Source organism: Eleutherodactylus coqui, chromosome 3 (assembly GCF_035609145.1).
Source record: "Eleutherodactylus coqui strain aEleCoq1 chromosome 3, aEleCoq1.hap1, whole genome shotgun sequence".
Taxonomy (NCBI): domain Eukaryota; kingdom Metazoa; phylum Chordata; class Amphibia; order Anura; family Eleutherodactylidae; genus Eleutherodactylus; species Eleutherodactylus coqui.
Genome location: NC_089839.1, coordinates 181,825,792 through 181,897,880, shown reverse-complemented (window position 1 = coordinate 181,897,880; position 72,089 = coordinate 181,825,792).

Genomic DNA, 72,089 nt, shown 5'->3' with positions numbered 1-72,089 from the left:
CACACAAGCTATGTATGTGTACATTTGTGAGGTGTTATTTATTGGAGTCTCCACACAGGTGTAAAACAACCAGGTACAAGCTTCCAGACTGAGTACTGCTGTATCCATAACAATTGAGGCCACAGTGGTTTGTGGGGGATATAGTCCACCCATAATCCCCCATTCAGTGCACAAGGAGGATAAAGGACCTGTGATGTCACCGTCATGTGATCAGAGGGCAGAGCTAAGAGCCAGTAACTGACATCACAGGGGCTGTCACACTCTGCATGTAAGTCATGCGTCATACATGGATGGACGGACACGTGGTCATTAGCACTTTGATTTACTGGCTGACATAGTTAGCTGCCCAGCCAGCCAGTCAGTATTGTTTGGTTATTTAAAACAGCTCTTCTGACCAGAAGGTGCTGGTTCTACTTTCTGTTTGGAGGTGTAACGGGTCTTGTCTGCGGCTCCCAGGTTGGAACTGTGTTTCAATTAAGATGAGTCTGCTTTTATTCTACTTATCTGGACTGTTTGTTTACCTGCGCTACTGGTTGTATATATTTTTGCCACTATTTCCTGGCACCATCAAGGGCAAGTCAGGGTCGCCCCAGGTTCCTAAGGTGGGGCTACCCTCATCAGGACATTCACCCCATTATACAGTAGGTACGGTTTTCTTGTATTTGGTTAAGGGCTAGATTCCCTGTTTTCTCTTTTGGTGTTTCCTTATTATATATATCTATTATTTATGTTTATATTGTGTGTGTATATACATATCCATGTTTATATTGTGTGTGTATATATGCATACAACAGTCGGGATCTCATGGACATGCCTTTTGTAGTTGACCCTTAGTCTGGTTAGTAGAATAGATTCATGAAAGAGAAGAGATGGATTTATTTAAAGAGTTGTACTACAATAGACTTTTATCACCTACCCAGTTTGCCAATCCCGAAAACAGGGGTCTCATGTCCTCCTCTTTTCATCATTGTGGGTTTTCTGCATCCACCTGCAGTGACAAAAGATTGAATGGAGTTGCGGCACGCACATGCACAGCACTGCGCCATTTATTTTAATGACACTAATGGAAATAGCTGAATACAAACATTCAGCAATCTCCATCCATCCCATTGAAAAATAATGTTCTTGGGATCAGAGGGGGTCTCAGCAATGAGACCCCCCACCCCTCCACAATCTCACCATTATCGCCTATCCTAGGTGATAAAAGCCTATTGTGGTACAAGCCCTTTAACTTGTAAATCCCTTAAAAACATGTTTTCTAAGCCAGACCCCCCATTTAAGCGTATTATTTATTAACTTTCCTTTTTTAATTTTGCCAATGTTTTAGAAACTTCGCAATTCGAAAGGATTTAACTAGTATAAAAAGTTCCAAATTAAAGTATCTTTATCCGTCAAATTCTTGCTCCTTGCCTGCTGAAAAGATTTGCTGAATATTTTACTGAAAGTAAATGGTAGAGTTACCAGAGCGTTTTACTGCGTTATAATTTCACTGAATACCCATTTGTTGAGTATTTTAGCGAGATTTTGCCAACTGTCAAAAGTGTCTTTTGTGATCAATCGGCTTAACTTACATATAATAAGAAAGTGTCTTTTCTTAAAGAATTGTAACTACTGAAATGCAGGATAATAAGATGAGACGGAGAATCAAGCCGTGTGATAGCATTCCACTTTAATACTTCAATTAAATAGCCCGAGGTGATCCAGGCTATTTACAAAATAGCGCAGAAAACATTCACCTGCCAGATCCTGAACTCTCAAGAATATATCTTGTCTGCATAAACTGTATTTAAAGGTAATTTTACATCCTGTAAGTGCTTGTTCTGCAGCTTGGCTATTCAGATGAGTTCAGTTCTTTGCAAATTGAAAATCCAGTTAAGATATTGCTACAGGCTGAAATTAGACTAATTGAAAACAAAATTGTTAAAGGGGTTGTCTTACCACTGCCTTTATCTGTAATCCAACTGTGGCTTGTTCCAAAGTGTGGAGCAGTGGAGGACATGCATTTGCATCTCCATTCATTTTAAAGAATGGCTATTTCTAACTGTCCTATTTAAGATCATAGAGCGGAGGTGCACCTAAGCATCCTCCTATGCCCCATGCTTTGGGCTGGAGTTCAGATAAAGGCTGTGGCAAGACAACTGTGGTGAGATGACCCCTATAATGGTTTTATACATATAGTGGTTGGCCACCATTAAAGGCTACTTTGATTTCTTAATCTAAAAAGATCCAAAGTTCTGTGATGATTTTTGCTTAATAAATTTTTATTGTATTCAGAGTGCTGTTACGTAATATAGTACACCATTGCAATCATTTGTGTACAGCTGCTGTGCCCTAATAATCACTGAGGTACAGTGGCTGTAACTAACATCCGGGGTCTAGCTATAATGGCTGGAATGAGAGATAACTCAATATTGACTTCCGAAAGTAAGTGATTAACAGAAGAAGGGAGTTCCATCTGTTATGTTGTTGGCCATCCACATGTATTTGTGGTAACCAGATGTCTAAAGGCCCATTTACACCAGCAGATAATCGCTCAAAGGACAGTTTGAGTGACAGCTTTGAGCGATCATTTTGCATAAAGTATTAAGTGGCTACTCAGCTACTTAAGTACCAATTAGTGTGCAAATAAAGCCTTCTCTGAATGCAGTTAATATCCAAAGGGCTATAATCTGAGCTCAGATCCTTTGTTCTCCACTGGGAAACAATGCTATCAGCACTCCCCCATGGAGAACTGCTGATAACAGTGAAGGACGATTTTTAGGTTAGCTTGAATTTAAGGATCAGCTAACAGTGCCTGAAAAGCGCACAATGGATGCACATTTGCACACATTGATTATCACTAATATGATCACTGATTAGCGATGTTTTTTTTTAGCAATCATCGGCTGGTGTAAATGGGCCTTAACAGTGGCCTCCAGGCCTCCCATGGCTTGTAGTGTAAACGAGTAAAGAAAATGCACTGCAATGCAGAAGCACTGCACTGTATCTGGGTAATAGAAGAAAAAGCAAAACACCAAAAAAAAAAAATGGTGGAAAATAAAATCCAAGGCCCAGCAGTACAACTAAAACAAGACCATTGCTTGCTAGTTCATCTTCATAACAAATCGGGAACCACCTAGGAAAATACACTGTAGAATGACATTTTATATCTGCGTAAAATGCGTGCAGAGCCGAACAGTGTGGCCTTTTGTAACTGACAGATGTTATTTTTGTCGACATTGAGTTGTTTCAAATGGCAGTCAAGGTCTTTAGGCACAGCACCAGGGTGAGAATTACCACTGGACCCCCGCTATCCGCTAGTGCCAGTGGCACCTCAAATCTTCATATTTGGCCATTTCTGTTGTTGTTTCTCATAGCCCCTGATATCACTAGGCATGGCAATGTTGACAAGCCACACCGTTTTCTTTTTCAATAATGGCCAAATTGGGTGTGGCATGGGCCAAAACTTTGACTGCTTCTATACAGAAATACCACAATATTTTGACTGCTTTATTTCGAACCACTTTCTCTAGCTTATGGTCCCACTCTTATTATTAATTTTAAAAAAAGTATTTGCATGTGTATTTCTATTTTTGTTAAAAACACATATTTGGTATTGCCGCACCCTTGATGACCTGTGCAATAAATTGCATGCATGGTGAATACTGTAAGAAAAAATGTAATACTTGTTTAAAGTGGCTGTTGAGCTTTGAAAAGGAGTGTCGCTCACTCTGTAGGAACTGTCCTGGCCTGCTTTAAACAGACAGCTCACTGATTTGACTCGATACATGTGGTGCAGAGTGTTAAGACAGCAGGAATGTGGTCCTAAACTCTCACTCACGACCTGAAGGTTGCAAGTTCAATCCCCGCTTGGTTCAGGTATCTGTCTCAAGGTTGACTCAGTCTTTCATCCTTCTGAGGTTGGTAAAGTGAGTACCCAGCTTGGTAAGTTACAAATTACTTGAAAGGGCTGCAGAATAAAGCCCCATTTACATGCAAAGATCAAAACTCATTCAAAAGATAGGGAGAATGACAGTTTGAGTGATCACTTTCCATTCACTTGAGTGTCATTTTTAGTGGAAAAAATATTTTGCACCCTGGAAAAACCCCACTCTGCAAAAATCCTTGGGATGCCTTACAATGCCTACATAGAGGCACCTGTTAGCTTTTCACAGCATTGGACACTGCTAAACTGCCTCCCCCTCCCTTTCTTTGTCCAGCTTCCATAAGAGTCTATGGGAGCCGCTCCCATATACCGGGCAAAAGAAAGTTCCAGACCTATCTTTTTGGCCAGCATATATGTATTGGTGCGTGTTTTGGTCCAATACATATATGCCATTTTTCACAGGTCAACGTTTTTATGCGCCGTATGTTTGCTTATGTGAACGAATGCACTGGAAACCCTTGGCTCAGATGGTCACGTGTATTGGTCGGGCATCAAAACATTGCCATTTATGCACTCATGTGAATAAAGCCTTAAACAAAGAAATGACTCTGATGACCCAGTCCCCATCTGCACAGCACAGCTGAAAATGCGCTGCAGAATGCCAAGAATGTCAGACTACTGTGTGCACTCTAATAGCTTGTGTAAAGTGGATATCAGATTTTTTCATATGGGCAGTCAAATACAAGTTTTAAAAAACAGCAGCAATTTAATTTGTAAATTATGTCTATAATAAGTACTTGATTTAAATAACATGTCCCTTTCTGGTGAAATACAAAAACTCCAAAAGTTCTCGAAACTAAAGACAGAAAAATGTAGACAGACAGATGGTAATAACTATTAAATAAGATATTATTACATGTTTCATTTTTCCCATGTGTGTTTAGAAGTTGACCTACGCCATGAAACTGAAAGATTTTCTATTCAAAGATTGATGATCATTTTAGAGTCTGAAAAACCTTTGTCATTGTACTTTGTAGACTTTTATTATAAAAAGAAGCTTCAGAGAAATAAGTTCTTTTATATTATCAGTACCAAAGAAAGTTTTAACTTATTGCTATAATAATATCTTGAGATCTAATACCTATGTGCTCCTTTTATCCAATTTATACACTTTTATTAAAAAAATGAAATAAAACATAGAGATATCTATTAAGCCATAAAATTTAGTGGATAGCAAAAACTGGGCAATTGTCCAGAGCCCCAATTGTCTTCAAGGATAGAACCGCCTGGAACAACCCGAATGGACCATTGAGCTCTTTACTGTTTTAGACTGCTTTACCAAGTAATAGTTTGTTTTTAGAAATATTGACGCTTTAATGCCTGAAAAATGTCATTTTTTTCAAGTTCAAACTTTTTTTAAATGATGCTTACTATATCTAAAAATGGATATTAATACATCACAGAAGGGGAAATAAAAAAATTAAAAACAATCACAGAAAATGACCGTTACTTACTGAGTGAGGAGTGCATATAGATGCATCCTCCTCTCACCATGCAGGTAGCTGACTACCAAATGGAGGAGCAAATAACACCTGTGCAGGACACCGATAAGACAGCCACTCACACTGCCTCCTGATAATGAGGGGGGTGGCTGCTTGGTGTAAACTCCTACACATAGTGGATAAAGGGTGCAAGACCATTCTGATATATATAGTTCACCATGCAGACCAGCAACCTATTAATAACGCCATGATAATTTGGCGGGTTGCCCTGCATTTCCATCAGTGAACCACATTGGTACTGCCACCCTGGGCTCCCCCTGGAGTCTTAAAGCCACACTGCATGTGAATGATAGATAATACCTGCATGGTGAGAGGCTGCATCTATATGTACTCCCCACTCAGTAAGTAACGGCCATTTTCTGAGATTGTTTTTAATTTTTTATTTCCCCTTCTGTGATGCATTTACATTAGTGTAGGGACCCACTACAACGCAAGGAACCGTGAAGTGGTTAGTGGGCTCATGTATCTTGGCCAACATCCAACCAATGCCTTGCATTTATTATCTATCATTCACATGTAGTGTGGATTTAGGACTCCCAGGGAAGCCCAGGGTGGCAGTACCAATGTGGTTTACTGATGGATATGCAGGGCAACCCGCCGACTTATCATGGCGTCATTAATAGGTTGCTGGCCTCCATGGTGAACTACATATATCAGAATGGTCTGGCACCTTGTATCCACCATGTGTGGGAGTATACGCCAAGCAGCCACCCCCCTTTATATCAAGAGGCAGTGTGAGTGGCTGTCTCATCGGTGTCCCACACAGGTGCAATTAGCTCCTCCATTTGGTAGTCAGCAACCTGCATGGTGAGAGGATGCATCTATATGCACTCCTCACTCAGTAAGTAAAGGCCATTTTCTGTGATTGTTTTTAATTTTTTATTTCCCCTTCTGTGATGTATTTATATTAGTGTAGGGACCCACTACAATGCAAGGAACCGTGAAGTGGTTAGTGGGCGCATGTATCTTGGCCAACATCCAACCAATGCCTTGCATTATCTATCATTCACATGCAGTGTGGCTTTAAGACTCCCGGGGAAGCCCAGGGTGGCAGTACCAATGTGGTTCACTGATGGATATGCAGGGCAACCCACCGAATTATCATGGCGTCATTAATAGGTTGCTGGTCTGCATAGTGAACTACATATATCAGAATGGTCTGGCACCTTGTATCCACTATGTGTGGGAGTATACGCCAAGCAGCCACCCCCCTCTTTATCATGAGGCAGTGTGAGTGGTTGTCTCATCGGTGTCCTGCACAGGTGTTATTCGCTCCTCCATTTGGTAGTCAGCTACCTGCATGGTGAGAGGATGCATCTATATGCACTCCTCACTCTGTAAGTAACGGCCATTTTTTGTGATTGTTTAAAATGGATATTATGTTTATTTCCACTATTCTCTGCCAGTTATTTTGATATAAAATTATCTCTGGCTATGGTCAATGTATCATGGACAGGGCCCTGCGTATAATTAGTGGATGTTTTACATAACAATATTTTTTTTAATATTTATTACAAATTCTTAATTTTATTATCATTATATTTAACTTTATTTTTAAGGCATGTCCACCTTAGGGTTTTCCAGGTTTATATGAATGGCTGCATTCAAGGAAGGGGTTTCAAAATTCATCCTTGACCTTGATACGTGAAAATTTGCATGCTGTTGGATGGACCATTGCTTACTCTAGCTCTAATGGACATGCATGTTATGTGTGTGAGTATTATACTTTTCCATGTAATATACATATATGTGTACATTCACAGATATATCATTTTGTTATCTAAAATTTTTCCCATCCCCCAATGACACTGTAGGCAATTGCCTACTCTCCTTACCTCTAATATCCTAATTACATAATATCAGCATCCAATTACAGACCACCATCAGTCACATGCCATTCAAAATTATAGTCACCACAGCCTTTTGGTATAACATTATATCACATAGTAAACACAAGAACTTCAATTTAAATAAGTACGTATAACACATTTAACTCATGAATAAACCATTATGGAAACTTTGCTATAAGAAAACTACTGTTATGGCAACTGATCATGGCTCACAGCATTGCTTACTTCCTTCTGCCATTGACCATCACCAGCAGTGTTGAGGAAGAGATATGACATCAGGCTAACATATTGGATAGAATACCAAGGTTACGCCTTATTCCTAGTATTTTTTCTTCCTTGACAGTTCTATTATTGACATGTGCACCTTGTAGATGCGTCGTCTTCCTCAGCCTCCACACTGTGTAAAGGTGCAGATGTGTTTTTGTCTGATCTCCTGGTATTTGATCCCTGTCTGAATTACTCTTGACCTCTTCATTCCTGGCTTCTAATTGTTATCTGACTACTTATTCTTCTGTGTGATTCCTGCACTGATCCTTGGCCGGTTTCTCAGATGTAAAATCTGAGACGCTGCTAAACTCCCTCCCACCTTCCTTCTCCGGCTGCTGTTCGACCGACATATTCCAGCCTGAAAGATAGTTCCAGGACTATCTTTTGGGCCCAACATAAAAGCACCTGGCGCTATATTGGCCCGGCCCGGCACTTTTACATTGCGAAATACGGCCATGTGATCTGATGCATTGGAATCCAATGCATCAGATCATAGCATATATTGGCTGACCGTGAAAGCGGTGGGCTGATATGCATTTGTGTGAAAGAGCCCTCAAGCCAATGGCAAATAAGCATCAGACAAGAAGCTGCAGTGCATGGAAGTCACTGCAATATACATAGGAGACATCTAGAGTGTTACAGACAATCAGGTGAGGGTGGCAGGGACAAAAGTGGCCCTTTAAAGAACAGCTGTTAACTTGCTACTGTATATCATCAACCAGCACTCCTTGTAGGCACCTGCCCATGTAATTTCAACTCCACTCTTCTACACCATTTTTGGTGCTACTTCTTGTAATGGCACGTATTGATTAGCAACAGCAGCTGTTCAACCATTCTATTAAGCAGGATGCAGATGCTCATCGCACCCCTCCCCTGAAGTGATGATTATTATTACTAGTTTATATATTTTTCATCACACATTTGGTAGAAGTATAGGCCACCAAAAGGGCTGCTACTAAGGATAAGGCACAAAACAAAAAATAAAACGCTTTCAGGCACAATTTTGCTCTAGTTTTTTTGGGAAGTTCTACATTGAGTAAAATTTCAATGGAACAACCAAGGACACAATAAAATCATTATTTTCAGTTTATATCTTTACAGCCCTTGACCTATTTAAAGGTGTATTCAAGACTTGTAATGGAATAAAATCCGTCCAGTAATGTATATTATCTTGTCAATTTTGTTTAACAATAAGCGCATGTTTCAGATACATGTAATGGCTTTTCAAACTTAGACCCAAAGGTTTGGCTGGGAAAAATATAATGAGAATACCCAGAAATACAAAGCATATATTATTTTCATTATTTGTTGAGCTACTTAGAGATTCATGATTTGGTAAAAGACGGATTTGGCTGCTATTGTGTAGAAAGTGAACAATCAACTTTGAGAAACTCGTAATGACAGCAATTTAATATTCATTCTGTTGCAGATTTGACTGCGTTCTGCTTCCTCCTCTTTATTGTCCGTGTAATGTTTATTATTTGCATATACTTTCCAATGATCATAATGGCAGCTGGAATTTTTACAGATAATTGCTCTAAATTGGAAAAAAATTGAGGTTCAGCGGACCTTTCAAAAATAGCCAATTTGATATTATGTATAAGTCACTGCATATTCATTTTCTTGTATATGTGCTACAAACAGGAGACAATATGTGTGGTAGACAAAGATTTATATATTTTTTTTAATCGCTAGCAAGACCACGCTAGAACACATTTGATTCAAATCTAACCTGGACAGCACTCGTAAGGAGTTTTCTGGTTTAATTCCCTTCAAGACTTGATTTTTCACTTATTTTCGTATTTTTATCCCTGCTTTCCAAAGCCATAACTTTTTCATTTTTTCACTGACATAGCCATATGAGGGCTTGTTTTTTTTGCAGGACAAGTTGTACTTTTAATAATTTACAATATATTTAATAATTTATAATATACAATGTACTGAAAATATTTTAAATATATTTAAAGCTGGATTCACACGGCGGGCGGCCGATATACGCTCTTGTAAATAAGCCTTTAGGGTGGCTTCACACGACTGTGTTTTTGTGTGTACATAGGTGCGTACATATGTGTGCACGCCTGTACGCCCCAAAACACGTGAGTATGCAGGTGCACGCATTGCCTTCAATGGAGCCATGGCTGCTTCTGGCGGCTTCATTGAAGGCAATGGTCTGCCAGCACCCCTTAATGTAAAAAAAAAAAAAAAAAAAATATATATATATATATATATATATATATATATATATATATATATATCCTGTCCAGCCGCTACTGACGCCTCTGCCCTGTGCCGGTCACTGCACTGGCTGCCCGTTAAATACAGAATTCAATTTAAACTCGCCACCTTCATCCACAAAGCCCTCCACAGTGCAGCGCCCCCCTATATCGCCTCCCTCATCTCAATCCATCAACCTGCCCGGGCTCTCCGCTCTGCTAATGAAACCAGACTGAGCGCCCCTTTAATTCGAACTTCTCATTCCCGCCTCCAAGACTTCTCCAGAGCAGCACCGGTCCTCTGGAACGCACTACCAAAGGCTACCCGAGCAATCCAGGACTCGCAGAACTTCAGGCGTGCTCTAAAAACACACCTCTTCAGGGAGGCATACCGAATTCCCTAAACAAACCCCTTTGTACTCCGCCTGATAACACGCTCCCTGACTTACTGACTGCAATCCCTGCTAGCCATCATAAACCGCGCCTGCAGTCATACTGTTTCTGCCATCACACGGCTAAATGTCTGACCATTGTCTATGTGTATATCACCCCTCACTCTCCACCTCGCCATACCGTGCACATCTCCTGCCCCTTTACCTTCTGTATCACCCCATTACTTGTAGTATGTAAGCTCGTTGGAGCAGGACCCGCACCCCTATTGTTTCCATCAATTGATTACTTTGTAACCGTGGTTCTTTAATGTTTGTACTTTTGTCTTTCTGTATCCCCTGTCTATGTAAGCGCTGCGGAATATGTTGGCGCTATACAAATAAAGTTTATTATTATTATTATATATATATATATATATATATATATATATATATATATATATATATATATATATATATATATATACACATACACACATATATACATATATACACTTACCTGTCTGCTGCTGCCATGTCCCTCGCGGGCATGAAGAACACATCTGCCACATGCGGCAGATGTTTTCTTCATCCCCGCAGGGAATAAAGAATTCCCTACCGGATCTAGCTGCTGGCATCCCATAATTGTTTTTCAGGGAAGGGCTTTAAATATAAACCCTTCTTTGAAAAACAAGGCATGTTAGTGGAAAAATTAAAATAAAACACATACTCACCTTTCTTCAGCTGCCAGGGCTCAGCCGCGTCCTCTCTGCGCTGTTCCTGTCTATGCAACGAAGTTCTTTGAGCAGGCAGGGAATTAAAATCCCCACCTGCTAAAAGAGCCGCTTCTGATTGGCTGAGGTGCTCAGCCAATCACAGGCAGCTCCCGTCTGTCATTCATTCAGGTCCATTGAAGGCAATGCGTGCATTCCCTATGGTCCATGCATGTCCTATCTTTACAGGAGCACGCCTGTAAAACACGGACATGTGAACACAATATAGGGAATGCATTAGTTGTAATAGACGCGTGTTTTTGTGTGCGCCTGTGCACGCACAAAAACATGCTCATGTGAAGCCACCCTAAGGCCTCAGTCACACGGGCGCATCGGCACCCGTACACCGGCGCCGATGCGCCCATGTGACTGACACCAGCAGATGGACGTACCTGCAGACGGCCGTCTCTCTGCAGCGCTGGAGGAAAGAACATGTGACCGGCTTCATTGCCGGTCATGTGTTCTTTCCTCCGGCGCTGCAGAGAGACGGCCGTCTGCAGGTACGTGCGTCTCCTTTCTGCAGTCACACGGGCCCATCAGCGCCGGTGTACGGGTGCCAATGCGCCCGTGTGACTGAGGCCTAAGGCTGAAGAAATTAGAAAAATGGAATGTTTTAGGAAGCAGGACAAAATCAATTCTGGAATTCTGTCCTTTTTTTCTTTTGCGGCCTTCTCTTTATAGAATAAATATTTTAAAAGTTAGGACTTTTACAAACGCAGCAATACCTTCTTTTTAAGATTTTTTATGGGAAAAAATAAAAAAAGGGGTTTTGAACTTTTAGTATTTTAGCAAAAAAAATTGAAAACTTATCTTACACTTTTATTTAGTCCCAACAGGGGACTTGAACTCATAATCATTTGATTGCTTATACTATATACTGCAATACTTCCCTATTGCAGTATACAGTTATTCTGAATGTTACCTATGAAGCCCTGCCAGTGGCACGGCTTCTTAAGCATTATGCATGGCATCCCTGGGAGCCTTCAGAGGGTTTCAGGTGGTCATACTAGCGCATCCCAGATTGTGCCGCAGAGACTGACAATGGGGCACCATCCCTTCCTGCTAACTGTTTAGACTCATGGTCAGCTTTTACCACGGCATATACAAAGTTAACTGCTGCAATTAGCACTAACTCTAATTGCAGCAGTTATTGGCAGCTGTCAAAAAGAGATTACTTAAAGACAGTAACATTGTATGCTAGGCTGAAAAAAGACAATTGTCAATCCAGTTTAACTTGTTTCTACCACCCCTTGTTGATCCAAAGGAAGGCAAAAAAAACCCAATGAGGCAGAAGTCAATTTACCCCCAATTTGGTGGAAAAAAAATCCTTCCTGACTCTACAATGGCAGTCAGAATAATTCCTGGATCAACATTTAAGATCAACAACCCTTCTAGTTATGTACATTTTCAATAAATGTACATGGGGTTGACACTAAGAAGAATTTTTTAAGCATTGAATCATAGCACCATTGTACAGTGATATGCTTCACTGATTCATCTTGAGACATGCATACTTAGTGGGCTGCCAAGAATCGAGATAACCATTCAAGAACCCCACTCCTCTTCAACCTAATTAAGACATTGTAAAAGGGATTGATAGTTAGAACCCACCCTAAGACACTATTGATAAAAAAAAACACCTGCATTTCCTTTAAATTTTAGCCAAATGACAATTTTTCACATCAAATCCAGTTGATTTTGTAAAATTTTCACTCTACTAACAATGCATTCAATTGATAGCTTATTGAAGAAAAGCTAAGGCAGGTTTAACATGCAGTATGGACCCTGTCAAGACATTTTACATTAAGGTTTAATTTTCTTCGCTTGAATATACGACATCATTTAAATACTGTAAACCAATGACCCATGTAGAACTAATAATGATATAAGGAATGGTGCAAATCCAGTAAATGACAAGGTTCATTGTATTGTCATGCAGTCATCTGCAAATCATTTATTTTTACTGTATGCCCATTATAGTATAAGGATACTGCACAGAACAAAATTGTTGCACCTTATATTTCTTAGTTTCAGACACTTGCAAGATGCCCTATCAAAGCGTAATTAGTGTAATTCCACCTATGATATACTGCTATAGTGAAAAGAACCAATCATGGAAAATAGGTTATGGGTGGCCAAGTCAATACTTACTGGGGAAAGGTCTAAATGAATATACAAATGTGTACAGCCTTTATAGGGTTATCCAACCTTCAAAAGTTTTTAAACTTGCAGCGGGAGACCAAGAACCCTTGGACCAGAATAAGTGGATGATGGGTTGAAATGTGCAAGCCTTTTTTATGATTTTTTTTTTGCTATCCCTAGAAAGTTTTAATAAGATTTTGGGGACACGTCAACCCCTAATTTCTCACAATGAACATTCAATACTATATCATTCATGACATGTTAGCAAACTCCCTTGACAGGTTGTAATTCACACTGCAACCATTGCATAGCCACACAAAGACAAATATAGTATATATGTCTTTTGACAAAATATTGCAGAATCAGTTTTTTTTGTTCAAAGCTGCTTATCTCTCACACTCAGGTATTTTGAGTCAAGAGGAAAGGTAAAGAAGAACACATCAGCATATATTCTCATGAAACTGTGTGGCACAATTCGTTTCACTATTGATACAGATGTATTCTTTCTTATGGTCAGAATTAGTGGACATAGATTCGCTGTGCCACACACTAGTCTGGCTTTTTAGCCAAATCCAGAGACAACACCTGTGGAACCCCAGTCTTCACCCTTTAACCCCACCAATCAAGATCTGGGCTTCACTTCTGGGTCTCCAGGCTGCTACTCTGGAACTAGTCCCAGTAATGTGGCAGCTAATGCTACTATTGACAAAGGTCTGACAACAAGGGTGTAAGTATAGGGGGTGCACTAGTGGCCCATAAAGTCTCTCTTCCCCATATTGCAAACCAATACTATCAATGAGGCTTAATAGTTGAGGGCCTAGTTCAGCTTTTGCACTGGGGCCCAGCAGCTTCAAGTTACACCTCTGTCTGATGGTATGAATAGGGGCATAGTCAGACAATCCATGTGGGTCATGTAGAATAACTTCAGAACAAAAAACAAGATGGACACACAGAACAGGCTCAGCACAATACAACAGGCCAGAGGTTGGGGCAAGCAGCAGGCTGATGTGTGGTTAGTATAACAAGTTGGGGTGAGGAGCGGAGAACTAAACAAAAACTGAAATAACTAAACAGTCAGAATACACTTGAACAGCACTTTATTAGGACCAACAAAATCAGGCCACCTTCTTAGGTGTGATGTCTGATATCACCGGGAGTACCACATAATTGGCAGTGGGATATTTGCATTATGCATGCTGTCCCACGAAAAGACAGCAAGCAGATGCTAGAGCAGGGTCACTGCTGAAAACGGGAGCAGACCGTATTCCACGATCTGTAACACTTACGGTTTTTTTGCCCAACGTATCCTGAGATGTGTGGCATAAGATGGTTAGCTTTGAAATAAAACATGATTTTGTGATACTCTGTCAGGAGATAGATATACTATTTATGTCTATATGTGGCCACCCAGAGGTTGCGATGTAAATTGCAGCCTGTTGAGAGTTTTGCTAGTATGTCACCAGAATGTAGTTAATTTGTAGTATGTTTCTTTGTTTTCAAAGCTTGTCATCCCTCACCATACATCCTGGAATATGTTAAACCAAGAACAATGGTAAGAAGGTAGATATCTGTAGGCTTTTCTTCACCTGTGTCAAGGATTCAGAACACTGGCCTAATCCTACATGCCCTAATCCAACATGCACTCTTCAGGACAGAGTGTCTTATTAATGTATCTCCTCTACCCACAACCAACACACTCATATGGTTCACCTACTCTCCCTTAGCTGCAAACTGTTATGTTCATGCAACTACGATGCCCTCCGTGATCGTCTCCATGGCGTGATAATGTTCATATTGGACCTATAGATGCATGTATAACATCATCAAAACAGGGAATACACCAAAAGACAGGAATGGAAATGCTACCCCTAACCAACATTGACTTGGAGGACCTTGCCTAAAAGCAGGCCCCATGTCTTCTACCTAGGGAACACAGCCTGTTCCTAGATGGAGGATAAGGAAGAATATACAGCAGATGGAAATGCCAACAGGACTAGGAAAAGACACATAACAGACAGGAGTCAACACATAACAAACATGACATGGTTTAGGAGTCCGCACACCAATTGACGGAGGGAATTCAGGTGTTCACCAATAAACAGATGGGATTCAAGCATCCACCAATGGACAAAGGAGATTCAGACAGGACATGTACCTCAGACATCTGATCACCATCAAACTGAGGAAACAGATAGAATTAGACTCTGGTGTCTGACCACCATTGCACGGGTGGAACAAACAAGATAGAACTTAGGCATCTAATCGCCTTCAAATGGGTGGGTTAAACAGGAAAAAAATCAAACTAAGCATAAAAAAACACCAGACAAATGTCTATACAGTATGTACAAACATAAGAACAATTGGCAGCCATGTAGGGGCGGGCTGGAATAAATACACACCTTTTATCGCTGACTTGCCACCTAGGAGAAACATCACCCTGTTGGCCAATCAGCCCACACACCACAGGAGATATTGGAGCAGGGAAGTGAAAAGGGCAATATTAAACTCCGAGGGATTCCCGACACACAACTCCCAAGGGAACTTTTGCAATCACAGGAAACACTGAGGAATTCCCGACGGATGACTCATAAGGAAAAATAAGGGAACCTTTGCAATGACAGAGGATGAAGAGGGATTTTCAACACTGAACAACCTTCTGTAGTGACAGGAAAGGGGCTTTCAACAGCACCCAAGGGAAGGTCACGTGGATTAGGCTGATGTAGAGTTGCTACCCCGATTCTGCTTCCTGACTGCAGCAGGAATGCCACAACACATACCCATGAAAGAAGTAAGTACTGTGTGTGAGTTATTAGCATCTGCTGTAGGAGTCAGTAAGTGTTTAGGAGAGGGATGTCCTCTTGGAAACTGTCTCAGGTAGAGCCTTATCTCCACGTCTGTTTTTGATTTGATCCTTGGAGAAAAGAATGACTTCTTTGTAATCTGCAGTTCTCTATTATTTTGCTTGTCCTAAATCAGCAACTTGTCTTGCTGGCAGGTTACATCCTGACAACACTCCGTGCATTAACCTAACATTTTCCAATTACAATCCTTGCAATTTAATAGCACTGTAACCTTGTTTGAGACTCCGAAGCATGGTAATATTTCTTGCTCGGGGCTAACTGACCTTACAACTTGTACTATTAGATTTCAGCAATGACACAGTGGCTGTAAAGGTGAAAGCAATGTCATACTCTCTTACTGTACACAGCTATGATGGACATTTATGATACAGCTGTTCTTCACAAACTCATTGCACGCTGCTAGGTACAATTTTAACCCTACATATACTGGGAAAATTCACTTAGCCGACATTTTGATGGACGATTTTCTTAGTATAGGCCATATTTCAAGCATATAAGACAAATGAGCCTAGTGTGCTTTAAAACATATCCCTTTTTCAGCCTTCAGTGTCTTATGAGTGAACTAAAGGATAATGCCAACAAAGCAAATTTTTAGAGATCCACTAGTCCTGATTTTTTTTCTTTGTAACAACTATGGAAAAAAAATTGAGAGGCGAAAAAAAAGTTGCTCTTAAAGGTATGTGTAGACATTTATAATAGCTTTTGACCATGTCCAATAACATGCAAGTCTGTCCCAGCTGAATTTATTTGTATAAAGTTAGGATGATGAGTAATTGACAGCTACAATACTGCTTAACATGTATAGGAATGTGCAAGTAACTACACCCATGGCATCCATAGCACCTGTTATGGTTCCAAGACACAACCAAATGAGGTGCCGAAACATTGCTTCTTTATGTGGGGGTGCGTTCTAGCCTTAGCATGTGGCCTCTGCTATCTGCAGTGGAATTGATATTCAATATGATTATCCATTCTTTGGTCATCATCTAACCCCTTAGTGATTAGGGTGTTTCAGTCCTAAAGGACCAGACATTATTTAGCAATTTTATGCACGTGGTGGTTTTATGGACCTATTTCTTTTCTTAGGTCACGAAAATTATTTTCCATATAGGGCTATTTTTAAATACTTCCCTTTTTTTTCTGTTATCTTTTTATTATGGGTAATTTTTTTTTGATTTACAGAATTTTACTTTTAAAATCAGTACAAATAAGCTCAAGCAAAGTACAGGAACGGATTCTCAATTTTGTTTTAGATATTTTGATATATAATTTGTATAGTCCTGTTATTACAAGGCAGCTGTGGTGATGGTTTAGATTGTCGTAGGAGGTTGATGTTTGCTCATTTATATATATATATATATATATATATATATATATATATAGTGGTTCTCTGAAAATAAGACCTACATTGGAAATAAGCCCTAGCACGAATTTTCAGGATTTTTGAGGATGCAGCATGATTTTTTAGGATTTTTGAGGATGCAGCATGATTTTTTAGGATTTTTGAGGATGCAGCATGATTTTTTAGGATTTTTGAGGATGCAGCATGATTTTTTAGGATTTTTGAGGATGCAGCATGATTTTTTAGGATTTTTGAGGATGCTGGAACTGTATGTCCCACTCCAATAAAACACCCAGGTTACATTAAATGCAAAAAGTCGATTTAAATAATGTCAAAGCAGCTACCATGTTCCCCCAAAAGTAAAACCTAACACGATAATAAACCCTACCATGATTTTCGAGGGGTGGGGCGGGTAAAATATGAGCCCCGTCACTAGCAAGAGATGCTCCTTTGGAATTGAGGGCTACACGGAAGCCTGCAGGAGAGCCACAGCCCAACATGAGGGACTTGAATGGCAACTGCTAGGTGAGTGTAAGACACCCCTCGAAAATAGGACCCTTTGCCTTAATTAATTAATATAAGACAGGGTTTTATTTTCTGGAAAGCAGGGTATACATGTAAAAAAATTAAAAGTTTTTGGAGCAAAAATTAATATAGGACCATGACTTATTTTCGGCAAAACAGGGTATGTAGACACACGAGTATATATATATATACTGTTACATCAACCTTCCACGGCAATCTAAAACTGTCGCCACAGCTGCCCTGTGACTAAATTTTACTTTTTATTGGGGATTGTTGTAAATAATAGGTAAGCATCTGTCTATATAAATTAGATATTGCATTCTTTGTAACTCCAGGACAACCAAGTGAATTTACCAAAGGGTGTTGGACCGTAACCTGACCAGGTCTGGGCAGCAAATGCATGTTGTAGTTAAAGGAACTGGTAATACTAGCTATGGGGAACATCATAGAGCTCTTTACATTGTTCAAATCTATAAAAATGCTGTTGTTTGCATTAATACAGCTCAATCAGAGGTGTGACTATAGGAGTTATGCCCCATTTAGTCGTTAGACAGGTTGAGCTGTAGGGCAAACGATGGCTGACAGCTCATCCCCATGAAGCTCTTTCCTGTGCTGTTGCACAGTATCGGTAGCATGATTGAAAGCGCTATCATCATGGTGGCGGAGAGAGCTGGGAAGCGTTCTCACCTCGCCTGCCTCCATTCACTTTCAGAAGTGAACAACTGCTGTTTACACTGAGCAATGTGTTTTTCACCTTTAAGCATACAGAAACTGAATGAGAGTCGTTCAGTCGCTGCATCCATTTACATGGGACAACTATCGTTCAAATTGCCACCGGAGCATGAGAATTTCAACAATTCTGAACAATTATCCTCCCCTGTAAGGGCTCAGTCACACAGGTGTTTTTACCCCTCAGGGATGAAGGAAACTCCTGCCACAGCTGCCATAGCTGTGGCAGAAGTCCCCGACATACTCCCTATCTTTTCAATGGGGCTAGCGCTCCTGCCGCTGGCCCCATTGACAAACACTGAGAGATATCGCAGATTTCTTCTCTGCGATGCGAAGCTCTACAGAAAAATCGCAAATGAGTATGAAACCATTGAAAATTGGTTTCATAATCATCGCTGTCGCATCGCAGGAAAAAAAATCGCAAGTGGGTGTCCACCCTAACAGAAACACAAGGTAAAACGGTTGCTATGGGGCTCACCAGATATCCCTCAGATGTCATTCAATACTACAATGCTAACCAATGCCGAGTGCCTATCACTTGTCTTTACTAATAGTATATCATTTTACATTTGCAATTCCAAAATGGAATTAGTCTGCTGTCTTTCATTGATAGCAGGTCACAATACGCAAGCTGTTTTGCTACAAATAAAGGTAATGTCTGTAGCACTCATACAGTGTATTTTGAATGATGAAGAAACAGTTGCTCGTGGGAATTGTTGACTTAAAGATTCAGTGTTTAAACATATTGCTATTATGAATATTCATAAAATGATGTGAAACTCATTTGTAAATTTAAATAGGTAAACTGTGATATAATGGGAAGTATGGTTAATCTTATTATGTGTACAAATTATAAATCCACACAGTTATGAAAGTATTTTTTTTTTTTTACCTTAAAGGGGCTGTTCATTTCTCTATTGCTATCCCTCCATTGGTAGGTACCCAGATAGGCAATAGGCAGATACTGTACATTTGTGCAGACATATTGTCACATCTGCCCAAGACTGCTGACGAAACAAGGGTGGGCGGCATACCAGAGCAGTCTGGATAGGCGTATATATGGGAGAGTAATGGTAACTTAATAGTGCGGACAGCACACAAGGGTACAGATCTGAATAGAACACCCTGAAACTCCCCGACCTGCCGCAAAACAGGGCACCAGCCCTGAAAAGGACGACCTCTTTGCTTGTACAAGACAAGGTCTGAAATCAGAGAGAAGCCTGAGAACGGGACCAAGGACTACGAAAGGGCTGGGTGTAGAACACTGACAACCTGGCAAGAGCTAGATAAGCTGAGATAACAAAAATAACAACAGATAGGTATGCTGAGAGTCCTGACAGGGCAAAAAATAAAATAAGTACAACCATCATCTTCAGCAAGGAGGAGCCGCTTTATTTATCATAAGAAAGCTGCAGACTGGCTGTCCGAGCTGTCAATCAACCCCGCCAGACCATAATCTAAACAACTCAAATAAGATTACTGATTAGCAGGCAGGGCTGTCATTCACCAGTCAGTCTTTCATAAATTAAAGAGGGTCTCAGATCAAAAATCCCACAGATTAATGATTTTTTTAACCCCTTTTTTTTCATTTTTGTTGTCTCTTTGCCACTTAAAAAAAAAAAAAAATCATAACTTATTTACTTTTCAATTAACATAGCTCTCTAAGGGTTTGTTTAACGGGGACAAGTTTTATTTTTCCGTGGTACTATTTCATGTACTATATTAGGCCTCGTTCACACAAGTGTTGTTTTGCAAAACACGCGTGAACAAAGCTGCATGCCTATTGCAGTCAATGAGGCCGCCGCTGCTGCCGGCTTCCCCATTGAAAGCAATAGAATGCCAACACCCCCCGCAGCCCTTCCCTGAAAATAATTCCTAGCTGTAGTAAAAAATAATAAAAAAATATATATACTTAGCTCTCTGCTGCTGCCGGGCTCAGGCTTATATTTAAAGCCCTTCCCCAAAAATCACAGCAGAGGTTGCCGGCAGCCCATTGCTTTTAATGGGGCCACCAGCAGCAGCGGTGGCCACATTGAAAGCGATGCAGAACATCGCAATCCTCTGTCACTTCTGTGACAGGGGATTCTTTACTCCCCGTTGGGAGTGCCATTATTACTTAACACTGTGACTGTGCTATCACAGTGTTCAGTGATGAGGGGTCTCCCTGCGGGAAAAATTGATGCGCAGCACAGACCAATGGTGCACGCATGTCCTATCTTATACAGGTGTGCGTTTGCACGCCTGTAAAACATGGACATGTGAACACATCATAGGAAACCAATGGTTCTAATAGATGCACAGTTTTGTGCGCGCGTAAACACGCTCGTCTGAACGAGGCCCAAAAGTGGTACAAAAACCTAACTTTTAAATGTAATGAAATAAAAAAAACACTATTGTGACATTTTTGGGGATCTTGATTTACAGCATATGCACTGTAGCAAAAATGCATGATAACTTTATAATGTGGGCCAGTAAGATTATGATTAGTTAAATTTATTATAGATTTTTTTTGTACTATTTTAAAAAATGAAATATCTTTTAAATAAACATATACAAATCATCTGACTGCCATAGCTTTATTTTTTTTCTGTTGCAAATGTGTGAAGGCTTGTTTTTCATGAGATTTCCAGTAGGATATATTGGACTTTTTAATTGCTTTTTTAATACATTTTTACTTGCAGGTAGATTGCCTTAAAAAGTGCAATTCTAGTGTTGTGTAATTTTTCTCCTGATAGCATTCACCTTAAGGGCTCAGTCAGACGAGTGTTTTTCTTTTGCTCACCTATATGCGCACAAAATGCACGTGATCATAGCTCCATGCCCACTATTTCCAATAGGGCCAGCGCTGCTGCTGCCGTCGCCATTGAAAGCAATGGGTAGAAGGCAACCACTGCAGTGATTTTCCGAAAAGGGCTTTAAATATAATCTCTTCCCTGAAAATTATCCCTGGGTGTAGAAAAAACAAACAAAAAAACATTACTCACCCAGCAGCTCTGTCTGGGCTCTGGCGCATCTTTTCTCTGCAGTTCCGGCACTGATCGACAGCAGTTTCAAGAGGCGGGGATTTAAAAATACCTTCCTCTTGAAAGTGCTGGTCTGATTGACTGAGTGCTGAGCCAATCACAGGCAGCACTCAGCCATTCAATGAATGACAGATGAGTGCTGCCTGTGATTGGTCACAGTGCTCAGCCAATCAAAGGCAGAGCTCAGCCATTCATTGAATTAAATTTTCTTTTTTGAAGGGGTGGGGGGGATTGTTTACTTGAAAAATTACAAGTAATCTTGTAGATATGCTACACTTTTAATAGCTAACAAAAATACATGATATAATTGCAAGCTTTAGGTCCTCTCAGGATCCTTCTTCAGGCATAATGAAACAGGTCTGCATGGGGCATATATAAATAGGCAAACATTCAATCAACCTTGCAGTGTTTGGAAGACTTAGAAGGTATTATTGTACTTTGACGCCACCAGGAAGTACTGCTGGAGACAACAGTGACAACCTGGTGATGCCCCCTCTATCTGATTGGCTGCTGAGAAAGCTCCACTGCAGGTCCTCGCAGCCCACTAAAATGTTTCTGTCCCAACTCCCTCCGCACAGTTCTCCACCCGCTGCAGCTGTCACTGTCCCAGGATACCCAGGGCGGTGGAGATTGCAGCTCCCTGCTGCTGCAAGTGTACAACATCCTGGCAGGCCACTAAAGTTCTATTCTCCTCCCTGCTGCTGCTATGACAGTCCTATGTCTTCCCGTGCTAGACGAGATTTACCTTCCCCTCTGGTGCAGCTATAATTGTAGCAGCCTCCCCGGCCGTAAGGCTTTATCAGCAGTGCTGCTGTCTGTTCCCCGGCCGTTTGCCGCTGCTCCCTGCTCTACATAGCGCCGGACCTGCAGTGTATGGAGCGGCAGCGGTGGCAGGAGAGTGCAGTCCTGCACTTTCCTGCTGCTGCTGCTAGCCGATGTACATCTTCCTTCTGCCCGCAGCCTCCGCTTGTCCAAGGGAGATGGAAGGCAGACGGCAGCTACTGGGAAACAAAAGCCTTGATCTGCTGGACACATATTTGCCTGCCCTGGAGGGTAATGTAAGGCTAAATGGAGAATAATCCCTAACCCTAACCCTCCAGCCCTGGCTAAAATGTCTACACAGCGTCCTGCTAGGACCTTACAGAACTGACCCTATCGGGAGCTAGGGGTGTGACTGGGGCATTCCAAGCCCTGTCAAATCCCTAGCTTACAGTGGCGTCAAGATACAATAATACTGACTTAAACTGCCATGACATCCAAATAGTACCTTGGGATCTCATCACTGGGGAATGTTTGGGACATTTCAGTCCTGATCAGGACATTTAAATTCTGCTGTCACATTTAATAGTGGCATTTAAATAATTGACAGCTGCAATCAAAGTTAAACAAATTCAGAGCCATCCCCTGTCCTGCAAGCCAACAGTTGGACATATCCATGGCTGGCTCCTAGTCTATGGGGACCTATGTCTGATGGGTCCCAGTGGAAAACCAATCAACCTAACCCTTGATATGATAATGGTAACCCAGAGCACCTAGAACACTCCAAGCCTCATGCGCTTTGGCATTTGTCCAGGACTGCCTAGTACTGATGCTTGCTGGCCGGGCATACCTTTGTTATACAGCTCACAATACATACTGTACATGGTTCTGTTATCTTGGCAGAGTATATTATGTTCTCATAATGTACCAGCTTGTAAATACATTTCAGTTTGGCACATCTGCTGTCGCTGTTGGTATTTTATTCTTTTGTTAACAACTACAGCAGATGTCTGTCACCAAAGTTGTTTGATTCCCTTTATAAATGTGCAGAATCAACTATCCATGCATTTGCCTTAAACCACAGATTTCTATGAGGAGGATTTAACCTAAATGTAAATGACTGGATTTAGTGATTTATGCATTAATCTGCTGTGTGTATTTGATGAAAAGTTGTATCTTTTATATATCAAACAGATGAAATCTTCTATTTTGAATTCATTTTTGTGCACAAGATTTAAATGGCGAAAAGCATCTCAAGTTAATCTTTCCTCATCTTTGTCCTGATTGGTTCCCACCACCTTGTATTTGTAATTTTCCCTTGCAGAATTCTGCATAGTATCCATTTAATATTCTCAATGAGTAAATAAAACATGTAGGAAGACATTTGTGGTCCAAATCTCTTTTACTGTATTTGTGACCCATACGTTCTGAATTGAATGTATCAGCACAAACTCAATGCATTTCTGCAGTGATTGCCAATCATTCACCAATATTACAGATCAGTGTTAATACAGTTAGCTCTTTTTTTAAATCTAAGACTACAATTAAAAGATTCCAGTCATAGTCAAAATCAATTCACAATTAAGTAATATTTTTTCGACATAAGATCCATGAAAGTCAATTATGCAGTAGCAGCTTAGGGTACTTTAACACAGGACAGCCGTTGGGTGCTTAAGCACCCGACAGCCATCCCAACAATTGTCACTCCTGTGCTTACACAAAGGAGCAATGATCGATAACTGAATAGAGTTAAGGCACACCAAAGATTTTTTTCGACTGCACGTCTCCATTGAGAGTAAACAGGAAGCATTCATAGACAAACAACTGCCTGTTTACACTGGTTGACAGTTGCTCAGTCTTTAGGTAAGCTGAAAAGCAAGTGACTCCGATTCTTGATTCTTACTCATTTGCCCTGTAGGGAAATTTGTTTACACAGGACAACAGATGCCCACAATCACTTTTTTTGAGTGATTACTCAGGCAACTTTTTGGTCTGTGTAAAAGTACTCTTAGGGACCTTTTACATTTATGAAGTCAACGAGGTTGGCTCTTCTCTATCGGGCCTATTCAGTCTCTCTTGACGTCAACAATGATAACTTTCTGTTCCACCATGAAAGATACTGTAACAGGGTTTTACTAGCCCCAGGTTGGACAGTATGTTTAATTGTGTTTTTTTGTTTTTTATCAGTTGTGATTACTTTAATTATGCTGCGTTGCCAGTGTGCAGAGTGGAGATAAAGGGCAGGCTCTCCATTCTTATGAGAGGAGGATGCAAGGCGAGATGATAAATACAAGCGCAGAATCCATGCTCAGGTTGATGACAAGTTGTTACAGTCTGAAGGTAAAAGGCAGACCTACTTCTAAGGGGTGACAAGAAAAGTACAGATGAAGCAAAAGTACTCTAGGCAATACTTAATGCTGTAGCAGGTTGCTCCAAGGAGATACCCGCAAGTATTGCCAAAAGAAACAAACCAGGAGAAAGTACTGCATTTTCCAGAAGAGAACCAAAGAGTATGCACTTATTCCGAGAACACCTAGCAGTGGAATGCTACTCTACCAGAGCCTAACTGTACTGAGTGTGCTGCCGAATTATTATTTAAGATTTGATACTTGTAAACCGCGACAAAGATGTGATCTCAATCTATTCCTATTCAACCTCACCTGCTCTTGGGCCTTTTAGCATCACTAATCAATGTTTGCATGTTTGCTGAACGTAAGCCCTCAGATAGATAAGGGCGCAAGGAAAGAAAAACCTGAGTTTTATAAAAACAGTATTCTTTAATGACAGATAATGTAGTTGCAACACAGCTTGTTCAGTTTTGGCCTTCCAGCTTAGAATACATAGATGATGGTGGTATTGGCAATTGGTGATATTGGCAATTGATCGATGGGATTTTCACCGTTGAGATCCCTGCCGATCTTGAGAACAGGGCTCCCATGTGCCCCGTCCTCCTCACTGCAGAGTTAATGAACTCCTCTCAGTGAGGAGGAGACTGAATGGAGTGCTAGTCACACAAGCACTCAATTCACTTTCAATAGAACCGCAGAGATAGCAGTGCCCACTTAGCTGTTTCCGTCAGCCACTTTGAAATGACTGGAGCACATGCATGGCCAGTGCTCCATTCACAGTGGCATCGATGCAGGTGGAGAAGCGACCTCCTCAGTGATAGGTAGAGCAAGACATAGGAGTCCCGTTCTCAAGATCAACAGAGGTGTCAGGGTTGAGACCCCCACCGATCAGCAAGTTATTTCTTATCCTGTGGATAGGGAATACTTTTAATTGTGATACAACCCTGCTTAAAACTATAAAAGCAGCTTACTTATCTGTTTTTTTCCCCGGCGATCCATCACTGCAGCTCGCACAATCCTCTGACTCTTTATTTATGAATGGCTACCACCTAACTGCTGTAGCCAATCAGAGGCTGCAGCGATCACATGCCATTCTCTTAGCATCACGGCTCGCAGCATTTGCGCTGTGATGTCAGGAGAATGCCACTTGACCTCTGCAGTCTCTGAAGGACTGCAGCAGTCAGGTGGTAACTGTTCATAAAGGACTGCAGCACTGGATCGCATGGTGAACAAATGGATGAGTATGGCTGCTTTTATTGATGCAACATACTTGCAGTAAATTTTTATTAAATCATCCGCAATGAGACAACCCCTTCAAAAATACTGTCATTTCGCAATATGTTTATGTATATTCATCTGGATATGCATATACATTTTCATTGTACTTATTCCCTTCCTTTACAGCAACAAGGGAATTGAATTCAGTGCAAAAGATAGCAATACAGGTCTAACAATCTAATTACTCAAATGACTAAATCTTCCCCTGCACTTACCCTCCTCCGCTCATGCCGATTCAGTCAATCTGAACATTTTACACTAATTTTACTATATTACAATAAAAACAACTCCATGTTCATAGAAAATGATAAACGCTTACTAAATTGTATGCCCCAAATGCCTTTATCTACATATAATACATACATTTTAAAAAATTACATCTGAACGTAGCGGAACAGTAAAGCGTGATTATCTGCTAAAATTGCACTTAGAAAGAATCTGCAGAGAACATGATAGACTGCAGCGTTTTCTTTTATAAACTTTCCCATATCTTCTGGCAGCGTCTTTTGGTGAGCTTCTTTTTGACCTCTGTTGTCAAGGAGATACATTCATATTTAATGCTTTAGCATTTCTCTTCCCTTTAACAGCACAAGAAAACGGCAGAGTATGGAAGAATCTTACTAAATGGAGTGATAACGCTATTAGACACTCACCTTTTTTATAGTGTGGCAAATATGAACCATTAAAGTGAAATGTAAGTAGAAAATGTAAGTTACACAATAGACATTTTTGCTCGTAGCATGGTCATACAGACCTCGCTGAGAGTCAGTAACCAGGCAACAGTTGTAATGACATGTCTGGATGTTCCCAGCTACTGTGTGTCTACATGTCTTTCCCTTATTATGCTCATGACATACAGCAAGGATCTTCATGCTGCCATTCATGTATCAAGTAGAAAAAACGCAATTTGAATTATCCCAAAATATAGTACTATGCAAAAATTTCAGGGTATGGGAAAAATGCTGCAAAGAAAGATTTTCTTTTTTTTTTTAAAAAAAGGAAGGCGTCTGATTGGTTCCAAAGATATTCTGCAGCAGGACAATGACCCCAAACATGCAGCCAATGTCATTAACAACTATCTTCAGAGTAAAGAAGAACAAGGAGTCCTGGAAGTGATGATATGGCCCCACAGAGCCCTGATCTCACATCATCCAGTCTGTCTGGGATTACATGAACAGACAGAAGGATTTGAGCAAGCTTACATCCACAGATCTGTGGTTAGTTTTCCAAGATGTCTGTATACAACGTCCCTGCAGAGCTCCTTCAAAAGTTGATTGAAAAATTAATGCTGTCTTGAAAGCAAAGGCCGGTCACACCAAATATTGATTAGACTTAGATTTTTCTTAACTTCCTTCACTTTGAATTTGTTAAGCAATAAAAATAAACGTAACACTTCTATTTTTGAAAGGATTCTTGCTTTGCAGCAATTTTCCCCAGCCGCCTAAAACTTTTGCACAGTTCTGTATGTCACACCCCTTTTTAGAGAGAAACCACAGACCACACCCCTAAAACACTGAAGAATTTCTACTGTTTATCTGATATTTCTAATCATCACAGCTGATCCTGATTTAGAGAAGATCCAGCAATTGTGGGTATCAGTATGCTTGTCAGTACTGTATGCTGCTCTCAAAGAGGGGGAGTATAATGTAGGAGAGAAGTTCCCTTTAAATGGCCACTCCAGCAAAACACATTTTTTCCATCTCCACACCCATCACCTGATTGCCTGTCCCACTTTGGATGTCTTCTATGTATATTGCAACCACTTCCATGCAGTGCTGACTCCTGTCTCATGATTATCAGGCTCCTTCTTGGTTTGTGTTGAGCAATTTTTTTTAAAGTTCGGTTCTGCGGGTTCACAATAGTTTTGCAAAAGGTCCAGTTTGGTCCAAATTTGTTCAAACCAAACTAGAACATTACCAATACCCCTAAAACTAGCGTATAACACTGTGTAGAAGGTCGTGGCAGTCCATTATGGTTCAGTGATTATCACTGTTGCCTTGTGTTTCTTCTTCTCAATAAATGTATGTACTATATATGGTGATTATTATGAAGAAGCCCACACGAACAAAATAAGAACAGATGTTCTCCTTGGTCAGAGTTGAACCTAGGGCATCAAAACTGCAAAATAACAGTATTAAACACTGAGCCACATTGGACCAACAACAACTTATTTATATTCGCCCTCATCCACTCTCGGCTCGATTACTGCAACTCGCTGCTGATAGGCCTCCCCTGCTCCACATTCTACCCCCTCAAATCCATCCTGAATGCGGCAGCCAGGCTCATCTTCCTGTCCAACCGCTACTCGCACGCCTCTACCCTGTGCCACTCACTGCACTGGCTGCCCATCAAATGCAGAATACAATTTAAACTCATTACCCTCATCCACAAAACTCTCCACAGCACCACCCCACCCTACATTGCTTCACTCATCTCAATTCACCACCCAGCCCACGCCCTCCACTCTGCTAACGAAATCAGACTAAGTGCCCCTTTAATTCAAACCTCTCATTTCCACCTCCAGGACTTCTCCAAAGCAGCACCTGTCCTCTGGAACGCGCTAGCATTAAATATCCGGGCAATCACTGACCCACTAAACTTCAGGCGTGTTTTAAAAATGGAGATGTAAGGAGAAGGAGATAATTCCCTGTATGGTGCACTTGGAAGATACAAAGCAGTCCACCTAATCTGAAGATTTCTGTGTGTGCTCTTTTCTCTATCTATAATCTGATTAGGGCTCCCAGACACCTGCATTTTTTTAACGCTGCATTAATGCTGCGGTTTTTTTTTACACAAATGTCAATGGGACTTTCTAATGTTAAAAACGCGTCGCACGTTTGTGCTTTGTGATTTTTGTGCGATGCGTTATTAACATTAGAAAGGCCAATAAGATTCACGTTAAAAAAACGCAAGTGTGTTGGAGTCCTAAGGATGGTTCCACATGGGCGAGAAAATTGTGCGATTTTCGCCTGCTGCCATAGTCAGTAAAAAAGCAGAATATGAAAGCAATGATTTACAATGGTTTCATCTTCATCTGCAATGTTTTCACTGATACAATGTTGAGGGTATTACAAATCACAGCATGCTGTATCTTTCTGAAATGTGCTATTTTTTATCTCCCATGTATTCCTATGGGGGCTTATTTTTATTGCATAGCAATGCTACAAATGCGCATTGCGATGCAATGTGATTTTACCATTACAAAGTCCCATTGAGTTATGCGATAAAAAAACACAGCGAATTTGTCATGCAATTTAATCGCAGGCGGCAGTGATGCGATGCAAGATTGAATAAAGGTGCGATTTTGCCACAATTTTCTTGTTGCAAAATCGTGATCGCCCGTGTGGAGCCAGCCTCAGTGCAATGTGAAGACTTGAATACTTTCCCCTTTTTTCTACTCTGTGATCTGCAGTGTACATTCTGACCCCCCTCCCTCCCCTGCTGCTCTCCCTAAAATTTAGAGAAGGAAGGGGGAAAGTATGGGCGTAGATAGGAGCAATGCGATGGCTGTGATTGGTTCTTCGAGTGCTGCTCAGCCAATCACTACAGCACTGAATGAACCAATCACAGCCATCACATTGGTTCATCGAGCACTGCATGGGTTGACTGAGCAGCGCTCGAGAACCAATCAAAGCCATCACTTTCTTTAGGTGGGATTTATGAATACTGGACCCAAGAAGTGATCTTCTGTGGGCGAAGCTCCAGACAGCAGTAGAAGGACCTGGACCAAGCCTGCTAGGTAAGTATTCCTTTTTTTATGTAATGCAGCTATGTCTTATTTTTGGGGTAGGGCTTATATTTCAAGGCTCCCCAAAAAATCTGGGTAAGGATTATTTTCAGCGTAGGTCTTATTTTTGGTGAAACAGGGTAGGATAAACCTCTCACAAGTAGGAGGCAGGGGAGAGCACGGTGAAGCTGCATTACATAGGACTGTACCAAATAAAGATAGGTAGTGTGGGTGAGCAAACTTTTATAGCTAATCTAATCTAATCATTGTACAGGCTCATCTGTTGTCAGGTTGTCATTCACTGATCCGTGTGCTATCAACTGATGTCATGACATTGTAATATCATGAGGATAACAACCTGTTGCTCTATAGAACTACTCTAATAACAGGAAGAGCAGTACAACCAGACCGCTTGTCTTTATAGTTCTGTGTTCACTTCTTCTTTTAATTTCATTAATAGACACATGTCATGTATTCTGTGTTTTTCTTATGAGTTTGTTGATAACTGTATTGTAATTTTGTTGTCATTTCAATTTGCATCTCATTGCATTTGTGAGGAATGAAAACAGTGGATAATAAAATAGCTTAACAAATGCCTCCCCTGTCATTTATATTCCTAATATAATGATAATTATATATTCAAATTCCGGTGATATATGAGAGGTTTCTAATTTGCCATTTCCATACTTTTCAAAGGTTTGTAAAAAGGGAAATTTTAATGAAATATTATTTATTATACAGTAGACTAAACCAACAATGCATGTTAATGGTACACATACAGATGTGTCCACTCTTAACTTTCTACACATTTTGTTGAAGGTTATATGTCACCATAAAATGACCTGTTGTATAAATCAAGTTTTTACATTAAACACACATATAATAATTATTTTTGAAAATTAGTTAAAATAATATAATTTTAGTCTCTCTGTAATCATACTGACTCACAAAATAAAATAAACATGCTATTTTTACCTCACCATGTATGGTGACCAGGAATGGATCCAGCAGAACAAGACTATGCAATGGTTCATCGCTCCCCAAATCAGTCAATCATGGTCTAAAAGTGGGGTGATGGGAAGGTGCAATGGGGCTGGGGATGGTGTTGGTGCAGTGCATTACACAAATAAAGTCCAGGGAGTCAAGAGAGGAAAGTTAAACTCACATTTACTTCTAAGTCTAATGGTACAATATTTAAAAAGGTAAAGGCATGTTTATTGACAAGCAGCAGGTTACTCAGGCCTTGATACTGCTGATGGTGGTATCCCTCTTTGCTCTGTCCTCAACCTCTGAACTGAACCACTCTCAGTCCTTGATTCTGGGAGCCCCTGTAATCTGGGCGGAGAGATGACATAGTCAGAGGAAAGCTGGAGATTGGTAACGCTATGTCTGCCTGGGTTATAACAGAAAAGTTCTGAACCCGCACCAGACTCTTTTACAAAACAATTACGCCCAAATATGGAGAATTTTGTGCCACCTACCAGGGAAAGGTTTCTGACCTGCAAAGGGAGATTACTGGTTTCCAGGGACAACTTCTGGAGTTGCACAATGCTGGTTCTACTGTTTACATGTCACTGCCAGCAAAGTTTGGTGGAGATCATTGCCATTTCTGAGGGTTCCTCAACCAGTACCATATCTATTTCCAATGCTAAAATCACTGTGCCACTGCAGAGAGTAGGTTACATAACCTACGACAAGGGCGATGCTCTATTGTCGAATATATGGCAGAATTTCATCACTGGGTGACTGATACCACATTAAACCTGCCCATCCAGAAGAGCCAATTCTGACGAGGATTAACCAAATCAGTAAAAGATGAGCTTGCCAGAGTCGAGACCCATGACAATTTGGAGGACTTTATTTGGTTGTGTATTCAAATTTATCAGAGACTTACTGAGCATAATAAGAAGAAGCTGCAGGTTTTTGGGAATCACCATGCCTATTCTTTCAGTTAACAAGCTTTTAACACCTAGTAAAAGACTCAAGCCGTCCATGAACCAATGCAGATTAATGTCATCTGCAAACCTTGTTACCTAACAGAGAAAGAAAGGCACCATATGGAAAATCTATGTTTTAATTGTGGTGACTCAGGACATTATGCTATTAACTGCCCCAACAAATTCCAAAAGACTTTTGCTCTTTCCACTGCTAAAACCATAGGTAATTCTGACATCCCCAGATTCACTGGGTACGGTTTCGCAGGCCATCACATCGATAAGACAAGATAAGGTTGGGATACCTCCCCCATCTTTTCACTGTCATTCCCAAATAGGTCCAAATTTAGGATCAAAAATTGCAATGCTCTGCTATGTCTAGAGCTGGAGGAAACTTCATGGACTTAAAATGCTCTCTCAATAAAAATATCTGAAGTAGGACCAAAACCATACCTATTGGGATGGAAACCTTGGATGGATCATTGTTGTCTTCAGGGCCTGTGACTCATGAGACAATTGAACTTAGAATCATTATTGAACCTGATCACCATGATTTCTATCTTATCTCTTCTCCCAAGTTTCCAGTTATTCTAAGAATCCTTTAGTTTTCTGCCCACAATCCTTCCATTAACTAGGACTTAAAGGGGTTGTCTCGCGGCGAAAGCGATTTTTTTTTTTTTTTTTTTAAATGGACCCCTGCATTATGCCCTGTGAAAAAGAAAGCATGTGTTAGTTTTTAAAAAGCACATTGCACTTACCTGCATCAGAGCTCTGCAGCTTCTTCATTTCTTCTTTTAAAGATGGCGCCGCTGGTCTTCTCCCACGGTGCACCGCGGGTCTTCCCATGGTGGAGTTTCTTCTTCTGTCTTCCGCGTTCCACTGCCGATACAGCCACCTCATTGGCTGATCGGCACCACGTGACGGAGGCGGAGCTACGATGACGACGCTGTGACCAGCTCTCCGGCACGAGCGGCCCCATTCACCAGGCAGAAGACCGCACAGCACAAGCGCGTCTAAAAACGCCAGAAGACAGCGAAATTAGACGGAGCCATGGCAACGGGGATGCTAGCAACGGAGCAGGTAAGTGAATAACTTCTGTATGGCTCATATTTAATGCACGATGTATATTACAAAGTGCATTAATATGGCCATACAGAAGTGTATAACCCCACTTGCTGCCGCGAGACAACCCCTTTAAGGACCATTATCTTTCCCTCTGAGTGCAGCAAACAAAGATGTCAAATGTCACTACCCGCCCTTGAACATACCCAAACCTCTAAAGGTTGTCAGCAGAATTCTGATAAATCGCCACATTAGTACCAGCAATTCAATGATGTCTGCAGCAAAAAAAAATCCAACTAACTACCCCCTCTTCAGCTATATGATTTTCCAATAGAATTGCTCCCTGGAACAATTATTGCTTTCAGGTGAATTTACAATCTTTCCAAACCAGAATTACAGGTACTCAAAGAAGACCTGGATGAAAATATAAAGGAAGGTTTCATTCGACCTTCTGCATTCCCAGCTGGGGCATCCTTGCGGTCATGTATTGATTACAGGGGACTAAAGAAAATTACTATTAAAAATCACTACGCTCTTCCCACAGAATTGTTGGAAAGACTTCGTTCTGCCAAGATTTTTTTAAAACTGGATCTTGGAAAAGCCTACAATCTTATTCGGAATCATCCAGGGGATGAGTGGAAGATTGCCTTTAGAACTAGATATGGACATTTTGATTACCTAGTTATGCCTTCGGTCTTTGCAACGCTCCTGTCACCTTTTTAAACATTTATTATTGATGTGTTGCAAGATCTGTTGGATCATTTTGTTGTTGCTTACCTCAATGATATTGTTGTATTTTCTGATAGCTTGGAGGAACATTGCAGGCATGTCCAGCTAGTCTTGGAATGTCTTCAAAGGAATCATCTCTAAATCAAATGGAAAAATGCGAGCTTGAACAAACCCAAATACAATTTCTTGGATATACCATCGCCCCAGATGGTTTGAGCATGGATCCCAGTAAGATTAAAGCTGTGGTTGATTGGCCCACTCCGAGAAATGTAAAAGATATTCAATGACTTATCGAATTTGCAAATTTTTACAGAAGACTCATAAAAGACTTCTCAAAAATCATCTTACCTATCACCTTGTTCACAAAGAAAAGCCTATTCATGGTCTTCAGAGGCGCAGGATGGTTTTGAAAAACTAAAGACACTTTCCCCTTCTACACCAGTACTAGTCCACGCAAATCCTGAATTACCATTTGTTGTTAAAGTAGATGCCTCCAACTCTGCTGTAGGAGCTATCTTGTCTCAATGAGTCAGTGATAAAATGCAGCTAGATCCATGTGCGTTTTTGTTTCATACTTTGTCACCTGCAGAAAGAAACTATCATGATGGAAATAAGGAACTTTTAGCCATCAAAGTTGCCTTCTCCGAATGAAGTCATCTTTTGGAAAGAGCCAATCACCCTGTAATAGTATTACTGATCATAAGAATCTAGAATTTATCCATAGAGCTAAGAGATTGTTGACAAGACAACCATGATGGGCCTTGTTCTTCTCCAGGTTCAATTTTTTTCATCAGCCTGGTCCAAGAAATGGCAAGGCAGATGCTTTGTCCAGGATTTTTTTGCTGAACAGGAGTAGGGGTCTAGCACAGACTGTACTATTCTGCCCTCCAAAATGTGGGTATTCTTGAATCAAAAGAGTTCTTAACAAGATTCAAAGAAGGGTATGAAAATTACTCTTTCCTCAATCATCCTTCTAAGGACGTGGATCTCTCTTTCAAACAGGGGTTTTGGCTACTGGAAAACAGACTGCATGTTCCTGGAATCTGTTTGGCTCGAAGTCTTGGAACTGGTCCATGATTCTAAACTTGCAGGCCATCTTGGAGTCATAAAAACTTTAGCACCACTGCTTCATTTATTTTAGTTGCCTAATTGCAAGAATGATTTAAAAACTATGTCGCCTCTTGTGAAACATGTGCATGAAACCAGGCACCACGATCTCCTCCTCTGGGACTTCTCCAACCACTTCCAGTTCCATCCAGGCCTTGGGGATCAATATCAATGGACCCTATTGTGGATCTCCCCCTTCAAAAGAAATGACTGCCATCCCTGGCCAGACTGAAAGGACTAACCAAACTCTAGAACAATACCTCCACAGTTTTATTTTCCACCTCCAGGATGGTTGGGTGAACTACTTACCAACAGCAGAATTCACCTACTATAACTCCAAACATAGTTCCACAGCTCAAAGCCCCTTTTTTTGCTAACCATGGCTTACACCCAGATTTTATTCCTGACCTACCTGGCAATACTGCTATTCCTGCTGTTACTCATAGGCTGGCAACCTTACAGGACACCCAGAATGAACTAACAGAGGTACTACAGGAGGCCCGAGAAAGATACAAAAGAGCAGCGGATAGATACCACAAAGTCTCTCCAACCTTTTCAGGTGGGGGATAAAGTGTGGTTATCAACTAAAAATCTTAAAACACATGTACCCTCTCCAAAGTTTGGCCAAAAGTACTTGAGTCCATTGCAGATTGCTGTAAAGCTTGGCCAAGTGGCCTTCTGCTTAAAAATCCCTGGCAACCTGAAGATCCATTTACTGTTCCATATATTGCTACTAAAGCCTTTTAAAGAGAACACTTTTTCTGGAAGAAATCAACCTCCTCCTCCACCAGTAAGAGTCAAGAGTGAGGGGGGAAAAATTCTGGTTTCCAGGATTTTTAGGGATAGACTACAATACCTCAGTAGTCTCAGTAGTAATAGTTACCCCTACAGTGGCCTCAGTAGTAATAGTGACCCCCACAGTGGTCTCAGTAGTAATAGTGACCCCCACAGTGACCTTAGTAGTAATAAGAACCCCCACAGTGACCTCAGTAGTAATAGGGACCCCTACAGTAGCCCTAATAGTGTCCCCTATATTGGCCACAGGAATAATAATAACCCCACAGTAGCCCCTGTAGTGTCCCTGTAGTCTAAGCACTGCTCCTCCTCTTCTTGGCACTGCTGCGGGACACACAATCTGACGTCAGTGTGTGTGCCGAAAACACTTCCCCCCTTCTCCTCCTGAGGAACCAAGGAGGAGAAGTCAGGGAAGGGTTTTATCGGGTGCACAGCACACACTGACATCAGAATGTGCACCTAGGACCAGTGCCGCTAAAAGTGTCGCTAAATGATTACCGGTCAGGGAGCCGCGGCTCCCTGGCTGGTAATCACTATCATGGTGGGCGGCAGTCACCGCTTATGCCAACAGAGAGGGCTCTGTGTGCCCCACCCCCTGGCATGCATGCCATAGGTTCACCACCACGGCCCAAGAAGATAAAATGGTATTTAATCCATCCTGCACCTAGATTTCTCCTACATAAAAATACTATGACTCAATATCTGCCTCTACTAGGCTTTGAGAACAGCAGGAAAGTTGCTTAATTGCAAGCAAATTCAACCTCTAACCTTCTACAACTAACCACTAGCTCGGCAACCTCTCACTAGCCTAGCTGTGATTGGCTATGTGTCTGGAACTATAGACTGGGCTGATCTAATTAACCCCCTACTATTCTATGTGGATAAGAAGTAGCCAGCACATGTAAAATACAATGTAGTGGGCACTTATTATACAATACAAAACCTTATCACACATTACACTAATAGGAAGCAAATTAAGTGGTTACAAAGGTCAGTACCTGGGTACCACGCATGAACAACAACAACACCAAAAAAACAAACAAATGCGCAACTGCATTTATTTCCATTTCCCCCCAATTAAAGATTTTTAGAAGATTTTCAATGCATTAAATGATACATTAAATGGTACTATTAAAAATACAACTCTTTCTGCATAAACAAGTCCTCATACAGCTATATTGACAAAAAAATTAAAAAGTTAGGTCTCTTGAAAGACCGGGATGAAAGAATAAATGAAAAATGAAAAAGAAAATGACAAAAAGGGTGGTCCTTAAGAGATGGAAAAAAAATAATGGGTCAGAAATCCTGAGTTCTGGAAATCTACAGCCACCTGTAAAGGGGTTTGGGTGCATTTCTGTTCTTCATGGTTCCTTTCAACCTCACGGATGTTCAATATTAACTTTTCTCAATGACATGTAAGAACATGATATTAGAATTTCACTTTAATATGTGTAATACAGAATTCTTTGAAAAAATCGTGAAGCAGGAAAGCAAACTTCCAAGATTAGTCTAACAGAATTACTACCTTTGTATCTTCTATACACCATAACTACATTTGAATTCTGATGATTTTGTTTCTCATTTTTCTTACAGGGTAACCTGGAAAACATGATACAGTTGAAAGCCATGTTCATTGGCACAGACAAGGTTAATAGGACTTTGTACATTTGAAAATATGACCTCAGCGTAATAATATTTTTTGTTAAGAAAATATATATTATAATAAATATGATTTTGTAAATGAAGTGCTCTCTCTGTCTTTAGGGTACAACATTATTATCCTGAAACAAAGTAACACAAACCCACAGGCAAACAGCTCAATTACGGCTGTTGTTATTGGATATAATTACCTTAGCTGTCTCCGAACTGCTAATGTAACATTATTATCCTGACTTAATGGACCCTAGTTATTCTGCTGCTAAGTACGGCAAAATATTGTGCACTTTCTAGAGAGTGACACATTGCTTACACTACAACAGATCTAACATATTATACTGTTTACAGGTGAGTGCTCAAAATTACTTTTTAAAATCCCATTTACAAGATAAAGGTAAAAAACCTTTTAAAACCATGTTTTTTACATGCTGTATCAAATAAGACATAGAAACAGCAGTTCAGTTTGGGGGTTTAAAGGGACTGTTACAATATATCAGGAAATCTTTTTTTTCTTTTAAGGGCATGCAAAGTTCAGTTAAAAAAAGATTCCCTTCAAGCACCAAGTATAAAGAGTAATTAAAGGAAACTATAGGATGTGCACCAACCGGGTGTGTGGCATCAAAACCTGCAGTAAATCCAATTGAATAAGGGACACTCCAACAGAAAGTTTAAGCTCCCCCAATCTGGGTCAGCAGGCTCTTTCTACAACTCAGATGCATGGTCGTAAGATTATGAGATAAATGACAACAAAAGTAGGCAGGCTGCTCATGGGCAAAACTTCTGGGGTGAATTTGAGTTGAAATAACACACAACAATAATAATAGCACTTACCCAATGAAGGAGGGGGGGGCAACCTCTCACATTCCTTTCATTCTCTGGGACGTCCAGAAGAGCTTATATCAATGGTATATAAAAAAAGAAATAAGTACTCGAGGGTATAGGCACTTTAGGGCAGTGTAATGGATGTAACAGTATACTATCTAGGTGCATCTTCAAATGAGTCTCAATGTTTTTTTTCTGGATCTGCATCAGGAGTCTCCAATGCTTAGAGTTACCATATGTCTTTATTAAAATGGCACCAGCAGGTATGAAATGATAGTATAATCAGTAAGAAGGGGTATAAAAAGCTGGAGAAGTACCAGGGCCTGGAAGAGGAACTAGAGGGGATGTGGAAAGTGAAAGCTATAATGGTCCCAGTGGTGGTAGAAGCACTTGGGACTGTGACTTCTAAACTGGGGGAATGACTCCAACAAATCCCAGGAACATCGCAGCACTCTGTCCAGTAGAGTGTACTGCTAGGAACAGCCAAGATTCTGCACAGAACCCTCAAACTCACAGGCCTCTGGTAGAGGATCCATGGTTGAGGAATACACATACCACCCACAGAGGTGAGAAAATAAGTTATTATTTTTAAACAATAAGTTTTTTTTATTGATTTTATGTGAAATTATAGTTACAGAGCATGGATACATATAGCATATATAAGAGAATCTCTTGACATCAGAAGCATATAATTGTCATTCTGGATATGAAATTTTTGCAAGTTTAGAATACATTGCGGAACCTTTCAATATATGCAAAAGAAATGCTTAGTTTTATCATCAAAGAGTATGTGAGTAAGTATGAGTGGGGTAGGAGGGGGGTGATGAGAGGACATTAAGTAGGATAAGTCAGAAAGATTGAAAACAAAGAACCTTAAAACATTAACTGTAAGGTTCACCAAAATCTCCATATTAGCAAGGGAATAGAGTTGTCCATGGTTTCCACATCATATCATATCTTAAAATGTTGTTATTCCTGAGGGCTAAAATCTTTTCATATAGACTATGTTCCGACACCAAACGAATGAGTTCTTGTATGGACGGAATTGTTTCAGATTTCCACTTTCTGGCTATCAGGGACTTAGCTGCCAATAATATATGACCTATTATTTTTGTTAAAGGAGGGTAGATTTTATCGGTAGCCAGAAACAATAAGGCTATGTCGGGAGTAAAAGGGAGGACAAGGCCCAATATCTTATGGATGAGGTTGTAAACATCTCTCCAGAAAGGGACCAGAAGAGGGCGATACTTCAGGAGTTATATTGTGATCAAAGTATTCTTTCAGGGCAGATAAGATACTGGCCTGATTTTTTGGTAGTTTTTTTTTTTTTTAAACTCGTTTTATTGAAAAGTATGCATTTTGTACAATAAATGAATAAATCTTTGGTTGCAACTCAGGCTCATTGTAATGATACAGTCAAAACTCAAGTACATTACATTAACATACAAAGGCAGTAAACATATTGTTTCTGTGTGTCCGCTCATGACATCTCTGGAAAAGGGTAATGCTCATCCTATTTACAGGTTAGGTCTAGGTAAAGTTTCTCTTAACAGGTTTTGGAACATATCTTGCATAGGAACTGTGTTTGTTGATCCACACCACCCTCCCCATACCTTATCAAATTTTTCGGGGCATTTTCTGTTTTTGTAGACTATTTTCTCATATGGCAGTATAGAGTTAATAATGTTTTGCCATTTTGAGAGTGTCGGGGGCGCCTGTCCATCCATCGCAGGGCTATTGCCTTGCAGACATAGAACAGTACTTTAGTAAGAAATATCCTGTCGTGGTATTGCCATTGTTCGTCGTCTAAGATACCCAGTAGGCATATTGCTGGCTCAGGTGGTACCGGTATCCCTATTAGTTGGGTTAAGTACTCTGTAACTTCTTCCCAGTACTTATGGATATCTGGGCAAGACCATATCAGGTGGTTAAAGTTGGCATTGGCCGCTCAGCAGCAGTGACACTGACCTGTGGCCGTCCTTTTCATTTTATGGAGTCTGATCGGTGTTAAGTAACACTGATGCAGGATGTATAATTGGGTTAGTTTATTGTTTGCGGCTGGTGATACCATAGTATATGTTGACATTGCAGTTTCCGAATCTTCGTTGGTGAGGGAGGGAATAAGTTCTTTCCATCTTTCCATCACTTTCATTGGTGCATCAGGGATCTTGGATTGCAGAAGATGGGTGTATATCAGGCCTTTAGGTCCTTGAGTGCGCAATATGCCTATTAATGGGTATAGGGAGAAGGGTTGTCTAGGCTCCGGGAACTGTGCTGTCAGGGCGTGTCTTAGTTGCAGATATCTAAAGAAGCCCGCTCTTGGGACTTGGTATAGTTGTTGTAGTTGCTCAAAAGAGGCCAGTACTCCGTCAATATATAGGTGTTCTAGTGTGGTTATTCCCCAATTTATCCAGAATTGTCTATCTGGTATGTTCATCAGATGTGGTAGTGTTCTGTTGTCCCACAGAGGTGTCTCCAGAGGAGTGTCCCCCGACCCAGTCAACCGCCTACATGCCTGCCATATATTCACCGCAAGTCTGTGGATGGGTAACATCCGTTTAGTCAGTAGTCCTGGTTTTTCCAGGAGAATCCAGAGCGATGCCTCTGAAAGAAAGGACATCAGGTGGTGCTCGGAGTTCGGGAGGGGGGAGCCCGACAGCCAATGACGGATATATCTAACCTGTCCTGCTAAGTAGTAGAGTCTAAAGTCTGGCAGTGCCATTCCCGCCATTTCTTTAGGTCGCTGTAAAGTAGCCATACGCAATTGGCTCTAGAGTTCCCCCATACAAATGATATTATTAACAAATTGGTTTTTTTGAACAATTTCTGTGGTACTGTTATTTCTGCGTGTTCTAGACAATATAGATATTTTGGGAGTATTATCATCTTTATAAGATTTATTCTGCCCGCTACCGACAGCGGCAGGGAACTCCAGGTTTTGAATTTTTGCTGTATAGTTGCCAATAGGGGGGTAATATTTAGGTCTAGGCTTAGGGTGTAGTCTCTAGTGATGTGGATTCCGAGGTATTTAAATTGCGGGGTGATTTGTAGATTGCAGTACACGTCTCCCATCTTCCAACCCTCTAGTTTCAGAGGCATAGATGCGGATTTCTGCCAATTGATGCGCAGGCCTGAGAAGTTTCCAAATTTTTCGATTAGGGATATGGCTAACGGCAAGGTGTTCTTAGGGTTGGACATGTATAGTATTATGTCGTCCGCATATAGTCCCAGCCTGTCCTCTCTGGGTCCTATCTGGATACCCTTATATAACGCGTGTTGTCGGATTCTCAGGGCTAGGGGTTCTATGGCGATTGCGAATAGGAGAGGGGAGAGCGGACAACCCTGCCGGGTCCCCCTGTAAAGTGGGAAGGAGGCAGAGGTCAGACCATTCACCACCACCCTAGCCGTCGGGGACCTATATATGATCGTGATCCACTTGATAAATGCGTCTCCAAATCCAAACCTCCGCAGTGCTCCCATCAAATATGGCCATTCAACTGAGTCGAATGCCTTAGCTGCATCTAGTGATGCCAGGGCCCAGTCCGACCTCCACCTCCACCCCACCTGTGCAATCACCTGTGTCCTTCTAATGTTGTCCGATGTAGATTTTCCGGGGATGAAGCCTGATTGGTCAGGGTGTATTATATCTTTTATGGCTTGGTTTAGGCGGGAGGCCAGAATTTTAGTGAGGATTTTGTAGTCGGTATTTAATAGGGAAATAGGCCTATACGAGCCACATTCCTCCGGGTTTTTATCAGGTTTTAGAATAAGGACTATGTTGGCTTCTGACATTGATTCTGGGAGACTGTTCCTTTCAAACATACAATTGTAAAGGGAGTGCAGGTGTGCAGTGATTTCTTTTTGGTAGTGTAGGTAGACCTCTACTGGCAGGCGATCCGGTCCCGGGGTCTTATTTTTTGCCATGTCTTTCATTGCTTCCTCGATCTCCTCTGTTGTAATAGGGGAGTCCAGTTGGGATTTGTGGGTGTCTTGTAGTACTGGGAACGTTATGTCATTTAAGTAACTCTCTAGTTCTTCGGGAGAGTAATTAATCTGGGACTGGTATAGGTCATTGTAGAATTGCTGGAATCTATCCAGGATATCTTTTGGGTCTGTGAGTAGTATTCCCTCGGTTGATTTAATTCTTAGTACCGACGGGGGGGCCGTTTCTTGTCGGGCCATAAATGCTAGTAATTTGCTAGATTGGTTTCCCAATTCGAAGAAGGACTGCCGGGTTAAGAATAGGTTCCTCTGGGCTCTTTCTTTTAGGTATAATAGGTAGTCTTTACCTGTTTTAAGCCATTTATTCCTTTTATTGTCTGAGGGGTCAGCAACGTATTCTTTTTCTAATAGTTGGCATTGTTCTGCCAGGAGTTCCCCCTCCTGCGCCGTGGCTTTTTTAATATAAGAAATTGAGGACCTAAAGCATCCTCTGAGGTATGGTTTAAACGCTTCCCATACCAACATCGTGTCTGAGTGCATCTCATGTGCCTCGTAGTATATTTTGATCTGGTCCGGTATACGGTCATTTGGGCCGAGTAACGAGAGCCAGAATGGGTGTATCTTCGGTCTCTTAATAGTCGACAGGCCTGGGTTTTTTAGAACCATACGGATCGGGGAGTGATCCGAGATCCCTCGGGGTAAGAACTCTATGGAGTCTATTTTAGGGAACAGTCTGGGGGATCCGAATATGTAGTCTATTCGGCTGAGTGCGTGATTATGGGCTGCGTGGCAGGTGAACCCCTGCTGTTGTGGGTGGAGTACTCGCCATAAATCTAGCCATCCTGTTACTGAGATTATAGAGGCCAGGCGGGTCACACTCGTGTCTCCCTCCCTCCGAGCACCACCCCCGAGTCTGTCCAGGAGAGGGTCCATTATCATGTTCATATCTCCCATGCAAATGGTCATTGCCTCTGGTGAGAATGAAGCAAATTGGATGCCGTCTGCTAGGAGAGCAGTTGTTGCTGGTGGTGGGTTATAATAGCACAGCAGAACATATGGGTCATTATTGATTCTGGCTCTTACAAAAATGAATCTTCCCTCTGGATCTTTTTTAAGTTGCTCAACTTCCCATCTATGTGACCTTCTGATCAGCAGGGACACTCCTCTGGAGTATGATGTATGACATGTGTGTGCGGACCACTGTACCCATGGTTTTAGCAGCACTCTTGTGGTCTCGGGTGTGAGATGGGTCTCCTGCAAGCACAGTACATGTGGTCGCCAGGAGCGTATTAAAGAATTTATTGTTGATCGCTTTCTGGCTGAAGGGGAGGGAGGGGGGAGAAAGGGGGAAGGGGGGAGGGGAATTAGGGGTACCAGCGGAGGGAGGGCTCATCTTCATCTCTGAAGGAGGTTTAACCGGAAGGCAGCGGCTAGTAGTGAGAGTCTCAGTCCTGCATCTCAGGTTCGGGTTTGTCCAAGGCATATCGGAAACACAGTTCCTGAAGTGGGGTTAGTGATTTTAGGTGTATATTTGCTTATTTGTGTGGGAGTCCCGGTACCTATAGGGAGAGAAGTGGGTTATTGTGTATACATTACGGTCCTTTCGGTCGTCGTCTGGCGGCCAGCCAATCCTCAGCCTCAGATGGTGTGGAAAAGAAACGGGCACGATCTCCATCCACCACCCGCAGCTGCGCCGGGTATACCATGGAGTACGGGAGTTGCAGGTCACGGAGCTTCCTCTTGACTCCAAAGAATGATGCTCTTTGCTTTTGGAGGTCTGCTGAGAAGTCCGGAAAGATGGACACTGTGGCATTGTCGTATCTTAGCGGGCCTTCTTTTTTGGCAGCTTGTAGAATTGTGTCTCTGTCGCGGGAATTGAGCAGTTTTGCTAGTAAGGGTCTGGGTGGCGCTCCAGGTATAGGCGGCTTCATAGGTACTCGGTGGGCTCGTTCAATCACGAAGACTTGTGATAGTCCAGCATTAGGAAGGAGTTCGCGGAGCCACCTTTCCATAAATTCTTCTGGTCTTTGCCCTTCAGCTCGTTCTGGTAAGCCCACGATACGTAGATTATTTCGCCGTGAGCGATTTTCAAGGTCGTCTGCTTTTTGTCTCCAGTATTCAGCTTTCTGTGTGAGGTCTCGTATTGCGGCTGACATCGGGGAGACAGTGTCATCTAGTGTGGATATTCTGTCTTCTGTGCTTGTTACTCGCTCTCTTAGGTTTTGAAGGTCTTGCCTCAGCAGGCTTACATCCATTTTTACTTCGTCGATTTTGCCCGTAAGAGTGGTCGTGGACGTTTGTATTGCGGATAGGAGCTGTTCAGATAGTTGTTGCAGAGTTTGGACTGTACCATGGGGTGGTCCTGGGCTGGAGTCTTTTGCTGCTGGCTTTTTTATTGGAGCGGCTGGAGTGGATTCGGGGCTGGGGTCTTTGCGGGCCTCACCCCTGGAGAATGCCTTAAGTTTGTCGACGGTTGAGTTTTGTCTGGTGGGGCCCATGTTAAGATTGTTTTGTGTGCCTTGTTTCGGAAGGAGTCTGGTTGTATATTAGGTTCCCTGCAGGGAGCCTGTAAATGTCCTTGACTTGTAATATGCTTAGTGTGCTCTCTCTATGTAGTAGTTTCCGGATACTCTGTATCTCAGAGGTTTTAGGAGTATGCTCCGTCTTGTTCATATTCTGTTACTTCCTCCTCTGCTCTCTTTGCGGGCTATGGCGGGAAAGGGCGCCGCTCCCACTCTCAGGGCTATATGGGGGCTCTGAGTCAGTTTCTCCTTCTCTTATCTCCTCATCCACTCAATGCAGCCCCGGGTGATCTCTCTCTTTCACTTGGGGGGGGTTCTCTCTATATCTCCCCTGGCTGCCTCTCCTTCTCGTGTATGGCCCGTGCCGTTTTCTAGATAGTGGTGGCAGCGGTCGCGGCGTTAAGAGCCCGCCGTCGGCGCTACCTTTATTGGTGGTGCTGTCTGAGCACTGTGGGCCGTGCGGTCCCTACCTTACGGCTCTCTGTCCCTTCCGCGGCCTCTCGGCGCTGCTGTAAGTAGTGGCGGCGGCCGCCGCTGTGCCGCAGGTCCGCCGTCGGCAGTGCCTCTGTTGCGGACATTGTCTGAGCACTGCAGGTGGCTCGGTCTCTCTTCTCTCCTCCCGGCTGCTCCGCTCTGCCGCCCAGCGCTGCTTTCAAGATGGCGGCGGTCGCGGTGACGCGGGCCCGCCGCTTGTGTTGTCTTTGCTGCCGGTGTTTCGGGAGTGTCTCCGGTAGCTCGGCCTCTTCCCCCCTCACCTCCGCTGGTGTTTAGCTGGGTCTACGGGCCCTCAGGATGATTGCAGGATGGCTGGTGTGTCGGCTGAAGCGGGAGCTCTCGTTACATGCGGCCGGTCTGCCCGGCTGCTTGGCCACGCCCCCCGATTTTTTTGTAGTTTCATCAGGAATACGTTATTTCTCCAGGTTTTAGGTCTCTCTTCCTCTTCCTGCAGGAGAATGGAAATTGAAAAAGGTGCAAGCCCCACCTGAGCCAATTTAATGTGGGAGAGAGCTACTCTGTTTACCAAGGTTAGATCTATTCTCGAGAAAGATTTGTGTCTTGATGAATAGAAAGAGAACTCTTTAGATGATGCATTTAGGCATCTAAGCCTGGGTTCACACAGGGCGGATTTGCCGCGGTTTTGCCGAGCGGACTTTCGCGGCTGCAAATCCGCCCGCGGCCGCTAATCTCAGGATTAGCCAGCCATGTGGACGAGATTTCTCAGAAATCTCGTCCACACGGGACGGCCAATCCGCTGCGGTAAGTCAGGCTGGAACCGCGGCTGCGGCCGCTGCAGCCGCGGTTTCAGAATATGCAGCATGTCTATTTATCTTTTCTTTCCGTCGCGGCCGCGCTCTCCTCTATGGGAGCGCCGGCCACAACGGAAAAGCAAGTGGCTGGGCTGCTTCAAAGCCGCCGCAGGTTTTTCTGAGGGGGTTTTCCCGGCGGAAATCTTGCGGTTTTTGCTGCGGCCAAACCACGGGATTTCCAGCGGGAATACGCCCCGTGTGACCCCAGCCTAAAGGTGTCAAATAGTGTATTATTCTGAAGCCAGGGAGGTAGGGAAGGAGTCGTTCTCAGAGAGCCTCAAGTGGAATCTAACAATTTATCTGGTACAGCATTAAAATACCCACATATTATAAGGGTACCCACCTCGCATTTCCTTATTTTTTTAATGATCTTATTTAAGAAGCGTAGTTGGGCATTGTTTGGTGCATATAGATTGACGACGGTGAAAGATTTAGGATTAAGAAAGCCTGTTAGAATAAAGTATCTGCCTCTAGCGTCTGCTTCCTGAAAGGTGATATCTATTTGAAGAGAATGTTTGAAGGCTATCAAAACCCCGGCTTGGTTTTTTGGAGAGCATGCCATAAAAACTTTTGGGAATTTTTTGTGGGAAAAATTTGAACAAGCAGCGGAAGCGAAGTGGGTCTACTGGGCGCAAATAATCTCAGCATCCATGGATAACGCTTCCCTCCATAATGAAGACCTCTTATATGGTGAATTTAGCTCGTTAACATTTAGGGACAATATTTTAACTGACATCGCGGTAGATTATATTAGGCTTAGAGACATGTGGAAAACCTGGAGATCTTGGAAGGACCAGATTGGAAGAGGAAACAAGAACCAAGAACAATACATCTCCTGCATTACAAAAAGGACATTGCTTTCCATCAATCAAACAGGGATGAAATTTCAGTAGTATAGCAGTGCAGGGAGGTACAAACTTGAAGGAAAAATCTGAAGAAAGAGACAATAATATTTATTTTTTAGGACTGTATTGGAACAAGAAAATATAGCAGGTTAGTTTAGCATGCTACTCAGGCCTGGTAAATGAGTGGGGGACAGAAAGTTCGCCTAGTGGAGAGCCATCCAAAGCCACCTAAAAAGGTTGCTGTGTAGATTTTAACAGTTCCGCATGTTATCTCAAGTCTGGATCCAGTCTTGGGCTTATTTTTGTGGTTTCCTTGGGGATGGTTGGGAACGTTGTGAAGTCGGAACATTCACCCTTCAGGATTTTGGTAGGTGCTCGGCATCCCCAGGTTTTTGAAGATCATGGGTGGTGTCGTCTTTGCGGATTAGCATTTTAGTTGTAAAACCCCATCTATAAGAGATCTTAGCTTGTCGTAAGGCTGTAGTTACCAGGAGGATTTTTTTTCTTTCGTTCATGGTGACTTGCAATAGATCAGCGTAGAGGCGTATATCAGAGTGGGGAGCAGGAAGATGATTTGGTTTGCGGGTGGCTGACATTAAAGCTTCCTTTGTATGGTAGAAATGGATCCTTACTATAATCTCTCTTGGGGTAGAGTCGGATATGAATTTTGGTCTAGGTAGCCTATGCGCTCTGTCGATAATTAAATCTTGTGGGGTAGCATCCGGGAGAAGAGTGGTCATCAATTTCTTTAAGTAGTTGGAAATTTCAGATGTTATGATAGATTCAAGGATTCCTCTGAATTTTATGTTTTTGCGTCTATTTCTATCTTCTATATCCACAAGTTTAGTTTTGAGCTGAGTTACTTCCTCTGCCAGATCATAGTGCACGTCGATTAAAGTATTATGTGATTTTGTGATTTCTCCCATTTTGTTCTCAGTGTGGGATACTCTATCTCCAATGATTTCAATAGTATTTTTCAGAGAGGAGTTGAGAGTCTTAAAACTGGCTTGGAAGGAATCATTTAAAGCGACTACCATATCTTTAATAAAAGTTTCTGAAGCTAGCTGGGAGGACGATGGCAGGGAAGTTATGAAGTTTCTCAATGAAGCTGTTTGATTGTTTGAGGGACCCTCTTTCTCAGTTCTAGGGCATTGTTTAAGTGGGCTAGTTGAGGGAGAGGGGCCCTGCATCCCTTGAACTGAAGTTGTCACCGCCATTTTAGCAGGGGTGTGTGAGCGGGGATTCTGTCTTTTCCCCCCTGTCTGGCTCTGTGGAGGGGAGCCAGGGCGATCACTCACCCGTTTCTGCGACATTTGGTACAGCGGGCAGCTGTCAGCTGGGTTCAGATCTAAGCCAGCCGCTTCATCCTCTCTGCTCTCTGACAGCTAGGCGGAGGAGGCCGGGAGGCTTTCTGTACGGGCGCGCGGGGCCTCTGTCGGCTGAAAGAAGTCGTCCAGGTGCCACGGCTGAGAGTGGGAGGCATGGCGCCGGGACATCGTCGCTGAGAAGAGAGACAGAAGATGCTTTGGAGCTCAAAAGGTAAGCGGAAAGCTGCTGTAGAAGTTGCTGTAGGTGGGTTCGGCACGGAGCGCAGTAACTACTATGCTTCCATCTTATAGCTTGTCCAGGCCACCTGTCGAAAATAAGTTAATATTAAAGTAAGGTATGACCCATCACTCATACCGTAGTATGTTTCACATGTGTACTTGATGTGGCTGGCCATCTCAGCATTCTGGAAACACCATGCATTCCACAACTACTTCTGGTCATCACACTGACATCTCAGCATTCTGGAAGAGCCATGTGTTAAGGTGAAAGGATAGCTTGTATTCAATAACAGAAGATAAAACCTATGTGAATCCACATGTAATGTATATATATCTTTTACTTCAAACTACAAGTTGTCCTGGATGTTAGGGATGTAGAGTGAATGGGGTGTGATGGTTGCTCGCCCCCATCGAGTAAATATAATCGTCTAATGTTATTTCGACTCAACTTCAGCCACCCCAGAAGTTTTTACTCCTGAGTGCCCTGTCTGTTTTTGTTTTCATTTATCCCTAATACAGTATGTAGATGCCTTAGAACAGAGGTCTCCTCATTGGACTCACTTCTATTAGTGAAAACAGAATGCCACTAAGGAAAATGGTTCTCGCTGCACTGGACCCAGACCATCATTTGAATGACCAGATATTTCCCTTAGGCAAACTCATTACTAGGGGTAAATAGTTGCTATGAGTAGGTAAACATGACCTAACAAAGGGTTCAATACATTATATATAGATGTGATGGATAGCTAATGCATGGCATCAAATAAGACGTTTGTCAGACGTATACATTTTTTTCTATGTTAGCTTAAAGGGCTTGTGCTGGCATTGAGGGATATCCCCTCCCCCATGAGAGCTATGGAATTCAAACACTGGGACCCCCACTGATTTCAAGAATGAGGGTCCCCACATGAATGTAGCGATGATCAAGCAAGCTCGTTGTTCTCCATTTTTTTTAAGCGACACTTGTAGTTGACTATTTCTGGTAGTCCTATTGAAATGAATATAGTGGCAGCACACATACGCAACCGCTGTTCTGTTCATTCTAGGATGCACTAGAGTCCTGTTCTTAGGATTAATGGGGATCCCAGTGGTCAGACACCTATGAATCTGAAATGCTTCCCCGATTGGGGATAACTTTCAATCCTGGCCTTTATTATCTCACACCATACATCTCAAGATATATTGTGTTTAGAGACAGGTTGCAAAGAGCCTATATTGTATTATTAATACTGTGGCGACACCTAGCTAGCTGTGTTCTTTTCCATTTTCCATGTAGCGGACACTTAGTATGCAAGTGTGTGTTTTGTCCTTCATTGTTGCGACATCTAGCTTCCACATCTCTGTAAGGATGTTTTAAAACATCATTGTAAAGAATCCGCCCTGGAGCCAATCCCCCCCCCCCCCCCCCCCCACACACACACACACGTTGTACAAGAGCTCTGTGATCTAAGAGTCAAATGACAACTCAGATCATAGAACTTTGCCTAAAGACCAATCAGTTGGTCTCCAGGCATGTGATGGTCATGACAATCAGTCACAGCCATGACAGTGCTGTGCCCTCCCTTCCACCTCAGAAGCAGGCAGCTCATCTCATATAAAGGAAAGTTAAAAAACAATATCGACATAACATGGAAATATAGTAAGTGTTATTTAATAACTATTTGTGTGCTACGACTATCTGTATTACAAGCAGCTAATTTTTCCAGTTTTTTTTGTATATTTTGGATTTTATCTAAATGAATGCTAAACATACGACCAACCAAAATTTGCCATGAATATAAAGTAAAATGTGTCATGAAAAAACAGTCTCTGAATCGCCTGAATAAGTAATAGTATTCCAAAATTATGATCAGATAAAATGAAACATGTCCAATTTGAACAATTGAGCTTGGTGATGTAGGCCAAAACTGGCTTGGGGGGCAAGTAGTTTATTAGGTTGTGTAAGTCCAGAGGGCATTAAATTATATATAATCACTAGAGATGAGCGAACGTACTCGGATAAGCACTACTCGTCCGAGTAATGTGCCTTATCCGAGTACCTCTCCGCTCGTCCTGAAAGATTCGGGACGCGCTGCGGAGCGGGGAGCTGCAGGGGAGAGTGGGGAGGAACGGAGGGGAGATCTTTCTCTCCTTCTCTCCCGCCCGCTCTGCCCCGCTCCCGGCTGCGACTCACCTGTCAGCAGCGGAGCGCCCCGAATCTTTCAGGACGAGCGGAGAGATACTCGGATAAAGCACATTACTCGGACGAGTAGTGCTTATCCGAGTACGTTCGCTCATCTCTAATAATCACATAACTTTTTTGCATGGTAGCCCTGGCATTCTGTCTTCCTCCGATTTTACTGGGTGGGACCCCTAAAAATATAACTTTTATTGTAGATTTAAGTAAAATTCTATTATAGAATAAACATAAAAAAAGGTCAAGAAACCAACAAAAAGACAAGCGACAATAGAGGTAGATTTTGACAAAATGTCAAAAAGTGCAAAAAAGAGGAGGAAGGATGGAGGCCCTGTAAATATTGCTGGGACCCTTATATCTATTCACTAATCCTCTGAGGGTAAGAGGCAGAGAGCTAATTAACATAAACAATAGTTCCCCATATGGCGCACACCAGTGGAATGATAAACAGCCACTGCATGTCCATAGGACAAAAGCAATCAGGTCAGTTATGCAGCTCTCTTGCTTATTGAATTTAGGTTCATATATCGTCTAGCTATTGTTATGTTTGTTTTTGTCCAACAGTAGTTTTCCGAAAAATACAGGCTGTGTAAAATACAGCCTCAACTACAGGCTGTGGAGTGATAAATATCCACTGCCTGTAGTTGAGGCGGAAGCAATCAGATGGGCTATATAGCTCTCTTACATGTCATTCTCATTTTGTGTATATATCGTTCTGTTTATTATATCGTTCAGTTCTGTTTATTAGGTTGTTCAGGTTCATTTTAGATTCACTGTATGCTGCATATAATGCTCAGGATCTTCTATATAGGAATGGATTCAATGGATGCAAGTTTTCAGGTTACAATGGTCACCCTGGGTTAAATTAGTATTGTATTTAGAGGGATCATTGTACATACAAAATAACATTTCTCATCTAGCATTTTACAATGTATTTTTTACACAATTTAGTGAGCATAAGTAAAGGTAAGCGTCAAATTTTATGATGTTCTTCTTTTCATGTATTTCTCAAAGAAAAAAGGTATTTCAAGAAAAATGGCTATTAGAAAAAGAGAAAAAAAACCTTCAAAGAAATTTGAGACTTCTGACCTATTCTGTCATCTTCTATATGCAGTTAAAGTGAACAAGTTCTCTTAATACATATGGTACTGTATACTCCGAAATATTAAAATTTAATTATCACCCTGCTCACCTCTGACAGCAATAAATGGCACCAATAATTCCACATATGTGACTTTTCAACTTGTGAAATATAATTGGACCACTTAAATTCCTGTTGGTTTGCTCGTCTTCACCCCAAAGTAAGAAATCATTTTAACTTGAGAAAGAGCACATATGGAACATTTCCAAAAGAAAATATCAGTGAAGTCATATTTTACCAGAAATATATTCTTTTATTCTCTTCGGTGAACAGAAACTGAAAAAGAACAAATAGTTTACAGAAAGTTTTGCTACAAAATTTTTCATCAACATAGCATTTTCACTTAACCCTTTAGCTACCAACTATTTTGGGGTATTTGTTTTTTTTCATTCACTTGTTCCAAAAGCTCTAATCTTTCCATTTTCCCATAAACATAGCTGTATGAGTGCTTACTTTTTTGTAGGACGAGTTGTATTTTTTAATAGTACCATGTAAAGCACCATATAATGTATTGGAACACTTAAACAAAAATGTTTAATTAAGCAGTAATGAGAAAAAAACGGAAATGCACAATTTTTGGAGGTTTTGTTTTTTGCAACGTTTATGGTTTGGTCAAAATTACATTTTAACTTCATTCTATGAAACAGTACCATTACGGCACTGCTTTGTTTATAGATTTTTTTTTAATGTTTAACTACTTTGAAAACATTGAAAACCCTCTTGTTAAAATAAAAAAATACTTTTTTGTCCTCTTCAGCAACCTATAACTTTTTTATTATTCTATCTATGGAGGTCTGTTGTTTTTGTTACTACCATTTTTGCTACATACGACTTTTTGATCGCTTTTGATCAATTTTTATTGGGAGGCGGTGCCCAAAAAACCCACAATTTTCACATTATGTAATTTTGCAATTTGACAGTGTTCACTATGTGAGATAAATATATGATATTTTTTTTATAATTTGGGCTTCTTAGTACCAAGCATTAACAATCATGTTTTAAGTTTTGATTGTTTTGTTTTATTTAACTTAGATTTTATATTTTTTTAGTCCTCTTTGGTGACTAGGACTTGCAATTGTTTGGTTGCTTCTACAATATGTGGTAATATTTTTTACGTTCATATTAAGCTTCAAATTGTATTTTTCACATTCATGTTAAGCCTTGCTGTAGGCAGGACTGAATGTGGTTAAATATATGGCAGCCTTGAGAGCCTTCACTAGGCCCAGAGCTGCTATGGAAACATTGGCACCCTGTGATCCAATCCCATGGGGCCTACCATGAGTAGGGCTGACAGTTTACATGCTGTAGTTAGGATTGACCACATATGCAGGTTGTCAAAAGCCACAATTGGCGCCAGCTCCAACCAAGGTTGTTTGTGGCAAGTGTCATCTGTTAGAAACAGAAAGCACCCAATGGGTATGCAGTGGGCTCTGGAGATGGGATTAAAGGCAAGGGGTGACAATAGGGGAAGTAATCTCAAAATCTCATCCACTACATAAACATAAACTATGTATTTGGGCTCAAAAGTGAGAGAACGGAGAGTCTAGGGAGCTGTGTTTCATACTCACCAGGTGTCCCATTCCTGCATTGTGTCTCCATGAAGTTGGCAAGTGAACACAGCTTGACTCTTTTCAGATAGCTCTGTGTTTGTGTTCTCCCACAGAGATGAATGAGAGAGCACACACTAAGCCATTTAAAAAGATTCACATTGTGTGTGTACTCCAATTTTGTTGGGTAACAGAATTGGAACAGGACACCTGATGATTATGAAACTCAGCTCCTTACCCTTACCTTTGAGCCCTAAAAATTTAGTTTATGGGGCTCAAAGGTTATGACAGGTTCCTTTTAAGTGACCCGTGACTCCTTCTTCCCTGTATCCTGCTCCATGCCACCTTAGAGAACGTACTGTGAGAGCGGAAGACAAGGGAGGGGAGTTGAAGTTTGCATGGTGTTGCATTGTGTCATGCAATACAAAGTTAGAGCAATAATGTTGATTCTCTTGTTTGAATGGCTGAACTGCTGGTGGGAATTTAATGACAAACTGCCCAAGAAGTGTTAGTTTAGCAAGTGGAGCTGTTGGAGGGTGAACTCTGAAATAGTATGAGAACAAAGATACTTGATACAATTTACTCTGAATAAGGCCTCCTGCACACTTGCGTTTTTCTTGCGTGTTTTTTTCACGTGATTGTCAATGGGACTTTCTAATGTTAAAAACGCATCGCAAGTTGGTGCTTTGCAATTTTTGTGCGATGTGTTTCTAACATTAGAAAATCCCATTGACAATCGCGTAAAAAACGCAGCGATATCGCGTTAAAAAACGGGCAAGAAAAATGCAAGTGTGCAGGAGCCCTAACTCAGTGATTTTATTAAATCATGTTACTTTATTAGTATAAATCAATCTTACTAAAAAGAAATGGTAGTGCTATCAAGAATATTTAAGAGCCAACACATTTTGGCTCTTAGAAGTCTTAGTCATAGTCTACACTACATAGAGAGAAGCTCAAATTTGAAGATACGTGGATGTGACATATGTAATAGTAAAAATCTCCCAAAAATCAATGTATTGTAAAAAAAATTAAAATACTAGAGTTGATATAAAATCAAGAAGAAAAATGTATCACCAACACAATTTATCCCATAATATTGGTTCAAATCTAGGTTCAATTTGATCCCCCAATTTTGGCGGATCAAACTATTTGAACTTATTTCAGCATCCAAAATCCAAGATGGCAAACTGAGCTGATAGCCAGTTAGGCTTTTACTGGATTGCAAAATGATATCCATGTTTGCTGCTGGTAGTAGCCATGTTTTACTTTCGCTTACATGCTAGGAAGATCACTTGACTACAATCACCAATCACGATTCGCAATACATTTCTTCTAGAGTCAACCTTTGCAGATTAAATAAACTTGAATTTGCAATAATTAGATCAAAAAGTGTTGGTACAACACTTTTTACTTCAACATATCAACAGCTGACTACAGTTTAACTCAACTTAGATCAGACGCACGGGAAAGTTTTAGCAAATGAACTAGAAGAAAATTGGAAAACTGCAGATTAAGATCATTTGGAAACTTGCTGGCTGGAGGTAGAACTAGTAATGTATTTGTGATATGTGGTTTCAACTTGTGGGAAGTATACCAAATATATTGTTCGCAACAAACGTTTCATTCTATTAGATATATCATGTGGGTTGTGTGGCTTGATAAAAGACTTAATGAGGAAGGTTTAACTCTTTCCAATCCACTGTCTGACGTGTAAAGACATTCTGATTGAAGGATGTACAGCTTCGATGTTGGAAGACATCCGGCAGGGTATTCTTACTGTAGATTACTGGCCGCTCTGTTGGCAGGGGCCTCTCCAGCATATCACATACCGCAGTACTGGCTCTAGCCAGCAGAAGGCACCATTGTATAATGGCAGAAAGAGAGAGCCCCCTAGGAAACCCTGAATCCAAAATTGGATTGCAAAGGGTTAAGCAATAGAACCAGAGGAAAACGTCTTGGTCTGTACTGCATCTAGGTTCAGCACATTTATAGCAGCTTCTGAGGGTAAGCCAGTTGGAGCAAACCAAGTATATTAGTATACAGACATGGGGCAACTATGTCACCAATGCTATGAGTTTTGAACTTGTGATTTTCTAGAATCCTTGCTTTCTCAATGGAATATTTTCTACATGTTCAATTAATTTAATGCAGGTGATTATCACAGTCGAACTCGATAAGCTCAGACAACTTGAGCTGAGCATCAAAGAGACAGTCCATGTTAGCACAATAACAGCCTGATGATGAGTATTCCATATTACACAAAGCATTACAAGATAACTTGTGAAAATGAGAAGAAAATATTGTTACCACTAAGAAGTCTAAATATGAGCCCAAGATTAGCAACATAATGCTGTTTGTACCTGGCACTCCCAACAGAAAACATCAAGAAAAACAATACCTATGCTGAAGAAATACTATGCCAAAAACAAAAACATAAGCTTCTCTTCTAATCCCAAAAACTCTGATTTAACCACTGACTTCTCTGATGATTCTAATAATGCAATACTATCAGATAAACAATGAGTTTTACACATGTAGCTCAACATTCTCCTTATAATTCCTCTGGAGATTTTCAACAAAGTGCAATATTTTTTTTGTTTTTGTTTTTAAATGTCAGGGAGCACTGCAACAAGTAATTAACACATGGGGAGGCACAGCCACTAACGCTAGATGTGAATAACAACATTAGAGATGGGCGAGCCTACTCGGCCACACCCCTTTTTTGCCCGGGTACCGTGATTTTCGAGTACTTCTGTACTCGGGCGAAAAGATTCGGGGGGCGCCGTGGGTGAGTGGGGGGTTGCAGCGGGGAGTGGGGGGGAGAGAGAGAGAGGGCTCCCCCCTTTTCCCCGCTGCTACCCCCCGCGCAGCCACGCCTCCCCCCGCTCCCCGGCGCCCCCCGAATCTTTTCACCCAAGTACTGAAGTACTCGAAAATCGCGCTGCTTGATCGAGTAATTACTCGAAACGAGTAGGTTCGCTCATCTCTACTCAACATCTTTTCTCATCTATCAGCCCAATTTTCACTTCAGATCAAGTACATGTCCTTTCTAAAGGTTTTAGTTTCGCTCCAGCTTGTAACATTGCTTTATGTCAAACGCTAAAAGAAGTTAATAGATTCATATGTTTATTGACTGTTAAAAACATTTCATGGCCGATTCAGTACTTGCAAATATCACACTTGTGACTTCCAATACCTCAGATTCGACTATGCTTTGAGCTTTGTGGGCAACCAACCTATCCCTCTGGAAATGACTTTTGAAGATCAAGTTATGACTAACTCTTATTGATGTACAAAATGATATCCACGCCTCTCCAGACATTTTTCTACAGCTATTAACAGGCAGAGGGTGTCCAATCAGGACTTTTTTCTCTTAAAAGCCAGAATTCCAGTTACGGACTCCTTTCAGACTCAAGTAGAGAAAGAACTCTATAATTTATATTTCAAATGCAAGATTCATTCACAAAATCTGACAGTTATCAAAAGACAAGTCTTTCAGGACCTAGCATGATATCCTATAATTTTGGTAGTCCACCCTGCAGATAAAGGAGGATCCATAGTAATTTTGGATAAAGCTCTCGATGAACATTAAATGTATTCTTTATTATCCAATAGTTCTACCTGTCATCCTCTACATATGGACCCTACCGAATACTTCAGAACAGCTTCGTCCAGATTGTTACAGGAGGGCCTGTCATTAGGTTTAACAGATCAAAAGTAGTTTGATAATTTTTGGTTGATTCCTCTGTTTTTCCCATATTCCATACGCTCCCTAAAACCCACAAAAATATTTTTTATCTCACCACTTTGTCCCATTATAGCCATTAATGGTTCTCTTTTTGAATGTCTCAGTGGCTGGCTTGATGAGGTATTATGGCCTCTTATCGTAAGAAGTATATCAAAAATACGAAGGTCCTTTTGCAATCCCTAGCTAAACTCGAACAATGTAATAAAAATTATTGTGCAACTATTGATGTTACATCTTTATGTATTACCATATCACATGACAAAGCCATGGTTGCATTAAATTATCATTTGGGTAAATAGTCTATTGATGTAAAAGAATTAATTGTATCAGTAACATTTTTTTGCTCTCTACTATTTTTTATGTCTCATTAAAAGACTTTTTCTTTAGATTTATGAATGCCCAATGGGTGCTTCTTTTTTCCTATCATTTGCTAACTTATACATGGCTTGGTGGGAGATGTTTTGTCTATATACTTTCCAAAACACCCTATCTACTTCAGATTTGGTGGTATGGGAGGTAAATAGATGACTTTTCTTTATTTGACAAGTTTCATTTGATAATATCCCACACTTCATTTCATATCTCAATAGTAATGATTTCAATTTATTTTTACATTTTCAAAAATATCAGACTACCATTCCATGTTTAGCTGTTACTTATTTGTGATCTCATTATGGAAAAATGAAAACTAAACTATACAGAAATCCACTATGGGAAATACTCTATTACACTCTGGAAGCTGTCATCCTCTACATGTAGCCAAAAATCTTCCTATTAAGGATGTTGTGAGGCCCAAACAGGCTTGCTCTTCTAATGCGGAATCTTTCATTATTTCAAAAATGTTGATGCAGTGGCATTGTAAAAAAAATATATTAAAAGGGCTAAAAACATTGTTGACTCCCGGACAAGATGTCACTATTTATCTAGTTATTCTAAAAATAATTTACCTTCAGTCACTGACTCTCTTTTGATTTTCTCCACCAGTTACAGTGTGGATTAAAAAAAAAAAGAGAAACATCTTAAAAAAATCTTTATTTGGTAATGCAAGATGATTCTTTTACCCGCACTTTACAACAGGATATATCATATTTGTAGCTAAAACAACTTGCACCATTGGAAACAAAGTTGCTATTAGTATACAGACTATACTTTGAGCAGTCAGAGGCCGTGCTCACCCATTGAATGACAACTGAGTGCGGAGTCTGATTAGTCACAGCACTCAGCCTATCAGAGGCAGTGCTTTCTGGAGGCGGGTATTTTTAAATCCCTGGCCACCAGAATACAGCAGAAGAACTGCCAGGGAGCTGCAGAAAGAAGCTGCACCAGAGCGCTAGGTGATGTATTATTTTTTCTTTATTTTTTTCTGTCAGCGCTGACACAGTGTTCAGTGAAAAGGGGGCATTCCTAGAGCAGCTGCGCTTCTACATGCACAGCTGCTCCAGGGAATGGAGCATATGCACGGACCTTCGGTCACGCATGTTTTGCTCATCTGTGGAGCACATTTTTTTTGCGGGCAAAAAAACACTCATCTGACTGAGCCCTAAATATACTGCAATGCAAATATATGCGTAAGTTTCCTTTCTTACCTTTTCTCTTGGCTGAATAAGCACAGATATATGTGTCACAAGATATATATCAAAATAACACAATTTCATGATACTCTGTCACAAGATCTCTATCTTACGTGTATCTCTTGTAGCCTTCAAGTGGTTATGATGTGCATTGCAGGATTCAAGGGTTTTTAAGCACGTCACAATAAGCCGTTTTATTGGTTTCATGAGAAATTGCAGTTTTTAAACATAATTTGAGATAAGGTAAGAGAGGGTACATCTATATACAAAGTAACAGCATATAAAAAAACAAGCATGCAAAGTAAAAAGTGGTCACTAAGCTTTGGGTCAAGGTTTTCATGAGAAGCTCACTTTTTGTAGCCCAATGTGGTAGGATGAGAAATAGCCAAGTAAGTAGATGTCAAGCAAAATGAAGATTGACCCAAAGCAATCTGGTGGAGCCTACTATGGCACTGCACAGGTAAAGTCTATCCTCAAACTCTAGATGTTGACACATGAGTCAAAAAGACTCTTGCCAAATTACTTATTACTAGAGATGAGCGAACGTGTTCGGCCCCGCCCCTTTTCGCCCGAACACCGAACTTTGCGAGGACTTCCGTGCTCGGGCGAAAAAAGTTCGGGGGTCGCCGTGGCAGCGCGGGGGGGTGCGGCAGGGAGTGGGGGGGAGAGAGAGAGGGCTCCCCCCTGTTCCCCGCTGCTGCCGCCCGCGCCGCCGCGCCTCTCCCCACCCTCCGGCGCCCCCCGAATCTTTACGCGCGAACACTGAAGTCCTCGGAAAAGCCGGTGTTCGGGTGCGTAAGTACTCGTTAAGAACACGTTCGCTCATCTCTACTTATTACATATCATGGATACTAAATATAATATTGTATTGCTTTTTCCATATCCTTGTGATATGCTATTTGTTTGTCTTGTTTTTCTCCTTAGATTATATATATATATATATATGTGTGTGTGTGTGTGTATATGATATTTTTGATGTTTATCCACTTTTTATCACTTTAAGTAAACTTTATAAATGCTTAGCCTTCGCGAGTGAACTTATTTATTCTCATATCTTTGAATTCACTGTAAAACAAGGGCATATAGACCCTGTGGCTTAGGTGCCTGGTTACTGCTGTTACCACTGGGACCATTATAGGTATGCCCCTCGATATATTGCTTGTATATGTTTGGTTTCCACTAAAGAATACATCATGGCCTAACAATAAGAAAACATAATATCTGTAAGTGCAATGTGAAGTTTTACAAAGGTTGCCTGGATTTTTTATAGCAAGTATGTACTAGAAAGGCTTGGCTCTCTCTGAACATAGATAGACTAAATAAGGGCCGAACCTAAATTTCAGAGATATAACAAACACTGAGTCCCAGTGGATGTGAGAGAGCTGGAGCGTAACAATTTCAGTATATTAAGAAGATATTAAACCCTTTAAAACCAAGCCAATTTTGGGCTTTGGGGCCTTTTTAATACTTTACTTTCTCTATTTGAGACGTTGCTTGTGTTGGCTAAGTTGGATAATTTTGGGTTGCAGAAAATTAAAAATAAGATAACAATTATTAATTAAAAAATTACAACATTTTCTTTGGCTTCAATATTTATTATATAAACCTACAAAAGTATACACCACTCCAAATCAGTAAAATCAATACCTTCGTTGGCAAAAAATAATTAAAATCACATAAAAAGGCATAATTTACTAAAAAAGTGTCTGACTACTGGATAAACAATGTTTACAAATGAATACTAAGTGAAATCCTCTTTGCCAAGTACTACTGGATATAACAGTACCACATATTCCAATAAGGTTACATAGTCCAACAAACATATATGCATAGGAGAGTAAACGAATAGTAGTGTAGTATAAACACAGAAGTCGCCACACACCCTGACGCACATTTCACAACATTTGAGTAAGCCTACATCCACAGACCTGTGGTTAGTTATTCAAGATATTTGGAATAACCTCCCTAACGAGTTCCTTCGTGTACAAGTGTAGCTAAAAGAATTTATGCTGTTTTGAAGGCAAAGGGGGTCACACCTAATATTGGTTTGATTTAGATTTCTCTTTTGTTCATTCACTTTGCATCCTGTTAATTGACCAAATGATCATTAAGAATTCTATTTTTGAAAGCGTTCTTACTTTGTAGCATTTTTTTCCATACTGGCCTAAAACTTATGCACAATTTTGTATGGCTCCAAAAAGTTTAATTGAATTTTAAGATGAAGTCTAGTTTTCCCGGGTTAAATGAGAACAATTTGTTGGGTGGAACACTCTGTTATATAGTTCTATGGTTCTATATCTTCTTCTAACATTGTTTAATTTGTCAAAATTAGGGAAAAGATTATAAAACATACTCTTAGGTCACATAGTACAGAACCACAATACTCTCTGTGGGTCACCATATGCTACAGCTTTTGGCACTGTTGTACAGAGAAATTTTCACCTAGAACCAATGATTCTAAGAGAGAATTGCTCCATAATGGCTCCATAATTGCTCCATAATGGCTATAAGGTACTGAACTGACCACATCTGGGTCTGGCTCTTTGAATTTTGTTGTGGTAGCATTAAAATATATTGGTAACTCTTTAATGGTATATATTTCTATACTGCCACCTAGTGGTCAAACCTTATAGTATGACGTATGGGGTGATTTGTGTGCACAGAACCTACGGGCACATGGTCTGAGCTATGTAGGCCCTCAAGGTGGCAAAGCACACTGCTGTTTAATATTTTTATTGCAAGCTCCTTGCTGTTCAGACTTTGATGGCTTTCTGCCAGGATGGTTCTAGTCATCCACATGCCCTGACTAAGGGCAAAAACACATGGGTGTATGCACAAATACACTCACGCTATGGAGTGTAGTAGCGCACGAACAGGGTTTTTCATTTTTTCGGGCCATTCAAACTCTGCTCCATAGCGTGCGAGTTTGAAAAAACAGCGGTAAGATAGGTCCTGCCCTATCTTTCTCATATCTTCTCTTGTCCGTTCTATATATGGGTGAGAATCCCGCTACTAAAAACAAAACCATTGAAATCAATGGTTTTGTTTTGTCCCATTATGGTATCTATATATGGCAATGGAAGACACACCCTAAAGATACTAACAAACTACTAATGATGACCTGTCTGTCCGTGTGTGAGTGAGTGGGTTTGTGAGTGACTTACATGCTCCGCCCGTGATCACATGATGGTGACATCATCACAGGTCCTGTACGCAACCGACTGCTGCCCAGCTAGGTGTTTGTTAGTATTCCATAGCAACTGAGGCCGCAGGGGGTTTGTAGTCTGCCCCTAATCTGCACAAGGATGCAGGACCTTTGATGTCATCACTGTCCTTTTATCAGGGGTGGAGCATGTAACTCCCTTACTGTGGATGAAGCACCTTTGATTATGTCACTGTCATTGATCAGGTGCGGAGCATTTAAGTCATTCTCTCGGGATGAACGTCACCGTCATGTGATCAGGAGCAGAGCATGATGGTGACGTCATCACAAGTCCTTCATCTCCACTGCTGTGCTGCTTCTGATCCCTGTTGTATGGGATGAACTATGTATGTAGCAGTGCTGTGTGTGTATGATGTGCTGGTAGCACAGCTGTGTGGCGCATTGTGTCAACGGAAACACTGGTACTATAATTTCCTAATAATTACTAGCATATATATTGACCTTGGGAGACTGGCTGTTACTGAATGTGATAACCTCCTTCCTCCATTTGGTTACAATTATTTTAGCGATCAATATTTCTATACATACAATGTATGAGTTCACAGTTTGTCACCCCTGAGGAAGCTGTCACCTCATGGCTATTCCCCCATGTTCATAACCATCTAGGTGGTATTTGTGCTTCCATGCTTTACTGAGCATCTCTGTTTGACACAACATTTGTTATCTATTGTTGGCATTTATCATAACTCCTAGGAGACTGTAATATTAGGTACATGGTAGGACATCACCCTTATAAGTCTGTATATATTGTTTTGGACAGAAATAAAATCTGCTTGTGGGTGAATTTTAGGTGCTAACACACACTGGTACAACACTTTGTGAAGATTTGTTGTATGTGGTTTTACATGTTTTTTCAACTGATTTGTCAGTGTTTTTGGTACACTAATAAAGACTTTTGTATGGTGTATATTTTAGTTTCATTTCCGGTTATGCGGAACACTATTTTTTTTTAAATATGGTCTACAGCACCATAATGGATGGGTAACGATTAGAGATGAGCGAGCATACTCGTCCGAGCTTGATACTCGTTCGAGTATTAGGGTGTTCGAGATGCTCGTTACTGGAGACGAGTACCACGCGATGTTCGAGTCACTTTCATTTTCTTCCCTGAGAAATTTGCGCGCTTTTCTGGCCAATAGAAAGACAGGGAAGGCATTACAACTTCCCCCTGCAACATTCAAGCCCTATACCACCCCCCTGCAGTGAGTGGCTGGCGAGATTAGGTGTCACCCGAGTATTAAAATCTGCCCTCCCGCGGCTCGCCACAGATGCCTTCTGACATAAATCAGGGAAAGTGCTGCTGCTGGTGCTGCTGCTATAGGGAGAGCGTTAGGAGTTAATTTAGGCTTCAAGAACCCCAACGGTCCTTCTTAGGCCATAGAAATCGCAGATCGCACCTATGTGCGATCTGCGATTCCTGTTCTCTTCTCTATATGCGCTCAATGGGGCCGGCGGCAGCAGCGCCGACCCCATTGAGAACATATAGAAGACAAATCATTCTTCTCTGCCACAGCTGTAACAGCTGTGGCAGAGAAGAACGATGTTTGCCCATTGAATTCAATGGAGCCGGCAATACAGCAGGTTCCACTGAAAGCAATGGGCTGCCGGCGATCGCGGGATGAATTGTCGGGAAGGGCTTAAATATATAAGCCCTTCCCTGCAATTCATCCAGAAATGTGTTACAATAAAAATGTATACCGTATATACCGGCGTATAAGGTGACGGGGCGTATAAGACGACCCCCCAACTGTCACCTTATACGCCGGGAATACAGCGGAGCAAAGAATAAAAATCATTATTCACTTCTCCTGGCGTTCTGCGGCGCTGCTGCAGGCTGTCGCTCCCTCCTGGTCCCCGGCATTTCCCCCAGCATTGAATCACAGCCATTCAATGACATCATTGTCATTGGCTGTGATTGGCTGAAGGCACGTGTGTTTTCTGGAGGCGGGGATTTCAAGCCCTGTGTCCAGAAAGCAATGCTCTGCCGGGGACCAGGAGGGAGCGACAGCCTGCAGCAGCGCCGCAGAACGCCAGGAGAAGTGAATAATGATTTTTATTCTTTGCTCCGCTGTATTCCCGGCGTATAAGGTGACAGTTGGGGGGTCGTCTTATATGCCCCGTCGCCTTATACGCCGGTATATACGGGTTTATATTTTTATTGTAACACATTTCTGGATGAATTGCAGGGAAGGGCTTATATATTTAAGCCCTTCCCGACAATTCATCCTGCGATCACCGGCAGCCCATTGCCTTCAGTGGAACCTGCTGTATTGCCGGCTCCATTGAATTCAATGGGCTGACATCGTTCTTCTCTGCCACAGCTGTTACAGCTATGGCAGAGGAGAACGATCTTTATGCTGACAGTGGGGGGGGGGGCACTCTTGCCGCTATTGTGGCTTAATAGTGGGACCTGTGAACTTGAGATGCAGCCCAACATGTAGCCCCTCGCCTGCCCTATCCGTTTCTGTGTCGTTCCCATCACTTTCTTGAATTGCCCCGATTTTCACAAATGAAAACCTTAGCGAGCATCGGCGATATACAAAAATGCTCGGGTCGCCCATTGACTTCAATGGGGTTCGTTACTCGAAACGAACCCTCGAGCATCGCAAAAAGTTTGTCCCGAGTAACGAGCACCCGAGCATTTTGGTGCCTGCTCATCTCTAGTAACGATACATGGAGGTGAATGTAATTGATATGCCAAGAGCAGTGTGAGAACAAACAGGTGTAGGGAGGTCACGTTCCTCACACAGATCGGCGCAAAATAAGCTTGATAAGAAGCTATCCTTTTTGCGTAGAAGTGTAGTGGCCCAGTGCAACGGGGCCCCTCCTTAATGGTGTGTATGCCCAGTCTTGTGTTGTCAGCATCTTTCATGTTGTAAGAATAGTGTACATTGCATATTTGCAGCACTGAAAGAGTTAATTGTCTGGTAGGTGGATGACTGTCTGGGTTTTATATCTCTTTGTTAATCACATGATGATGGGATATATGTATTCTGAGTTTGCGCGCGAGTGAGAGTTCCGTTCTGTTCCTGTCTGAGACAGGAGTGCAAGGCAGCTGTCTGTGGGTACCTTCAACCCCCAGGCACAGAATGGAAGAGGCTGAGGGGATGGCCTAGCGATTGTGGGGACTTCTATTCCCACAGATGTTCTCCAGCGTGCTCCCATTTGTGAATGTGAGGCAGGTTGAGAGAGAGAGAAAACGAAGTGTTACACTGGGTCAGGACCTACAGATAACTGTGGCTGTGGTTTCTGCTAATGTCCCATGAGTCCTTCCTGTCACATCACTTGTCAAAAAGCTGCTGAACTGTTCTGTTCTGAAGTTTAAGTAAAACGACCAGTCCCCCATCCGTTTTCGGAGGCTGTGTCTTAAAAACTACCCGTGTGTGCGTATGGATTTACTCCGTCACCTTGAAATCCCCCCCCATGGGAGCTACGCGGGAGAGGATTTACTCAATCATCAAGGAATCCTCAGCTGTGGAAGAAACGGTGGCGTCACAAGACAAAACAAGACCCAAGGTAATCCATCCCGTGGAATCCTTATATTAACCTGCCCTCGACCCTTCGACATGTCACTGGTTACCCTCCGGGTAGGAGATGGTAGAGCCACCGTGACAAGGCCAAACAATACCCTGCTGTCTCCTAGGCCACAGCCTGCTCCTTGGTCACTGCAAAAACTATACCTCTATATGAAATTAGATCTGTATGGAGGTACAGTTGAAGGCCTACAGGCCTCTAATCTATAGGTGCCATGATACAGCCTTGTATATCTCCAAAGTTATATGGAACCATAATTCTAACTTCTGTATATGTCCTTATTACCTGGTTATGTAAAAATGTGGACAATGAAAATTACAAAGACCAACGTTTTCTGTATTAGCTGAATATAAACATCAAGTAGAACATTTGATTGTTCATTACAAACCGCTACAAAAAAATTACTTCAACAATAGTTGCAGATCACACTTTTAACTTTATCAATGACAAAATGGGATATGTGTTATTAAGTGATTTTCACAGTTGGAAAGTGAAAATGAGAGCATGTATCAGAAGCCACACTTTCAAATGTGATGCTTTTTTAACAATCCTTTTGATAGGAATTATGCAAGGGAGATTCTGTGCATGAAATGAATTCATTTATGATATTTTTTTGTATATTAAATTTTAAAAAATAAAAGCGTACTTGAGTTTTCAACAAGTTTTCTAAAATACACCAGGTTTTCCTTACCCTCTCATTTGGTACTGTTTGCACCCTGTTTTATGCCTCTGGGTTCTCATTTTTCTGGTGGTCTTCCTCATTTTATTGTTGTTCTGCTGTTTGCATTCCACTTTAACCCCTTCCGGCTACAGGGCGTAGCTTTACATCCTAGCAGCGGGGTACTTTCCGCAACAGGGCATAAATACATCCTCGGGATAGCATAAGATCAGAATAGATCTCGTGCTATCCGGCAGCTGGGGCCAGCTGTCACTGATAGCCGGCCTCCCGCTGCAACAGCATGGGAAGGGTTCACAGAGGGAGCGCACTCCCTCTGTCACGTAATCGGGCTCTCGCAATGTAAGCCCGGCTGGTTTCCATGGTAAAAGGACGCCACCTACAGGAGTCCTGTATTACCATTGTCTATGATTGCTGTAATAAGCGATAAGGCATTGCAGGAGAGAAGTCCTGCAATGCCTTATTATAGCAATCATCGGTGCTATGCTGTAAGTCTCCCACAAGGACACAAATGGTGTAAAAAAAAGATAAAAATAATGTACAAAAAAGGAAAATGTAAAAAAAAGGAGAAAAAAAAACTTTTTTGTACTTTTTTTTTTTAATCCCACATATTTGGTATTGTCATGACCATAATAATGCGTACAATAAGTTGCACATGTTTTTATCCTGTATGGCAAAAAGACGGAAAAAAACGCTAAAAAACTGAGGCAAAATGCAAATTTTTAGTCTTTTGCCTCCCAAAAAACGCAATAAAAGTAATGAAAAAGCCAGATGTACCAAAAAATGGTACTAATAAAAACTACAGCTCGTCTCGCAAAAAATAAGCTTTCACCAAGCTCCGCGCATGGAAAAATAAAAAGGTTATAGGACTTTGAATGCAGCTATTTAGAAAAAAAAGATTAAAAAAATAAAAAGTTTTTATTACAGAAAAGTGGAAAAACAAAGAAAAAAAATTAGAATTTTGGTATCGTTGTAATTGTACCGACCCACAGAAGAAATGTATTGCATCATTTATGCTGCATAATTGATGCTGTAAAAAAAAAGAAAAATCTATGGCAGAATTGATACGTTTTCTCTCCCTGTTATCACAACAAATATAATAAATGTTTTACAATACAGTCTAAGTACTAGAGATGAGCGAACACCAAAATGCTCGGGTGTTCGTTATTCGGAACGAACTTCCCGCGATGTTCGAGGGTTCGTTTCGAACAACGAACCCCATTGAAGTCAATGGGCGACCCGAGCATTTTTGTATTTCGCCGATGCTCGCTAAGGTTTTCATGTGTGAAAATCTGGGCAATTCAAGAAAGTGATGGGAATGACACAGAAACGGATAGGGCAGGCGAGGGGCTACATGTTGGGCTGCATCTCAAGTTCACAGGTCCCACTATTAAGCCACAATACCGGCAAGAGTGGGCCCCCCCCCCCCCACAGCGCACACCAAAGTGTCCCTGCGCAGCCTTCAGCTGCCCTCATGCCACGCCACACTCATGTCTATTTAGAAGTGCGTCTGCCATGAGGAGGAACCGCAGGCACACACTGCAGAGGGTTGGCATGGCTAGGCAGCGGCCCTCTTTAAAAGGGGCGGGGCGATAGCCCACAATGCTGTACAGAAGCAATGAGAAATAGAATCCTGTGCCACCGCCATCAGGAGCTGCACACGTAGGCATAGCAATGGGGAATCTATGTGCCACACACTATTCATTCTGTCAAGGTGTCTGCATGCCCCAGTTAGACCGGGCTTTTTAATTCATAGACACAGGCAGGTACAACTCCCTATTGCGAAGTCCCTGTCGACCCACAGCATGGGTGGGTGCCAGGAAGCCACCGGCGGTACATAGAAATATCCCATTGCATTGCCCAACACAGCTGAGGTAGTAATGTCGTGCGTAATACAGGTGGGCTTCGGCCCACACTGCATGCCCCAGTCTGACCGGGGTTCTTTACAAGTGGACACATGTAGGTTAAACTCCCTGTGGACCCACTGCCTGGGTGGGTGCCAGGAAGCCACCGGCGGTACATAGAAATATCCCATTGCATTGCCCAACACAGCTGAGGTAGTAATGTCGTGCGTAATACAGGTGGGCTTCGGCCCACACTGCATGCCCCAGTCAGACTGGGGTTCTTTAGAAGTGTACAGATGTATTAAAAACTCCGTGTGCACCTACAGCATGGGTGGCTCCCTGGAACCCACCGGCGGTACATAGAAATATCCCATTGCATTGCCCAACACAGCTGAGGTAGTAATGTCGTGCTTAATGCAGGTAGGCTTCGGCCCACACTGCATGCCCCAGTCAGACTGGGGTTCTTTACAAGTGGACACATGTAGGTTAAACTCCCTGTGGACCCACTGCCTGGGTGGGTGCCAGGAAGCCACCGGCGGTACATAGAAATATCCCATTGCATTGCCCAACACAGCTGAGGTAGTAATGTCGTGCGTAATACAGGTGGGCTTCGGCCCACACTGCATGCCCCAGTCAGACTGGGGTTCTTTAGAAGTGGAAACAGATGCATTTACAACTCCCTGTGGACCCACAGCATGGGTGGGTGCCAGGAAGCCACCGGCGGTACATAAAAATATCCCATTGCATTGCCCAACACAGCTGAGGTAACGTCAGCTGTAATGCAGGTGGGCTAAAAATTAATTTGATTACACTGTAGGCGAGGGCCCACAAAAATTGCTGTATCAACAGTACTAATGTACATCCCAAAAATTGGCCATGGCCAGCCAAGAGGGCAGGTGAAACCCATTAATCGCTTTGGTTAATGTGGCTTAAGTGGTAACTAGGCCTGGAGGCAGCCCAGTGTAACGAAAAATTGGTTCAAGTTAAAGTTCCAACGCTTTTAAGCGCATTGAAACTTATAAAAATTGTTCAGAAAAATTATTTGAGTGAGCCTTGTGGCCCTAAGAAAAATTGCCCGTTCAGCGTGATTACGTGAGGTTTCAGGAGGAGGAGCAGGAGGAGGAGGAGGAATATTAGACACAGATTGATGAAGCAGAAATGTCCCCGTTTTGGATGGTGAGAGAAAACGTAGCTTCCATCCGCGGGTGCAGCCTACGTATTGCTTACGTATCGCTGCTGTCCGCTGGTGGAGAACAGAAGTCTGGCGAAATCCAGCCTTTGTTCATCTTGATGAGTGTTAGCCTGTCGGCACTGTCGGTTGACAAGCGGCTACGCTTATCTGTGATGATTCCCCCAGCCGCACTAAACACCCTCTCCGACAAGACGCTAGCCGCAGGACAAGCAAGCACCTCCAGGGCATACAGCGCTAGTTCAGGCCACGTGTCCAGCTTCGACACCCAGTAGTTGTAGGGGGCAGAGGCGTCACCAAGGATGGTCGTGCGATCCGCTACGTACTCCCTCACCATCCTTTTGCAGTGCTCCCGCCGACTCAGCCGTGACTGGGGAGCGGTGACACAGTCTTGGTGGGGAGCCATAAAGCTGGCCAGGCCCTTAAAGACTGTTGCACTGCCCGGGATGTACATGCTGCTCGATCTACGCACAACCCCTGCTACCTTGCCCTCGGTACTGCGCCTTCTGCCACTAGCGCTGTCGGCTGGGAATTTTACCATCAGCTTGTCCGCAAGGGTCCTGTGGTATAGCAACACTCTCGAACCCCTTTCCTCTTCGGGAATCAGAGTGGGCAGGTTATCCTTATACCGTGGATCGAGCAGTGTGTACACCCAGTAATCCGTCGTGGCCAGAATGCGTGCAACGCGAGGGTCACGAGAAAGGCATCCTAACATGAAGTCAGCCATGTGTGCCAGGGTACCTGTACGCAACACATGGCTGTCTTCACTAGGAAGATCACTTTCAGGATCCTCCTCCTCCTCCTCCTCCTCAGGCCATACACGCTGAAAGGATGACAGGCAATCAGCCGGTGTACCGTCAGCAGCGGCCCAAGCTGTCTCTTCCCCCTCCTCCTCATCCTCCTCATGCTCCTCCTCCTCCTGTACGCGCTGAGAAATAGACAGGAGGGTGCCCTGACTATCCAGCGGCATACTGTCTTCCCCCGCCCCCGTTTCCGAGCGCAAAGCAGCTGCCTTTATGGTTTGCAGGGAATTTCTCAAGATGCATAGCAGAGGAATGGTGACGCTAATGATTGCAGCATCGCCGCTCACCACCTGGGTAGACTCCTCAAAATTACCAAGGACATGGCAGATGTCTGCCAACCAGGCCCACTCTCCTGAAAGGAATTGAGGAGGCTGACTCCCACTGCGCCGCCCATGTTGGAGTTGGTATTCGACTATAGCTCTACGTTGTTCATAGAGCCTGGCCAACATGTGGAGCGTAGAGTTCCACCGTGTGGGCACGTCGCACAGCAGTCGGTGCACTGGCAGCTTAAAGTGATGTTGCAGGGTGCGCAGGGTGGCAGCATCCGTGTGGGACTTGCGAAAATGTGCGCAGAGCCGGCGCGCCTTTACGAGCAGGTCTGACAAGCGTGGGTAGCTTTTCAGAAAGCGCTGAACCACCAAATTAAAGACGTGGGCCAGGCATGGCACGTGCGTGAGGCTGCCGAGCTGCAGAGCCGCCACCAGGTTACGGCCGTTGTCACACACGACCATGCCCGGTTGGAGGCTCAGCGGCGCAAGCCAGCGGTCGGTCTGCTGTGTCAGACCCTGCAGCAGTTCGTGGGCCGTGTGCCTCTTATCGCCTAAGCTGAGTAGTTTCAGCACGGCCTGCTGACGCTTGCCCACCGCTGTGCTGCCACACCGCGCGACACCGACTGCTGGCGACATGCTGCTGCTAACACATCTTGATTGCGAGACAGAGGAGGAGGAGGAGGAGGAGGGTGCTTTAGTGGAGGAAGCATACACCTCCGCAGATACCACCACCGAGCTGGGGCCCGCAATTCTGGGGGTGGGTAGGACATGAGCGGTCCCAGGCTCTGACTCTGTCCCAGCCTCCACTAAATTCACCCAATGTGCCGTCAGGGAGATGTAGTGGCCCTGCCCGCCTGTGCTTGTCCACGTGTCCGTAGTTAAGTGGACCGTGGCAGTAACCGCGTTGGTGAGGGCGCGTACAATGTTGCGGGAGACGTGGTCGTGCAGGGCTGGGACGGCACATCGGGAAAAGTAGTGGCGACTGGGAACTGAGTAGCGCGGGGCCGCCGCCTCCATGATACTTTTGAAGGACTCCGTTTCCACAACCCTATACGGCAGCATCTCAAGACTGATGAATTTTGCTATGCGGACGGTTAACGTTTGAGCGTGCGGGTGCATGGCGGCGTACTTGCGCTTGCGCTCCAACAGTTGCGCAAGCGACGGCTGGACGGTGCGCTGAACTACACTGCTGGATGGGGCCGAGGACAGCGGAGGTGAGGGTGTGGGTGCAGGCCAGGAGACGGTAGTGCCTGTGTCCTGAGAGGGGGGTTGCATCTCAGTGGCAGGTTGGGGCACAGGGGGAGAGGCAGGGGTGCAAACCGGAGGCACTGAACGGCCTTCGTCCCACCTTGTGGGGTGCTTGGCCATCATATGTCTGCGCATGGTGGTGGTGGTGAGGCTGTTGGTGTTGGCTCCCCGGCTGAGCTTTGCGCGACAAAGGTTGCACACCACTGTTCGTCGGTCGTCAGGCGTCTCTGTGAAAAACTGCCAGACCTTAGAGCACCTCGGCCTCTGCAGGGTGGCATGGCGCGAGGGGGCGCTTTGGGGAACACTTGGTGGATTATTCGGTCTGGCCCTGCCTCTACCCCTGGCCACCGCACTGCCTCTTGCAACCTGCCCTGCTGATGCCCTTGACTCCCCCTCTGAAGACCTGTCCTCCAGAGTAAGCGTTGCACACCAGGTGGGGTCAGTCACCTCATCGTCCTGCTGCTCTTCCTCCGAATCCTCTGTGCGCTGCTCCCTCGGACTTACTGCCCTTACTACTACCTCACTGCAAGACAACTGTGTCTGATCGTCATCGTCCTCCTCACCCACAGAAAGTTGTTGAGACAGTTGGCGGAAGTCCCCAGCCTCTTCCCCCGGACCCCGGGAACTTTCGAATGGTTGGGCATCAGTGACGATAAACTCCTCTGGTGGGAGAGGAACCGCTGCTGCCCAATCTAAGCAGGGGCCCGAGAACAGTTCCTGGGAGTGTTCCCGCTCCTGAGCAGGTGTCATTGTAGTGGAGTGAGGAGGCTGGGAGGAAGGAGGAGCAGCAGACAGAGGATTCGGATTTGCAGCAGTGGACGGCGCAGAACTGCGGGTAGACGATAGGTTGCTCGAAGCACTTTCTGCCATCCAGGACAGGACCTGCTCACACTGCTCATTTTCTAATAACCGTCTCCCGCGTGGACCCATTAATTGGGCGATGAATGTGGGGACACCAGAAACGTGCCTCTCTCCTAATCGCGCAGCAGTCGGCTGCGACACACCTGGATCACGAGCTCGGCCTGTGCCCACACCCTGACTTGGCCCTCCGCGTCCTCGGCCGCGTCCACGTCCTCTAGGCCTACCCCTACCCCTCAGCATGCTGTATTACCAGTGATTTGATTTCACAGGCAGCTAATAAATTGGCGCAAGACTGCAGGCCAAATATAATTTTTTCCCTTTTTTAAAAACGAAAGGCCCCACTGCCTCTAGTGAATGTA